The sequence below is a fragment of the Bufo bufo genome, chromosome 8 (genome assembly GCF_905171765.1).
Source record: "Bufo bufo chromosome 8, aBufBuf1.1, whole genome shotgun sequence".
NCBI classification, from domain to species: domain Eukaryota; kingdom Metazoa; phylum Chordata; class Amphibia; order Anura; family Bufonidae; genus Bufo; species Bufo bufo.
This window is the reverse complement of record NC_053396.1, coordinates 180087826-180159914: the sequence shown is the minus strand read 5'-3', so window position 1 is coordinate 180159914 and position 72089 is coordinate 180087826. Positions and strand designations below refer to the sequence as shown.

At 46.4% G+C, this 72089-nt stretch overlaps 1 protein-coding gene across 1 annotated transcript; it reads left to right on the top strand.

The window, feature by feature from the left end:
- The first annotated feature begins 26085 nt into the window (after window positions 1–26085).
- PPP1R14A (protein phosphatase 1 regulatory inhibitor subunit 14A) lies at window positions 26086–67184 on the top strand. The gene is made up of 4 exons (XM_040405366.1): window positions 26086–26485; window positions 54621–54701; window positions 57918–57950; window positions 66547–67184. Exons 1-4 carry the CDS (start codon window positions 26294–26296, stop codon window positions 66655–66657), a joined length of 417 nt encoding a protein of 138 aa, XP_040261300.1. The 5' UTR covers window positions 26086–26293; the 3' UTR covers window positions 66658–67184.
- The last annotated feature ends 4905 nt before the right edge of the window (window positions 67185–72089 follow it).

The following is a 72089-nucleotide window of genomic DNA, read 5'->3' as shown; positions in this document are numbered from 1 at the left end:
CCAAATACCTTTCATTAGTTACATACTTGCCAACTGTCCCGAATTTGCAGGCTCAGTCCCTGGTTTTTAGAGACAGTCCTGGCAGATTCAGGCTGTCCCGGGCCAAAAATGGACGGGCTGCCGACAACCCAGTCCATAAATGGGCGTTTATGATTGAAGTCGGCACTCCCAGGGACGGGGTTTTTATAATGTTCAGATTTTTACCAACCTAAACGTTGGCAAGTATGTAGTTATAGCTTGTTTTGTCTGGAGAGCAATCATCAGGGGAAATAAAATGGCCGCTGTCCTATTAGTACACACAAAACCTGTCCTAATCACCCAGCAGGACAAATTACTTCACAACACTGAGGTAAAGAGCTGCCTCATCCTCCTCTCTGCTCTGCTTCTAAAGGATTATGATCCTGAATACAGCTGATAAGATTTTCAGCTGAATCTCTGTAGGAATGGAGTTCATGAGGAGACATGAAGTACAGAGAGGAGGTGGGGATGTGGGCAATGAGCAGCAGCAGTTGTATGCAGTCTCCAGCACCATAATCCCTGACAAGCAGAGAGGAGGATGAGGCAGCTCTTTAGCTCAGTGCTGTGAAGTAACTTGTCCTGCTGAGTGATTAGGACATGTTTTGTGCGTACTAATAGGACGGCGGCCATTTTATTTCTTCTAATGATTGCCCCCTAGACAAAACGAGCCATTATAACTAATGAAAGGTATTTGTGAATTTGTTTATAATAAAGTAATATTTGAGTATTTTGATTTTCTTAGTTCCCGGAGAACACATGTAACCCATATGATGATGCTAGAATTGCTGTTTTTGTTCATCTTGCCTCTAAAAAAAAAAAGGAATGAAAAGTGACCCAAAAGTCATATATACCTCAAAATGGTACTAATGAAAACTCCAAAACCTAAACACAGACAGCTTGGTAGATAAAAAACAAAAAACTGTTTGTGGTTGTCAGATTTGTTTTTAAGATTAATTTTTAGTGCAAAAGTAGTAGAACATATAAAACCTCTACATACAGAATTTGGTATCGTCGGAATTGTATTGACCTGCAGAATAAAGCTAATATATTATTAAATACCAGATCCGGAAAACACCGGCAGGCTGTTCTCTGCTGGAGCAGCCTGCCGAATACCTTTGTCACATGTGTGAAGTTAGCCTTAGGGCTCATGCACACGAACGTACATTCTTTCCCTGTCCGTTCTGTTTTTTTGTGGCTCATATGCGGCACCATTCATTTCAACGGGTCCGCAAAAAAAACCTGAAGTTACTCCGTATGCATTCCGTTTCCGTATGTCCTTTCCGCAAAAAAATAGAACATGTCCTATTATTGTCCGCATTATGGACAAGGATAGGACTGTTCTATTAGGAGCCAGATGTTTCGTTCTGCAAAATACGGAATGCGCACAGACGACATCCGTACTTTCACACAGTTAGTGTTTCATCAGTGATTGTGAGCCAAAATCAGAAGCGGAGCCTACACCGAGATACGTCATACAGTAATGCAAAGGTTTGCACCTATTCCGTGTTTTTGACCCGCACCTTAATTAACATTTATCAGGATATTTGTACAACAAAAAGATGGCCTTGTAAAAAACTCATCCTGCAAAAAAACAAACAAGCCCTCATACAGGTACATTGTCAGAAGAATAAAAATGTCATGACTCTTTGAATGCAACAATGAAAAACTGAAAAAAAGCAAAAAAAAAATAGTTTGGTCCTAAAGGGGTTAAACGTGTATTTTCTTTTAGTTTCTTCTGCACATATTTTGCATTTGTTTTTGTTTTTTTTACCCATTGGATTATGAAAAAACACAGCACGAATTTCTGCCGCAGATTCTGTCAGATTTTTCCAACGTGCGAACATACTCATAATTTTACATTCTAACAGTTGAAAAGGTGACTACTGGAGCCCCCATGAGGCCATTTGGGGTAGTGCATGTATAGCACTATTCAGTGCTGTGACTAGAATATGTATTCTCCCCCTCTGTCCCACTAGGGGACATTTACTAACCAAAATGGACCAGAATTTTTTCAGTTTGTGCCAAAAGATTGTGTATGTGCTCTCTTCGGCTTTGGCTAAAAAAAAGGAGTCAGGGTTTGTCAGAAAGAATGCATAGCTTAAAGGGTTTCTACCACCTCATTTTGACCTAATTAGCTCTCAGACACTAGTGATCTGCTAGTGTCTGATCTACCTAACAATGCTATTCTCAGACCTGTGTGTGGATCCGTTTCAATGACCGAGATGTCTGTGCAGGCAGCGGTCAGACATTCACTGCGCCTGCGCCGAATACAGACGCGCACGGCGCAGGCGTGAGAATTCGTCTGCTGGCTCAGATGGAGGATGGCATTCAAGAGGAGATGGGCGGGCTTAACGGACGAGCGGGGCGGCATACAATGTGAGTAGACCGAGCCTCTAGGTGCTGAAAAGACGCCCCATAGCACCTAGAGGCTCATTAGCATATTAATAAAAGTTCGTTTTTTAGTGAAACGGATCCACACACAGGTCTGAGAATAGCATTGTTAGGTAGATCAGACACTAGCAGATCGCTAGTGTCTGAGAGCTAATTAGGTCAAAATGAGGTGGTAGAAACCCTTTAAAGGGGTTGTCCCATGAAAAATATTGTATAGTTTTCAAACCAGCACCTGGATCTGAATTCTATTCAAATTGCATGTAATTAAAATTTTTGTATAGCCACTGAGTTATTCAATAAAATCTATCTGTACAGCGCCACCTGCTGTTTGTTGTTTTCTTATTTCTTTGTCCTGCTCACTGAGAAGTCCGCACATGCTCAGTTTCATCCTTCAACTGCCTCCTGAGCTGTGATAGGGAGAGCTGAGACACTGAGACACACCCCCTGAGCTGTAGCAGAGAGGACACTCCCCTTGAGTTGTCAGCTTGATATTAATCTAGCGGAGCAATGAATGTGGAGATCTCTGGATCCATGTGAGGTAGGGCTGGTTCTAGCTTTGTTACAAAGAGATTGTCATTTACTATATGATGTCTGATTTTTATTTTTTACATTGGTCATGGGATAATCCCTTTAAGATGCGACAATGTGCACCAAAATTATAAGCAAACTAATAGTTAGTAGTCTAGTGTTAAAGGGTCGTCCCAGGATTTTAATATTGATGTCCTATCTTTAGGATAGGCCATCAATATCTGTTTGGCGGGGGTCTCGCACCCCTGCTGATCAGCTGATTCAGAGGAGTTCAGCCACCAGAAGTTGGCTCTGGAACTACACAGTTCCGTCCAATGTGAACTGGATGAAGCTGGCTACTGCAAGGTTGATCCCATTCACTTCAATGAGAGCAACGCAGCAGTAACCAGTCCGTCCACTGGATGGAGCTGTACAGTTCTGGTGCCGGAACTCAAAGTCGGACCCCTGCGGATCAGATATTGATCAGATGAGTAGTTCTCTTATTTAGCCATTTTTTCTGATCTTGGAAATTCACTTTATATATAAAGAGATTGACGCAGCTCAGAGAGATGCAAAGATCTTGTAATTTAATGGGGTGCTGTCATTTTAACAAACTGCATAGATCAGTAGTAGAAGCAAAGGTAAGAAACGTATAAAACAGGCAGTATTAAATAATCATATAAAGCACGTCCATTACATGCATCTTCCACCCTGTGTCATATAACAAGGTAAGATTCTTGCCTCGTCTCCCTTCTTATTTTTTTAAAGGGGCTGTCGGAGTGTTTAATACTGATGACCTAGCCTTAGGATAAGTCATCAGTATCTGCTCAGCAAGGGTCCATCGCCCGACACCCCCGCCGATCAGCTGTTTGAAGAGACTGCACTGCTCCTGTGAGTGCCGCAGCCTCCTCACAGCTCACCAAGTATATAGCGTCTGTGCTTAGTATTGCACTTGAATGGGGCTGAGCTGTGGCCAGGACATGTGACCAATGAACATGACGTCACTGGCCTTGGTAGAGGACACAGCAATGGAGCCTCCTCAAATATCTGATCGGTGGGGGTGCAGGGAGTTGGACCACCACTGATCAGATACTGATGACCTATCCTGAGAATAGGTCATTAGTATTGAACACTAGGACAACCCCTTTGACCCCTCAACTAGATAACCCCCCTTCAAGTATCGGCAGAAAATAAATAACAACCAAACAAAAACAAAACAATCCGTGGTTGCCAGATTTTCCTCTACCCTTAATTGTAGCCATCCTAATCTGCTTTTCAGATTCTACCATATTGTATACGGAAGAAAAAAAAAAACGTAAGCAGCTATATTCCCCCCCCCCTTCCCCGCAAGTCAGAGAATGAACAATAAAAATGTCTTCCAATTTTTTTTTTATGTTCCTGAATTCTGTTCTTTATGCCTCTCTTTGTGTCCATTTTGTCTAAAAACATCAAAAGGGATATTGCAGTTGTTTCAGGTTATCCAGTATCCACATGATAGAGGACTATGGGGTCCTATCGCTGGAATCCCCACCGATCACGAGAACAGAGACCTCATACCCTTCGGAGCCCCACAAAGTGAATGGAGCTGCAGATCAAGAATACGAGTACAGTGTTCAGCTATTTCTGGAACTCCCATTGGGAAGAATGGAGCGGCAGTGCGCATGCTCAACCTGCTGCTCCATTCATTTCAGGAGGCCCTGAAGGGTATGGGGTGCCAGTTCTCGTGATTGGTGGGGGTCCCAGAGCTGGGAACCTCACTGATCTGTTGTTCCCTATCCTTCTGAAAAGTGTCTAATAAGGTGCAAAACTTATGTAAAACACACAGCAAATCTAAGGCATGGCACGTATGGCAGTTTTGTGGAGACAAGTACTCAAAAAGTCTGGCACTTTAAGGAATGTACTGGCTGCCTGCAGCCACCACTAGAGGGAGCACAGGAGCTTACTGTATAGCTTTATTGTTGGGGTCAGTGGCTAACACTATGTTGTAAGCCTCTGTGTTCCCTCTAGTGGTGGCTGCAGGTGGCATCACAGTGGGGCAGATTACCAATCCTGTCTAAAATTTAGACAGCATAAATTTAAACCAAGCAGTCTAGAGGCACCACATTGTTGCCTTCCTCTGGATCAACTTGCAGGATGACAGGCCGAACTGGATGGACAAATGTCTTTTTTCGGCCTTATGTACTATGTTACTATGTTACTATAGTGGCTGATGTCTTATGATAAATTTTGTACTTCTCGCTCTTGCCTAACTTTATTTTTTAACAAATCTTTATTTGTATTTTCAATATGGCTCAATATACACTCCTTATGAAGTATGCAATAAACATTAACACAAAGCCAACTGGTCATATTAGCATCTAACAAGGATCAAACAACATTATTCCATATGCTGTAATAGTAAAGATGGCTAAAGGCAAAGAGGCACGTCTATCCGTAGGTGTATATTGTAGGACTACATAACAAGACATTCTGTGCTAGCATTATATCTATCTCGTGACTGAAGGTAGGGCCTTCTTCTTACTCCAATTGATCCAGGGTGACCATATCTTGAGAAACTTATCATGGAAAAAAGCTTGCCAGCTAGTTAATTCCTCCAATCTGCATATATCATGTACCTTATGGGTCCAATTGTCCAATGACGGCGCCTGCTCCGAGAGCCAATACAATGGGAGGAGTAGTTTAGCTGCTGAGATCAGGTGTGCAAGTAGAGAGTACCTATTGAGAGGGCAACAGTGGTCCGGTAGATTCAGGAGCACTAAAGAAGGTGAGAGAGTAATTCCTAAGGAACAGACCTGATTGATTGCAGATGACACTGCCGCCCAGGCCGCCGGGCTATTTCAGGTCAGGACCACCACATATGTAGCGCTGTACCTCGTGCTTTGTGACACCTCCAGCATTCCGGTGGGAGGGAGGGGTTTATTCTGTGGAGAATATCGGGGGTCCTATACCAATTAGTGATCAACTTATAAGAATTCTCCTGGATACATATACAGCGTGAGAAGCCGTGAGAGTGTCTCAAAATCCTGGAGGTGTCATTATCAGAGAACACTAACCCTAGTTCTAACTCCCATTGTTGAATGAAACAGGGTTTAGGAAGAGCTTTCAGCTCTAGTATTTTGTTATACATAAGAGAGGTTACTCCTCTACTAGGCTCTAAGGATTCAATTATGGCATCATACCAAGTAGGTATATAATTGTGCTGAGCAATGGCAAGATATCTCTTACATATCAAACAGAAACGAGAGTAATGAATGGGAGTCCATTTTGAGATCCCAAACGACGTCTGTAGGGTAGGTAAAGAATTCCCTTTTAGAACGTCCCCAACCGCTTGGTTTTTGAAAACTGACCATATGCACAAGTGATCTTCATAATCCTTCTGAAGATAATAGGGAAGAAGGCGAATTGGCATAAAGGGTGAGGGACTTTGAGGTAGCTTCATAAGTGTAGATAAACTGTTCCAAGTAGTTAGGACACCCCTATATAATGGTGGGATCCTGACGCCTGGCCTAGCCGAGGGCAGGACACGCCAGAAATTGGTAAAATCGCCAAGAGAAAGAATCTCATTAGCAATCTGGCAGCCCAATTTTGTTGTGTGGGGGTTTACAAGTTCAGAGTGTAGTCTCAGTTGGATACCCGATAATATGAGGTCGCGTCAGGTAACCCAAAGCCTCCCATATATTTGGGTAGGACTAATGTATTATAGGCTAAACGGGGCTATGAGTGTTTCCATAGGAAGGAGGAAAAGGTTCTGCATATACTTAGAAGGTAGGAGGGTGGTGAGTAAATAGGAAGGGTCTGCATCAGGTACAGTAATTTAGTGAGGATGTACGTTTTCAATAAGTTTTTCCTGTCATGTAAGGGATATTTAAATCCTTCAGTTGTTGTTTAATATCAGATAGCAGTGGGGGATAATTAACTTGATAGAGCATAGTAGGATCTTTTGGGATATTAACTCCCAAATAATTAATGTGGGATGCGGCCCAGTGGAAGGGGTAGTCCTTTGACAATTTATGTATGATTGCATCCGGAACATTAATTCCCATGGCTATGCATTTAGAAAGATTGATCTTAAAGTTGGACATCTGTCCAAACTCATTTAATAAAGCTAGTGTGGCCGGAAACGCCTCCACAGGGTCAGACAAGAGTAAAAGCATATCCTCCGCAAAGGCTGCTCCTGTATGGGTCACAGGCCCTACTACTAAGCCTTTTATATTGGAGTTTTGTCTGATGGCCTGTATAAGTGTCTCCAGGCATAAGATAAATAGTGTTGGGGATAATGGACAACCCTGTCTTGTTCCATTTGTAGTTGGGAATGAGGGGGAGAGTACTCCATTCACTCTGACCTTCGCGTGGGGGTAGGAGTACAGAGAAAGTCAGAGCTCCAGTAAATTGGGGTGGAAAACCAAATCTCCAATCCACCCTATCAAATACTTTCTCAGCATCTGTGCTGAGAAGTGTAAGTTGTGAATTGGTGGTCCTAGTATATTCTAAGGCTTGTTGTACTATCTCTGCACTCCCTCCCCCCAACAAAGCCCGACTGCTCTGGAGACATCAGCTTCATCAGGAAAGGGCAATTTTAAGGGCTAATATTTTAGCCCATAATTTAATGTCATTATTCAAAAGTGAAATAGGCCTGTAGCTCGAAGGTATTTCCGGATCTTTGCCTGGTTTTGGCAGAACTGTAATATGCTCCTCGAGGGCTTGTTTCGCCGGCAAAGACCCTGAAAGTAGTGCGTTAAAATAGGATACTAGCTGAGGTCCTAATACCGGCATAAACTTTATGTAATATGAGGTCGGGAGAGCACTGGGGTTGTCTTGAGTGCTTTCTGAACCTCGGAGACGGTAATAGGGGCTACTAAGGAATCACAATCTTCGTTGGACAGTTTGGGTAAAGTTAAGGGGGCCAAAAATTGATTTATGCGGTCCATTCTGGAGACGAGGGCATCAGGAGTCTCTTGTGGGCGTAAATTATACAGAGAATGATAGTAGGTAGAAAATACCTCTTCCATTTCAGATGTGGAGGTCAAGGTTGTTCCATTTTGATCTTTCATTTATTTAATGTGAGACTGCTCAATACACTTTTTAACAAGTGCTGTCATAATCCTGTTACCCTTATCCCCGTGTGCATAATGTTTATGTTTTACTTTTAGATAAGCCTCAGCTGCCTTTATCTTTAACAATGTTTTAAAGGGAATCTGTCACCTGCTTTTACCATTTTAAGCTGTCACCATCGCTATGTTGACTAAAGTACCTTATTTCCAGCAGTCTTCTTTTTACTTTATTTTGTTTTGTAGTTTTGATATAAAAGCGATTTTTATGTTATGCTAATTAGGGTCCAAGGAGCCCAGAGGGGCGTTTTTTTCACTCTCCGGAGCCCAGTGACGCCCCCCTGCAGTGCCCAAGAACGCCTCCTGATCATCAAATAACCTCCCACAGCCCCGGCAAACGGTTCCGCCCCCTCCCCACGTCATAGTCTACCTTATAGAAATGCCCCGTCCTTCTTCCTGTCTGCGGCCAGAAAACTCGCGCAGGCGCAGTACTGCCAGCGGCCTGCGCGATCATCAACCTCCTGAGGGCAACAGCCTCAAAAGTCTCACTGGGCATGCGCCGAGCCCAGTGATGTGACCTGAGCGCTGTTGCCCTCAGGATGTTGATGATCTCGCAGGCGCAGGCCGCTGGCAGTACTACGCCTGCGCGAGTTTTCTGGCCGCAGACAGGAAGAAGGACGGGGCATTTCTATAAGGTAGATTATGACGTGGGGAGGGGGCGGAACCGTTTGCCGGGGCTGTGGGAGGTTATTTGATGATCAGGAGGCGTTCTTGGGCACTGCAGGGGGGCGTCACTGGGCTCCAGAGAGTGAAAAAAACGCCCCTCTGGGCACCTTGGACCCTAATTAGCATAACAGAAAAAGCGCTTTTATATCAAAACTACAAAACAAAATAAAGTAAAAAGAAGACTGCTGGAAATAAGGTACTTTAGTCAACATAGCGATGGTGACAGCTTAAAATGGTAAAAGCAGGTGACAGATTCCCTTTAAGCTCTATCCTCAGCTCGACCAAAGCCCCATGATCCTTCACTGCAAGTGATCTCTTTTGGGTGTGCTCTAAAGTTGCTATTTGCAATAACAGTGAAGATAGTTGTGCCATACGTTGATTTTTAAGATGTGATCCTAATGCTATAAATTCTCCGCGAATTACAGCCTTATGGGCCTCCCAAATGAAGGTAGGTGAGGGTTCTGCGTACGTGTTTATCTCAAAGTAGTCCTGCAGCTTCTGAGATAAAGAGCTGACATGAGCAGGCGTATCCAACAAAGTAGGCTTTAACCGTCATGTCCACTCCCTCCCAGACACCCCAGGAATAGACATAGAAAATGTGACCAAGGCATGATCAGACATCGTAATACTGTGGATATCCACCTTGTGGATATGGGGCAAACATTTATCAGGGACTAAAAGGTAATCAAGTGTTTGATAAGACCTGTGCGGGTTAGAGTAAAATGTGTAATCCCTTCTATCAGCGTATATAGACCTCCAAAACATCACATACTGTATATGTGGCGTGCCCGAACCGCAGGGGCTACACGTGAGGTGCACGGTGGGCCGATGAGGGGCCAGTTCATCGGTTTACTCACGGTTAGCAGAAAGCCTCCCTGGGCCGGCAGCACAGTGATGAGGAAGAATGCACGAAATCCTCCGGGGCACACTCTGTGGTAGGGAAGCACCAGCCTAGATGGAGGTCGAGGTGCCCTTGGTGGCAGTGGTGTTTAGGGTGCTTGTGGCGGCTGGGTCCCTTGGTGGTATTTGTCGTGACGCCAGTACCGTTAATGGTGGTACAACCAGTGGTAAGAATGAAGTAGACAGGGGTAGGATACAACTCACAACTTTTACTGAGGTTGGTTCTAGTTGCGGCACATACATCCAGACAGAATATAGTCTTTTGTTCTTTAGAGGAATTCTGTTGATCCACTGTTAATAGGTTTGGCTGGGTTTTAACTTCGCTTCAAGGTCCCTTTTAAACCAGTGTAATTTGGTGAGGTTGCCTGTAGTACTTACTGGTATGCTTAGTCCTATTGTTTCTGTATCTTCCAAGCCCTTGAACAGGTAGCTAATCTGTATTCTTCAATGTATGGTGAGGCTGCCTGTAGCTAGATTGTCCTCCACCAGGGCCAGACTGGCCATAGGGCAGACCGGGCATTTGCCCGGTGGGCCGGGCCGCCTCAGGGGGGCCGCCTCAGGGCTCGAGTGGGTGTGCCAGGTATGGCCTAATCACACCCCTGTGCTCCGCCTCCTGCTCTGCCGCCTGCCAGCCCCGGCCGCACAGCTTAATCATGAGTGACACAAAGAAGACACATACTGACTGTCTGAGTCTGTAGAGTAGAGACAGTCCACCCCCACTGCTCCGCTTCCATCACTCCATCTCCCGGCGTCCGGCAGCGTAACATCACTCACTCCGACGTCACGTGCCTGCTCCGCCTTCATTAATAAAGTGGGAGGAGCATGCGCGTGCGGCGTTACGTAGTGAGTGACGTCACGTCACGTTACGCTGCCGCCGGCCGCCTAGTTTGAATGTTGAAGAGCGGGACTGGAGCCACCAGCTTCTGCCTGCCCGCCCCAGTAGTGCCCAACTGGCTGTGGCTGCCGCCTGCCCATACCTACAGTGAATGGATGTGGTGAACCGTGAATGACAGTCCTTTGTGCACTGCAGCACTGACTATTGTCTGTGAAAAAGAAAAACTGTGAATTGAACTTGTACTTGTGAATACAATCGGAGTCCTGACTGTCCCAGGCAGTAAGTTAGTGATAGTGATAGATTATTAGATAGTAACTTATGTAAGTGAGCAATTGAGCTTGTAAATAAACTTGTGCAACGTATATGAGTAGTTACTAACTACTCATATACTTTGCACAAGTTTATTTACAAGCTCAATAGCTCACTTACATAAGGAACGGCGGGGTCTGTCTTACAATAGGGAGGGACACTGTTATGGGGGGGGGGGGAGATATCTGTGGATCATGTGGATGATGACACATATATATAGCACAAGATGCTTGCGCTGCCATATATGTCTGTCATCCACAGATCCCCCCGGCCACCCATAACAGTGTCATCCACAGATGCCGCCATAACAGTGCCATGCAATCCACAGATATCCCCTTAACAGTCTATTAAGGGGATATCTGTGGATGACACTGTTATGGGGGGGGGGTCTGTGGATGACGCACTGTTAATAACAGTGCGTCATCCACTGATGCCCCCATAATAGTGTCATCCACAGATGCCCCCATAATAGTGTCATTCACAGATGCCCCCATAACAGTGCGTCATCCACAGATGCCCCCATAATAGTGTCATCCACAGATCCCCCATAACAGTGCGTCATCCACAGATGCCCCCATAACAGTGCGTCATCCACAGATGCCCCCATAACAGTGCGTCATCCACAGATGCCCCCATAACAGTGCGTCATCCACAGATTCCCCCATAACAGTGTGTCATCCACAGATCCCCCATAACAGTGCGTCATCCACAGATGCCCCCATAACAGTGCGTCATCCACAGATGCCCCCATAACCGTGTGTCATCCACTGATGCCCATAACAGTGTGTCATCCACAGGTCCCCCATAACAGTGTGTCATCCACAGGTCCCCCATAACAGTGTGTCATACTGTCATCCACAGATCCCCCATAACACTGCGCCTGCGCACTGAGGAGAGACAGAAAGGAGGGCAAATAATCAGTGGAAGCAAGCAGAGGACGGTACAGCAGACGACTGAATAGCTTCTTTTGTAAGTAAATTGTTTTATTATAAATGTAGTTTAATGTTTTTGTCTTTTATTATATTCTGGCTTTTGCTTGGTTATGTATGATGCTTTTTGATAATAAGTAAATGTAGTGGTGCTATAATGTGGACCCCAGGCCTCTCTGATGTCCTGCAGGCTGGGCTGGCGCTGTGGCAGCATACGGTTGGTCAGGCAGCAGAAAGGCTCTGGGGCTGTCATTGCGTGCTCTGGAGCTTTTCCCTTCACAGCCACTGTTATCTCTCTCTCGTACAGTGCAGACTCTGCAAGAGGCTTTCAGTTTGCTCTCCGTCCTCTTAAAAGTCTATGGGAATCAAAACGGATCCATCTGGTTCCTGTTATGCAAGACGGAAAACAAAGTCCTGTCGACAGGACTTTGTTTTCCGTCTTGCATAAGGGGACCCAGACTGATCCGTTATGCTTTCTCATAAACTTCTATTAGGACAGAGCAAAACGGAATGCCTCTTAAAGGTTTCCGTTTTGCATTCCATCTGGCCATTCCGTAATATTCCGTTTGAAACGGAAACCTATAACGGAATGGTATAACGCAGATGTAAACCCACCTTGTACGGAATAGGTGGTATTTGCCAGAGTTGCTGGAGAACTGTGAGTGCTATTTCGGGGGCACTGACCTGTACAGGGTGTGGAGGATGGGGAAGTTGAGATCCACTGAGGATATTATAAGACTTTTCTGTAGCTTCCTATATTGCTGCAAGATCTGTATGTTGGTTGTTGCAAAGCTTGTGTGTTGGCTGAAGCCTTCCTATCGTACTGGTGGCTGGCCCTGCCCCTCAATTGTGCTTCCGGGTTTGGCTCCGCCCCTAGACTGCAAGGGGGTGGGGCCTGTTGGGGGTCATGTGATTGGGCTGCTCAGTCAAAAATGCCCGGGCCTATTTTTTGTCCCAGTCCGGCCCTGTCCTCCACCATGTGCAAAGGTGCCCATTAAGCCTTAGGTAGTGGCTGTTATCACCGATGTCTCTCTTTTAGCTTGGTTTTCTTCCAGGGACGCAAACGCTATCCTCTGGTTGTAGGATGTAGGAACTAAGAGGATCACAGGAGGAAAACGCTCTCCTGCCCCTCATACCTTGGCTCTACCTCATTGCTGCATCAGACTTCACCCACTACTCTGTGGTGTGTACCCTTAGCTTAACAACTCACTCTACTCCTCTCAACAACCGCTTTCTACCCCCCTCTACACTAGGCCTGACCTAAGTATTTATATAGGCTAAGTGCTATCCCCATCTAGTGGTGGGATGTATAAAATGCACCTAACCAGCCTATGAACAGGGATACAACAGATGATGTAATGCAGTTTGGCATGCAACATGGTTACATTAATTTTGCAGTTCCCACGTGTCCTGAGTGGGACGCTGCATATACCCCAAAATAGTACCAATGAAAGCGACAGCATATCCTATAAAAATTAAGTTCATTAATGGAAAAGGGGCCTTGTAATGTGGTAAAAAATCCATAATCTTTTTATTGTGCAAAAGTAATAACGGCTACGTCGATGTTAAGCGAAGATCTGGAAACCGAAATATATTACTTATTGACGCAAAGGATATTCGGTTAAAGAGAAATTCAGCTACAGCTCTTGGACTGGGATTCACCATGTTCTGTACTGAGCCAGGACTGAAGCGATGCCTGGTATTGTTAGCACCAGGCGCCCACCCAGTGCCTCAGCTGTCGTGTTTCTATTTCTCACCATTGTATCCCCGGGAATTGGGAATTCTCTCAGCCTGCAGATCTATCATCTGCCATGCTGCAGTGTTGCATACTACCACTTCACCACAAGATGGCGGCAGAGAAAAACGTACAAACAGTAGAAGACACAAAAGAGGAGATTTATCAAGACTGATAGTTCCTATGCCGGTCTTAGGGTGTGGTAATAGGGGGTAATATTATGGGGGTAATATTATGAGGGTAATATTTGAAGTCACTTTTTTTAAATGTCTATTTTTTAAATATTCTTTTGCAACAAATTTATTAAATGTTGTACAAATGACCTAGTGGTTTTTAAGTCTGATGTTAGTGCCATCAGTTTTTACACCACCAGGGAACTGGAATGCACTTGCAACACTTTTACGCTTTTTTTTAGGATTTTTTCAAAAAGTTGCGATTGATAAATCTGGCTAAAAGTGTAACTCCGCCCGCAAGACATCTGTCCACCCCTTCGTAAATACCAAGTACCTGGCATGTCGCAAGCTACAAAGAAATGTTGCAAACACTTATATAACTTGTATATGATAAATCTCCCCCTAAGGCCTCATGCACACGACCGTTTTTCGGGTGCGGACCCATTCACTTCAATGGGGCCGCAAAAGATGCGGACAGCACTCCGAGTGCTGTCCGCATCCGCTGCTCTAGTTCCGAGGCCCCGTTTTGCGGACAAAAATAGGCATGTCTACAATGGGCCGCCCGTTCCGTTACACAAATTGCGGAAGGCACATGGGCGGCTTCCTTTTTTTGCGGATCTGCGGTTTGCGGACCGCAAAAAATGGAACGGTCGTGTGCATGAGGCCTAAATGTGAGCACTGTACCCGTCCTAGTGTATAAGCTGACTGGAGTGAACACGTGAGCAAGTGCTGTCATACAAACTCCACCGACTGGTCAAAAAAAATTATTACGTGAGTGACTATATTTAACGCATGTTTTAAGATCCTTGAAACATTCCAGGCAGCTGCTGATTATTTTTTTCCACTTCTGTAACCCTGATCTGGTTTACATATAAACTCTTGACAATTATAATATGTTGCAGGGTTGACATAAGAAGGAAGGGAACATGAAAGCTCTAGCGGGGCACAAGAAGTTGCATTTACACCGACGCTGGATACGCCGAAGTTATGTAGACGCCAGCGCCCTATGTCTCTGGGGCTATAGCTGGTGTTCTCATGAGATAACATATACCTGCGGCAATGAGGAAACAGTTGTAGATCACCGTCAGTAACAATCACAGCACAAACATCATATGACTTGCGTGTGACTTGCCGTGTTTTTCTTTCATCCCATATCTTTCTGTTTGCTGTCTTTTACAAGCGACTGTGGCGCGTCATCCGATATCAAAGCCTTCGCCTAATGGGCCAGGTATATTGAATCATTAGCAGTCTCTGTCATTTTAAATGGACTTCTTTGGAGGATGAAAAATTTTAATAAGTTACAAGGCGCTAAGATGCATACAGTATTTAGCATAGATATACCTCGGGACTTAGCTTACATGGTCAGTTTGAGCCATAGGATTTAGTAATATAGTAACATAGTACATAAGGCTGAAAAAAGACATTTGTCCATCCAGTTCGGCCTGTTATGCTGCAAGTTGATCCAGAGGAAGGCAAAAAAAAAAAAAAGGTAGAGGTAGAAGCCAATTTTCCTCACTTTAGGGGAAAAAAATTCCTTGCCTGATTGGAGTCGGGAATCAGAATAACTCCCTGGATCAACGACCCCTCTCTAGTAGCTATAGCCTGTAATATTATTACACTCCAGAAATACATCCAGGCCCCTCTTGAATTCCTTTATTGTACTCACCATCACCACCTCCTCAGGCAGAGAGCTCCATAGTCTCACTGCTCTTACCGTAAAGAATCCTCTTCTATCTTTGTGTACAAACCTTCTTTCCTCCAGACGCAGAGAATGTCCCCTCGTCACAGTCACAGTCCTGGGGATAAATAGATGATGGGATAGATCTCTGTACTGACCCCTGATATATTTATACATAGTTATTAGATCTCCCCTCAGTTGTCTTTTTTCTAAAGTGAATAACCCTAATGCTGATAATCTTTAAGGGTACTGTAGTTGCCCCATTCCATTTATTACTTTAGTTGCCCTCCTCTGAACTCTCTCCAGCTCTGCTATGTCTGCCTTGTTCACAGGAGCCCAGAACTGTACACAGTACTCCATGTGTGGTCTGACTAGTGATTTGTAAAGTGGCAGGATTATGTTCTCATCACCGGCATCTATGCCCCTTTTGATGCAACCCATTATCTTATTGGCAGGCTTGGACTGGCCCACAGGGGTACAGATGAATCCCCCGGTGGGCCCCTGAGCAAGGTGGGCCCTAGTCTCCCACCCCCTACACACGTGGCACATAACACAGTAGACTTCCTGCACTACATACTGTACATATATTCAATGTTCAGCACCTCAACCAGCCTATGTTCAGGGGTGCACCTCCAATGAGGCCAGGTTTGGCGATTGCCTCAGGCAGCACCTGGTAGGGGCAGCAGAAGGGCCATGGACAATGAGCACTTTCATTGTGGCAAAGGGACTAGGTTAGGAAATTGGCATGGGGGGAAGGGGGCTCCGTTGCAGTTTTCGCCTCAGGCAGCAGAAAGGCTAGGTGCACCCCTCCTGCCTATGTTCATATAAAAAACTTGGTGGATGAGGAAAGAAACTCCCTAGTTTATTATTATAGCCACAATCAGAGCTGAGATGACTTCTAGGTATAAAGGTAAGCTGCCAGTGTCCTCCTTTCCCCAGGACCTACCTTCTCTAAGTTGCTGCAGGGACATATTCAGTCATCTGGTAGCATCTTGCTGCTGTGTGAGCAGGTAATATTTGAATGGTGGGCCCCAAACAAATACATTTCACTGGTGGGCCCTAGGCACCCAAGTCCGACACTGCTTATTGGCCTTGGCAGCAGCTGCCTGACACTGGTTTCTGCAGTTTATCTGTACCGTGATCTTCTACTTATGAATGAGCATTAGCACTGATCCTTTCCTTACAGGAGCTGTCTCATAAAGACAACCCATTTACATATGGCTTGGCAACCTGACCGTATGTCTCCCAAACCTGCCAATCATCTAATGTGTATGGGGGCCTCCCCACTCCCCCCGACTGCAGATGTCAGCTGGAGGAGTCTGGCAGCAGCTTCACCCCCCTCTTCCACTGAAAACATGTCTTGAGTCGAGCTAGCGCATGTATGAGGGGATCGGGAGCTGAGAGAACGGCAGACTTCATCGAAGGGGGTCACTTTCATGGACTAGTTTTTTCCCTGGGACAGTAGGCTTGGATCCAAACTGGAAAGCTTGCACCACTACAGTGGTACACAAAGGAAAAGAGGATCTCTAGTTTGGTGCTGTCATAGGGGGAAGAGTTGGGAGACCTCCATACACAGTCTCCTGATCCTGCTGAAATCCTGGGGTTCGGCGAACCTCTGCACAGACGGATCATCTGATTAGAAGAATGGCGCGTAGCAATCCATTCTGTACTGCAAGTGAAATGAGACGTTACAACCCAAGGCTATGGTGACAAACAATGTCTACAGAAACCATCAGTAGGGGTTTATACGACACTTACAGACGTCCAGCTAGCGGTGTTTCATTGACTTCACGACACTGCTTTCAAAGCTATCATGGTGCAGAGCAAGACGGCAATGGCGACTGGAATGGAGGTATAGCCTCTGCAGCGATGAGTTTTTCGATTTTGTCTTGGATGCAATGATACCTGGAGATTGGTCTGGAGACCATGTGGGCAATGTCATAAAGAGGCCTTCACACCAGTCATGCTCCTGGGATTATGGTTTGGGGTGATATATTCTACGGTAGCCGGACTCCTCTACCTTCATTTCGGGGTCAATAATAGCATTAAATGTTTGTGGAACCAGTGGTGTGGACATTTCTTCAGTGTCCCAGGATCTGTCTTTTAATGGTGATGTGAACTCTCCCTCAGCTTCACAGCGGTCTTATCCATGACACTCGTTGTAGGCCAATGACTGCAGTGTGTAAGTGAAGCCATTGAACTGAATGAGTTGGCAGCACTATTGGTAAGTTTCCGCGATTCTTTGGTCATGGCAACTTCCGAGTCGTACTGCGATCTCATCCAGTTCAGTTGCTACACAACGCCGAGTGTTACAGCCAAGATCGCCGTGTAGCTCCAGCCCAAGGGTACAGTGACAGCTATCACGCCAGGATCACAGGGTCATCGCATTCATAGAAATAATTAGAGTCACCGCGTAAGTCAATGCGAAAATAGAGAAGTGCTCACATAGCGCGCGTTCTCCTTGCTGCAGTAGAAGAAGCAAGACAGACGTAGGGTTCATGCACACAAGCTCATGTTCAATCCGCAACCGATACATATTTTTTATGCCTCAGAAGCGGACCTAGTCACTTCAGTGGGGCTGCAAAATATGCGGACAGCACACCGTGCACTGTCTGCATCCGTATGTCCGTTTGCAGACAAGGCGGAGTTAAAAAAAGAGTTAAAAAATAAATGGCAGCATGCACTCGGCTGGGATCCGTGTTTTGCAGATCGCAAAAAATTGATATGGTGGTTTGCATGATGCCTTAGGCCTTATTCACATAGTCTGTGTTTAATCAGTGATTTTGAGCCAAAACCAGGCGCGGCTCTAAACACAGAACAGGAGCAGATCTTTCCCTTGCACCTTATCTCTGTGTAGGCTCCATTTCTGGTTTTGGCTCACAATCCCTGATGTGAACTAGGCCTAAATAGAATGGCTCCCCTCTCATTTCTGTTTCCTGCAGTGAGGAGAGTACAATTTGCGCATGCTTCTCTCTCCTCGTTTTAGGAATCGGTGGGGGTCTCAGCACTCAACAGCCAAAAACTTTGATATGTCACTATGACCTATCAAAAGTGTTCTGAAAACTCACTGGGGCACACTTACTTCTGGACTTGCGACACTTTTAGATGTAAAAAGTGTCGCAAGTCCCCTTTTCTGCCCGCCCATGCTACACAATTTTGGCGCACGGCTGGTTTTGCGCCAGCTGGGCGTGACAAGGAGAGGGCGTGTCGGGGGCCGTGCTGGGGCTGGGACTCCATCCCTGGCAAATTTACTTACTGGAAACAGGTGCAAATATAAGCTAAAAACGATGCCAGCCAGGGACTGGCGTAGTTTTTACTTGACGGACTGCCGCAGATGCGACTAATTTATGACAAGGCGCACACCTTGTCATAAATTAGACGTATCTGGTGGCAGCGCAGAGGGGGAAACTAAGACCAACATAAAAAGCCGGTCCTAGTAAATGTGCTCCTTTAAGTTATCATTTATAATTAATAAATGGCGCGGCTCACACTAGTGCGTATTGGATATTGGAGGGTTCACTATCAATTTGGGTCACCCAATCCCAATCTGCCAAAAATAAATATGTAAATAAGATAGGCACTCCTCCTTCTGGTATGTATGTAGGATAGAAAATGTATTAACTTAAAAAAAATATTACAACACAAATAATAATAGTTATAAAATATTAAAAGAAATATATACACAAAATAAAAATATTTAGTGATTCATTATTATTCATAATCTATTATCCCACATGATTAGACAGTGCATAATATAACTCTCCAAGCAGTAATTCATATAATGCCACTGAGGAAGGAGCTTGGAGCTCCGAAACGCGTCTGGTGTTATATGTCACTACGAGATATATATTTTGTTGGCATGTCGACAGTTTCATCTAATGAAAGATACTTCTACCCTTAGGCCTCTTTCACACGAGCGTGACGGATTGGCTCCGGATGTGTTCAGGATGCGTTCAGTGAAACTTTTGCAAGCAAGTTCAGTCAGTTTTGTCTGCGATTGCGTTCAGTTGTTCCGTTTTTTCCGCACGGGTGCAATGCGTTTTGATGCGTTTCCAAACAACATCTCCTAACAACCATCAGTGAAAAAACACATTTTACCCGCACTTGCTTCCGGATGCAATGCGTTTTTCACTGAAGCCCCATTTACTTCTATGGCGCCAGAGCTGCGTCAAAAAAAAGCAGAATATAGAACATGCTGCGTCTACTCACCATAGCTGCCGCCCAGCTCGTCCCTCCAGCCCGCCCATCTCCTCTAGATTGACAGCCTCCATTGCGGCCGAATTCTCGCGCCTGCGCCGTGTGCGTCTGTATTCGGCGCAGGCGCAGCGACTGCGCCTCTCCACTGCTTGAGGCCGAGCGTCGTCTGTTCCTGGGAGCACTCTGACGTCATCGGCGCAGGCGCAGTGGAGATGCCGACAGTCACTGTGCCTGCGCCGAATACAGACGCACACATCGCAGGCGCGAGAATTCGGCCGCGATGGTTGCGATGGAGGCTGTCAATCTAGAGGAGAGTGGCGGGCTGGAGGGACGAGCTGGGCGGCAGACATGGTGAGTAGACGGAGCCTCTAGGTGCTGAAAAGACGCCCCCATAGCACCTAGAGGCTCATTTGCATAGCAATAAAAGTTCGTTTTTTAGGGTAACCGCTGCAGAGAAAGGTATTACAATAGCATGGTTAGGTAGAGCAGACACTAGCAGATCGCTAGTGTCTGACAGCTAATTAGGTCAAAATGTGGTGGTAGAAACCCTTTAAGCAGTGTCTGCAGTATTTGCACCTATGGACGTCATTATTAACCACCTCCGGACCGCCTAACGCAGGATCGCTTTCCGGAGGTGGCAGCGCTGCGCAGAGTCACGCATATACGCGTCATCTCGCGAGACGCGAGATTTCCTGTGAACGCGCGCACACAGGTGTGCGCGCTCACAGGAACGGAAGGTAAGAGAGTTGATCTCCAGCCTGCCAGCGGCGATCGTTCGCTGGCAGGCTGGAGATGTGTTTTTTTTAACCCCTAACAGGTATATTAGACGCTGTTTTGATAACAGCGTCTAATATACCTGCTACCTGGTCCTCTGGTGGTCCCCTTTGTTTGGATCGACCACCAGAGGACACAGGTAGCTCAGTAAAGTAGCACCAAGCACCACTACACTACACTACACCCCCCCCCCCCGTCACTTATTAACCCCTTATTAGCCCCTGATCACCCCTGATCACCCCATATAGACTCCCTGATTACCCCCCTGTCATTGATTAACCCCCTGTAAAGCTCTATTCAGATGTCCGCATGATTTTTACGGATCCACTGATAGATGGATCGGATCCGCAAAACGCATACGGACGTCTGAATGAAGCCTTACAGGGGCGTGATCAATGACTGTGGTTATCACCCCATATAGACTCCCTGATCACCCCCCTGTCATTGATTACACCCCTGTCATTGATCAACCCCCTGTAAAGCTCCATTCAGATGTCCGCATGATTTTTACGGATCCACTGATAGATGGATCGGATCCGCAAAACGCATACGGACGTCTGAATGAAGCCTTACAGGGGCGTGATCAATGACTGTTGTTATCACCCCATATAGACTCCCTGATCACCCCCCTGTCATTGATTACACCCCTGTCATTGATCAACCCCCTGTAAAGCTCCATTCAGATGTCCGCATGATTTTTACGGATCCACTGATAAATGGATCGGATCCGCAAAACACATACAGGCGTCTCCCTGGAGCCTTCCAGGGGGGGTGATCACCCCATATAGACTCCCTGATCACCCCCCCCCCCCCCTGTCATGCTGCATTCAGATGTCCGTATGATTTTTAAGGATCCACGGATACATGGATCGGATCCGCAAAACACATACGGACATCTGAATGGAGCCTTACAGGCTGGTGATCAATGACAGGGGGGTGATCACCCCATATAGACTCTCTGATCACCCCCCTGTCATTGATCACCCCCCTGTCATTGATCACCCCCCCCTTTCATTGATCACCCCCCTGTCATTGATCACCCCCCCTGTCATTGATCACCCCCCCTGTCATTGATCACCCCTCTGTAAGGCTCCATTCAGACATTTTTTTGGCCCAAGTTAGCGGAATTATTATTTTTTTTTCTTACAAAGTCTCATATTCCACTAACTTGTGTCAAAAAATAAAATCTCACATGAACTCACCATACCCCTCACGGAATCCAAATGCGTAAATTTTTTTAGACATTTATATTCCAGACTTCTTCTCACGCTTTAGGGCCCCTAGAATGCCAGGGCAGTATAAATACCCCACATGTGACCCCATTTCGGAAAGAAGACACCCCCAGGTATTCCGTGAGGGGCATATTGAGTCCATGAAAGATTGAAATTTTTGTCCCAAGTTAGCGGAAAGGGAGACTTTGTGAGAAAAAAATAAAAAATATCAATTTCCGCTAACTTGTGCCAAAAATTTTTTTTTTATATGAACTCGCCATGCCCCTCATTGAATACCTTGGGGTGTCTTCTTTCCAAAATGGGGTCACATGTGGGGTATTTATACTGCCCTGGCATTCTAGGGGCCCCAAAGCGTGAGAAGAAGTCTGGTATCCAAATGTCTAAAAATACCCTCCTAAAAGGAATTTGGGCACCTTTGCGCATCTAGGCTGCAAAAAAGTGTCACACATCTGGTATCGCCGTACTCAGGAGAAGTTGGGGAATGTGTTTTGGGGTGTCATTTTACATATACCCATGCTGGGTGAGATAAATATCTTGGTCAAATGCCAACTTTGTATAAAAAAATGGGAAAAGTTGTCTTTTGCCAAGATATTTCTCTCACCCAGCATGGGTATATGTAAAATGACACCCCAAAACACATTCCCCAACTTCTCCTGAGTACGGAGATACCAGATGTGTGACACTTTTTTGCAGCCTAGGTGGGCAAAGGGGCCCATATTCCAAAGAGCACCTTTCGGATTTCACAGGTCATTTACCTACTTACCACACATTAGGGCCCCTGGAAAATGCCAGGGCAGTATAACTACCCCACAAGTGACCCCATTTTGGAAAGAAGACACCCCAAGGTATTCCGTGAGGGGCATGGCGAGTTCCTAGAATTTTTTATTTTTTGTCACAAGTTAGTGGAAAATGATGATTTGTTTTTTTTTTGTTTTTTTTTTCATACAAAGTCTCATATTCCACTAACTTGTGACAAAAAATAAAAACTTCCATGAACTCACTATGCCCATCAGCGAATACCTTGGGGTCTCTTCTTTCCAAAATGGGGTCACTTGTGGGGTAGTTATACTGCCCTGGCATTCTAGGGGCCCAAATGTGTGGTAAGGAGTTTGAAATCAAATTCTGTAAAAAATGACCAGTGAAATCCGAAAGGTGCTCTTTGGAATATGGGCCCCTTTGCCCACCTAGGCTGCAAAAAAGTGTCACACATCTGGTATCTCCGTACTCAGGAGAAGTTGGGGAATGTGTTTTGGGGTGTCATTTTACATATACCCATGCTGGGTGAGAGAAATATCTTGGCAAAAGACAACTTTTCCCATTTTTTTATACAAAGTTGGCATTTGACCAAGATATTTATCTCACCCAGCATGGGTATATGTAAAAAGACACCCCAAAACACATTCCTCAACTTCTCCTGAGTACGGAGATACCAGATGTGTGACACTTTTTTGCAGCCTAGGTGGGCAAAGGGGCCCATATTCCAAAGAGCACCTTTCGGATTTCACTGGTCAGTTTTTACAGAATTTGATTTCAAACTCCTTACCACACATTTGGGCCCCTAGAATGCCAGGGCAGTATAACTACCCCACAAGTGACCCCATTTTGGAAAGAAGAGACCCCAAGGTATTCGCTGATGGGCATAGTGAGTTCATGGAAGTTTTTATTTTTTGTCACAAGTTAGTGGAATATGAGACTTTGTATGAAAAAAAATTTAAAAAAAATAAAAAAATCATCATATTCCACTAACTTGTGACAAAAAATAAAAAAATTCTAGGAACTCGCCATGCCCCTCACGGAATACCTTGGGGTGTCTTCTTTCCAAAATGGGGTCACTTGTGGGGTAGTTATACTGCCCTGGCATTTTCCAGGGGCCCTAATGTGTGGTAAGTAGGTAAATGACCTGTGAAATCCGAAAGGTGCTCTTTGGAATGTGGGCCCCTTTGCCCACCTAGGCTGCAAAAAAGTGTCACACATGTGGTATCTCCGTATTCAGGAGACGTTGGGGAATGTGTTTTGGGGTGTCATTTTACATATACCCATGCTGGGTGAGAGAAATATCTTGGCAAAAGACAACTTTTCCCATTTTTTTATACAAAGTTGGCATTTGACCAAGATATTTCTCTCACCCAGCATGGGTATATGTAAAAAGACACCCCAAAACACATTCCTCAACTTCTCCTGAATACAGAGATACCAGATGTGTGACACTTTTTTGCAGCCTAGGTGGGCAAAGGGGCCCATATTCCAAAGAGCACCTTTCGGATTTCACTGGTCATTTTTTACAGAATTTGATTTCAAACTCCTTACCACACATTTGGGCCCCTAGAATGCCAGGGCAGTATAACTACCCCACAAGTGACCCCATTTTGGAAAGAAGAGACCCCAAGGTATTTCGTGATGGGCATAGTGAGTTCATAGAACTTTTTATTTTTTGTCACAAGTTAGTGGAATATGAGACTTTGTAAGAAAAAAAAAAAAAAAAATCATCATTTTCCGCTAACTTGTGACAAAAAATAAAAAGTTCTATGAACTCACTATGCCCATCAGCGAATACCTTAGGGTGTGTACTTTCCGAAATGGGGTCATTTGTGGGGTGTTTGTACTGTCTGGGCATTGTAGAACCTCAGGAAACATGACAGGTGCTCAGAAAGTCAGAGCTGCTTCAAAAAGCGGAAATTCACATTTTTGTACCATAGTTTGTAAACGCTATAACTTTTACCCAAACCATTTTTTTTTTTTACCCAAACATTTTTTTTTTATCAAAGACATGTAGAACAATAAATTTAGAGCAAAATTTATATATGGATCTCGTTTTTTTTTTTTTTTTTGCTAAATTTTACAACTGAAAGTGAAAAATGTCGTTTTTTTGCAAAGAAATCGTTAAATTTCGATTAATAACAAAAAAAGTAAAAATGTCAGCAGCAATGAAATACCACCAAATGAAAGCTCTATTAGTGAGAAGAAAAGGAGGTAAAATTCATTTGGGTGGTAAGTTGTATGACCGAGCAATAAACGGTGAAAGTAGTGTAGATCAGAAGTGTAAAAAGTGGCCTGGTCTTTCAGGGTGTTTAAAGAGGACCTTTTACCGATTCTTACCCTATGAACTAAGTATACAGACATGTGGAGCGGCGCCCGGGGATCTCACTGCACTTACTATTATCCCCGGGCGCCGCTCCGTTCTCCTGCTATGTCCTCCGGTATCTCCGTTCCCTAAGTTATGGTAGGCGGAGTCTGCCCTAGCGCTGGCCAATCGCATTGCAGAGCTCACAGCCTGGGAGAAAATAACCTCCCAGGCTGTGAGCTCTGCGCTGCGATTGGCCAGCGCTAGGGCAGACTCCGCCTACCATAACTTAGGGACTGGTATCTCTGCCTACTATAACTTAGTGAGCGGAGATACCGGAGGGCATAACGGGAGAACGGAGCGGCGCCCGGGGATAATAGTAAGTGCAGTGAGATCCCCGGGCGCCGCTCCACATGTCTGTATAGTTAGTTCATAGTGTAAGAATCGGTGAAAGGTCCTCTTTAAGCACTGGGGGCTGAGGTGGTTAAATAACGAATCGATAGAGTGGATTTTTATTCATATTGAGTGACTCTAATTATATTATTTCGCTCCAAAGACTCTGAATTCACTAATTCCCATATCTGAACTATCTAATATACAGTATAATCATGAAGATTTCTTACTAATTATGTTATAAAGATCAAGTATCGATCATGTTTGTGGGAATTTAAATTTTTAAATTTTTATTATTTTTTTGAATGAACTTTTGGGACATTTTCATCTAATTTTCATTTGATATATATATATATTTTTTTATTTTATTTATTTATTCAAAAACGCAAACAAAACACATTATGTGAATTACTTCTTGGAGAGTTATTTTATGGACTGTCTAATCATGTGGGATAATGGATTATGAATAATAATGAATCACTAAATATTTTTATTTTGCGTATATATTTCTTTTAATATTTTTATAACTATTATTATTTGTGTTGTGATACACAATTGGTGATACAATTACGGTATATATTTTTTTTTATGTTAATACATTTTCTATCCAGAAGGTATAACGGCTTTACATATTTAAGTTATTATTTATGCCAGTTTTCTGGGGATAGATGGCTTGGCAGACACCACAGGCGTCACTTATCTCTAGGGGTCAGAAAGGATCTGTCAGGAAACTCAGTTCCGTCAGTTCCTGGTGTCAGCGCTAGATAAAATCCATCATGGCGAAAGTTATAAATCCTATAGCAATAATGGTAATTACAGATGCCGAATGTTAGCTTCTGACTGTATTCCCCAATGTCATCAGGATGTGTTGGTCAGAGGACAACGCATGGTCGCCTCCTCTGTAAATAAGGAAAATCATCTCTATATGTGTTCTGACCATTGCTTTTTGACAAATCTTTTCTTTTACATTTTTAGCATGTCGCTTTACTCATGTAGATTTAGGAGTCAGTGAATTGTGTATAAATTGCAGGGGGGGAGGAGGGTTATGTTGGAGCGTCCATGCACATGGGAGGTCTGTGTCTCATTTGCACATGGGTGAGAGGCTTCCAGCCAGAATTCTGTGTATTTTACAGGCGCCCCTCCCTCCCTCCTCTGTGGCTGAAAGGGTTGGTGCAGGATTGTGCTGTGTCAGTCCAGAGAGGTGCAGCTGGGATGTGCATGGCGACCACCGTCCTACAGCTATAGGAGCATGTGGAGGAGATGCATGTAGTGGACGGTAGAAGTGAGATTTGGGATTAACCTTCCTTTGGATTGAGTGACTTGGTTGCACTGACCACCAGATCAGGAACCCTGACCACCCACCTCCCCGAGACCAGGACTTTCAACAATGGCTGCAAATAAGGTTGGAAAAAGACTGATCAATAAAAACCATTCGCCGTCCAGAAGCAGGGATTCGGGACAAGCCATACAAAGGAGACAAGCCCGGGTGACTGTCAAATATGACCGCAAGGAGCTGCAGAAGAGGCTGGATGTGGAGAAGTGGATAGATGAGACCATTGAGCAGCTGTACCAGGGCAGGGTGAGTGGATGGGGGGGGGGGGTGATGTGGTCTTAAGGGTTGGGGTTGTGGGAACTCCTGTAACTTTCTACCCCATCTAATCTCATGTCGCAGTCAGTTATCTGCTATGGAGCCAACAACAACTATTGCTGCAACATCCAAGGAACATAAAAAGGTGCAGTAAACCTGAGCCTTCCCTAAAACCCCGGAGAGAACGCGGGAGTCACACAATGTGTGTCATTTAATCATGATTTAAATAAAAGCGAGGAATTGAATAGTGGTCATATATGTATGGCTGGCTATCAGGGGAGCGGGACTTGTACGGTCGGACAAAGCCCATAACTGAAGGTCCTCGTGGCTTTCACCTTTGATCACACATTTTTTTTTGCCCAAACATGGAACAGGTAAGTAGATATTCAGCATCGCTCCTTGGTTATTGATTTGGCAAGACCGTTCTGTCATTGTATTATTTGTATACAGTATGATTGTGTTATTTGGGCACTATACGGTGCGCCATAAGCGGAGTCGTCAATACAATGTACTGCACAGGTCACCGCCATGATTTGCCCAACATATGTAAACTCGCTGTGTAGTCTGGGCTTTAAGGCGCCCTGAACACGTTGCAGATTATGTGCGTTTTTCCATGTGCATAATAGAGCAGGAGCAAAGTGTATGAGACTATTAGACAAGTGCATTAGGTATTAGACAAGTCTCATGTACACTTCGCTTTTTTCTTTTGTGCAGAAATTACCTGCCATGTGGATTTTTTTTAAATATTTTTTTTGTTCGTAGATTTCACCCTTTTCAATGCAAGGATGCGATCTGCGGCAAAACCGCGTCAAATCTGCACCAAAAACCGCAAGTAACCCATGTGCTTTTTGGTGAGGATTTGGTCTGGAGATGCACAGAAATGCACATGGAAATTCGTGCAGCATTGCTGCAAGACAGCCCACGCCCGTGTGTAGTTGGCCTAAGGGCTGTGTTACACTGACAGATATCTGACAGATTTCTGACCAATCATTGGTCAGATGGCTGTTTACACACACTGTCTTTTGTTATACACACCAACTATTGGTCCGATTGGACAGATATTGGTCAGATAATCTGTTGGTGTGATACAGCCCTAAACGCTAATGCACACGACATTGCCTGTTTTGTGGTCCGCAATTGCGGATCCGCAAAACATGGATGCCGGCATTTTGCTGAACGGAAGGTCAGGGTCATAATAGAACCGTCCTATCCTTGTCTGTAATTCGGATGCCGCGGAACAGATATATGCATGTAGACAGCACTCCACGTGCTGTCTACATGCATATATCTGTTCCGTGGCATCCGCATTACAGACAAGGATAGGACTGTGCTCCATGCGCTGTCCACATCTTTTGCTGCCCCGTTGAATAAAATGGGTCTGCATCCGACCTGCAAAAAACACGGATCGGATGTGGACCAAAAATACATTGTGTGCATGAGCCCTGAGGGAGTTTTTCCCACTCACAATCTAAGGCCTCTTTCACACTACAGTATGTCCATTTCAGTGTTTTGCGTTCCGTTTTTCACGGATCCGTTGTCCCGTTTTTGGGTTCCGTTGTGTCTCCGTTTCTGTTCCGTTTTTCCGTTCCGTTTTTCCGTATGCCATATACAGTATACAGTAATTACATAGAGAAAATTGGGCGGGGCATAACATTTTCAATAGATGGTTCAGCAAAAAACGGAACGGAAACGGAAGACATACGGATGCATTTCTGTATGTGTTCAGTTTTTTTTGCGGACCCATTGACTTGCATTGAGCCACGGACCGTGATTTGCGGACAAACATAGGACATGTTCTATCTTTTCACGGCACGGAAATACGGAAACGGAATGCATACGGAACACATTCCGTTTTTTTGCGGACCCATTGAAATGAATGGTTCCGTATACGGACCGTATACAGACCGCAAAAAACGGACCGCAAAACGGAAAAAAAAAACGGTAGTGTGAAAGAGGCCTAAGGCCTCTTTCACACGACCGTTGTGTGCACCCGTGGCCGTTGTGCCGTTTTCCGTTTTTTTTCGCGGACCCCATGACTTTCAATGGGTCCGTGGAAAAAACGGAAAATGCACCGTTTTGCAGCCGCATCCGTGATCCGTGTTTCCTGGCGTGAAAAAAATATGACCTGTCCTATTTTTTTCACGGCCAACGGTTCACGGACCCATTCAAGTCAATGGGTCCGTGAAAGAACACGGATGCACACAAGATTGCATCCGTGTCCGTGATCCGTGGCCGTAGGTTACTTTTTATACAGACGGATCCGAAGATCCGTCTGCATAAAAGCTTTTTCATAGCTGAGTTTTCACTTCGTGAAAACTCAGAACCGACAGTATATTCTAACACAGAAGCGTTCCCATGGTGATGGGGACGCTTCTAGTTAGAATACACTACAAACTGTGTACAAGACTGCCCCCTGCTGCCTGGCAGCACCCGATCTCTTACAGGGGGCCGTGATCAGCACAATTAACCCCTTCAGGTGCGGCACCTGAATGGGTTAATTGTACTATCATATCCCCCTGTAAGAGATCAGGGCTGCCAGGCAGCAGGGGGCAGACCCTCCCCCCCTCCCCAGTTTGAATATCATTGGTGGCCAGTGCGGCCCCCCCCCCCCCCTCTCTTGTAATAATAGGTTGGTGGCCAGTGCGGCCCCCCCCCCCCCCCTCCCTCTATTGTAATTATTCGTTGGTGGCACAGTGTGCGCCCCCCCCTCCCTCCCTCTATTGTAATAAATCGTTGGTGGCACAGTGTGCGCCCCCCCCCCTTCCTCCCTCTATTGTAATAAATCGTTGGTGGCACAGTGTGCGCCCCCCATCGGCCCCCCCTCCCTCTATAGCATTAACAACATTGGTGGCCAGTGTGCGGCCTCCCATCTCCCCCCCCCCCCTTCCCCCATCATTGGTGGCAGCGGAGTTCCGATCGGAGTCCCAGTTTAATTGCTGGGGCTCCGATCGGTAACCATGGCAACCAGGACGCTACTACAGTCCTTGTTGCCATGGTTACTTAGCAATAGTACAATAGTAGAAGATTCATACTTACCTGCTGCTGGCTGCTGCTGCGATGTTCGTGTCCGGCCGGGAGCTCCACCTACTGGTAAGTGACAGGTCTGTGCGGCGCATTGCTAAATGAACTGTCACTTACTAGTAGGAGGAGCTCCCGGCCGGACACGAACATCGCAGATCCCAGGTAAGTATGAATCTATACTGTACAGTGGCGTAACTAGAGTGTTATGGGCCCCAGTGCAAACTTTGTATCGGGGCCCCCCTACCCCCCGATTTTTATAAAGAAGCGGCAGATTTTCTTACTAATGGCTTTCCCGTGTGGCTAGTCCGCTGCGTGAATGAGGGCCAAGCTCCATTCCGGACAGCAGAGACACGGAGCAGTAACGCGATTGATAATGCTCCGTGCCTCTCTGTGACCTTTTTACTAAAAAATCACAGGGAGATAAAGTGGTCACCGTGATTTTGTAGCAAAACGATCATAGAGAGGCACAGAGCATTATCAATTATGTTACTGCTCGGTGTCTCTGCTGTCCGGAGCGGGGCTTGGCTCTCTTTCACACAGCAGATTAGCCACACGGGATCCGCTTGTGTTAAAGAGCCCAATGCATGGCTACACTCACCCAGTCCTAATAAAATCTGGTCCTACCTCATCCAGGGTGTCGCTGGCGTCGGTGTGATGTCCGCTGGATCCAGAACAAGGTCCCTGTGGTGATAGAAAAAAAAAGAATAATCACATAAGGAAGGGATGTAAAACAGTCCCATGTAAAACACATCACTCTCCCTTCAGCTCCTCCAGCATACAGTCCCATGTAAGATACAACCCCCAGAGGATGCTATCTGCCCATCTCTCCTGTCCATATACCAGGCCTACCAGTATTACCCCTTCATATACCGCCTGGTCCCCCCACACCTAACAGTCTGAGTCACTTGTCTCCGTGAGTGTTAGGTGGGGTGACCAGACAGGCAGGTGGTATATCAATGGCTAATGCTGGTAGACCTGGTATATGGACAGCAGAGATGGGCAGATGGCATCCTCTGGGCAGTACTGTCTCTCTGGTCTTCCTTCACCAGCACCCGGACTGCCACGGTCCTGCTTGGCCTGGCTCTCATGGCACTTCACTGCCTCATGCTTGGCTATCAGCACTGAGTGACTCAGTCAATGTTGCAGTGTGACTGAGTCACTCAGCGCTGATAGCCAAGCACGAGGCAGTGAAGTGCCATGAGAGCCAGGCCAAGCAGGACCGTGGCAGTCAGGGTGCTGGTGAAGGATGACCAGAGAGACAGTACTGCCCAGAGGATGCCATCTGCCCATCTCTGCTGTCCATATACCAGGGTAGGCCTGGTATATGGACAGCAGAGATGGGCAGATGGCATCCCAGAGAGGCAGTACTGTCTCAGTGTCCCTGGTCATCCTTCACCAGCACTCTGACTGCAGTGCCATGGTGCCATCTGCTTGGCAGCCTTGGCCTGGCTCTCATGACACTTACTGGCACTTAACTCATATAATCATATATTACCCCTAAAGCCTGCCTGCCCTCAGCCAATGCCAACAAAGTAAACTACTGACCTAATTACACACTCAGGGTGGGACTTTGGGACTCTGGGACAGTGACACTGACTGTCACTCACTCTGTCTCAGGGTCGCTTGAATCCAGGGCCGGCGCCACCTATAAGCAGAGTAGGCCACCGCGCAGAGCGCACTCTGCCTGGGAGCGCCGGTGCTCTCGAGTCCGAATCCCGACTAGCCGCCGCCCGCTCCACGCCCCCTACTTGTGATCCATCCATCTAAGTTCTAACATCTTCTCCTGATTCCTACCTGGCTGTCATCGATCTGACTCCTCCTGTTTGGCTGTTCCTGTACTTGCTGGCCGGCCGGATAATGGTGGATTGTGCTGCACTGCTGCCCCTGCGAGGGCATGCATTTGTTCAGCCACTTAGTATTACTTAGTGGGGGCACTGGGGGGAAAATTACGTAATGGGCACTGCCCATTAAGTAATTTGCCCCCCAGTGCCCCAACAAAGTAATACTGCCCCCACAGACAGTGCACAACTCACTGCGCACTGCCCATTACGTAATTTGCCCCCCAGTGGCCCACTAAGTAATACTGCCACAACTGTGCACTGTCTGTGGGGCACTATTACTTAGTGGGGGCACTGGGGGGCAAATTACGTAATGGGCAGTGTGCAGTGAGTTGTGCACTGTCTGTGGGGGCAGTTAGTATTACTTAGTGGGGGCACTGGGGGGCAAATTACGTAATGGGCAGTGTGCAGTGAGTTGTGCACTGTCTGTGGGGGCAGTTAGTATTACTTAGTGGGGGCACTGGCGGGCAAATTACGTAATGGGCACTGCCCATTACGTAATTTGCGCCCCAGGGCCCCAACAAAGTAATACTGTCCCCACAGACAGTGCACAATGCCCCCACTAAGTAATTCAAGTTGAATCACTGTCTCTAGGCTCATAGCTGGACTACAGTCTCCTACTGATTCAGCTGCAGCCATGATCTTCTGCTTCTTCTTGCTGCCTCCGGCTCCTGGCTCTGCAGTCTGCACTGTACTTCCCGCCTGGAAGGTGGGCGGAGCCTATCGGGAACTGCCGTGCATGCCCCGCCCCCTCTCGCCTCCTCACTCTGCTCTGCAGCCGAACGCTGTGTGAAGAAAAAAAAACACAGCGTCGGCGATTTAATTTGTGCCAGCCCCGCAGACAGCGTCCCCTGCAGAGTGGCGCCCGGGGCGACGGCCCCCCCGGCCCCCCCCCACGCTACGCCTCTGAATGGAGCGCCCTGACGGGGCCCGGCATTGTCACTGTACTTCATGCCGGGCCCCTTCACAGCGCTTCATTACATGTTAGTACAGCGGGCCCCCTCCCCCCGCCGGGCCCGGTCGCAGTCGCACTCCCTGCGACCGCGATCGTTACGCCCCTGATACTGTACTATTGCTAGTAACCCGCTGCCACCAATGATCGGGGGGGGGGGGGGGGGGGGGAGATGGGAGGCCGCACACTGGCCACCAATGTTGTTAATGCTATAGAGGGAGTGGGGGGGCCGATGGGGGGCGCACACTGTGCCACCAACGATTTATTACAATAGAGGGAGGAAGGGGGGGGCGCACTGGCCACCAATGATATTCAAACTGGGGAGGGGGGGGGGGGGGGGGGGGGTCTGCCCCCTGCTGCCTGGCAGCCCTGATCTCTTACAGGGGGATATGATAGTACAATTAACCCCTTCAGGTGCGGCACCTGAGGGGTTAATTGTGCTGATCACGGCCCCCTGTAAGAGATCGGATGCTGCTAGGCAGCAGGGGGCAGTCATGTACACAGTTTGTAGTATATTCTAACTAGAAGAGTCCCCATCACCATGGGAACGCCTCTGTGTTAGAATATACTCTCGGAAATGAGGTTTCACGATCTAAGGCCTCATGCACACGACCGTTGTGTGCATCCGCGGCCGTTGTTCCGTTTTCCGTTTTTTTTCGCGGACCCATTGACTTTCAATGGGTCCGTGGAAAAATCGGAAGATGCACCGTTTGGCTTCCGCGTCCGTGATCCGTTTTTCCAGTCCGTGAAAAAAATATGACCTGTCCTATTTTTTTCACGGACAACGGTTCACGGACCCATTCAAGTCAATGGGTCCGTGAAAAATCACGGATGCACACAAGATAGTCATCCGCGTCCGTGATCCGTGTCCGTGATCCGTGTCCGTTTTTCGTATCATTTTCAATGCAAACTTGACTTAGTTTTTTTTTCCACTTTTCATGTCTGTGGATCCTCCAAAAATCAAGGAAGACCCACGGATGAAAAAACGGACACGGATCACGGAACAACGGAAAACGTTTTTGCGGACCGCAAAAAAAACCGGTCGTGTGCATGAGGCCTAACTCATATCCGACAGTATATTCTAACATAGAGGCGTTCCCATGGTGATGGGGACGCTTCAAGTTAAAATATACCATCGGATTGGAGAAAACTCCGATCCGATGGTATAAAAGGGACTCCAGACTTTACATTGAAAGTCAATGGGGACGGATCCGTTTGAAATGGCACCATATTGTGTCAACGTCAAACGGATCCGTCCCCATTGACTTGCATTGTAGTTCAGGACGGATCCGTTTGGCTCCGCACGGCCAGGCGGACACCAAAACGACTTTTTTTTCATGTCCGAGGATCCTCCAAAAATCAAGGATGACCCACGGACGAAAAAACGGTCACGGATCACGGAAAAACGGGACCCCGTTTTGCGGACCGTGAAAATATACTGTCGTGTGCAATAAGCCTAAGGCCTCATGCACACGACCGTATTTTTTTTGCGGTCCGCAAAACGGGGTTCCGTTTTCCCGTGATCCGTGACCGTTTTTTCGTCCGTGGGTCTTCCTTGATTTTTGGAGGATCCACGGACATGAAAAAAAAGTCGTTTTGGTGTCCGCCTGGCCGTGCGGAGCCAAACGGATCCGTCCTGAATTACAATGCAAGTCAATGGGGACGGATCCGTTTGACGTTGACACAATATGGTGCCATTTCAAACGGATCCGTCCCCATTGACTTTCAATGTAAAGTCTGGAGTCCCTTTTATACCATCAGATCGGAGTTTTCTCCAATCCGATGGTATATTTTAACTTGAAGCGTCCCCATCACCATGGGAACGCCTCTATGTTAGAATATACTGTCGGATATGAGTGAGATCGTGAAACCTCATTTCCGACAGTATATTCTAACACAGAGGCGTTCCCATGGTGATGGGGACGCTTCTAGTTAGAATATACTACAAACTGTGTACAAGACTGCCCCCTGCTGCCTAGCAGCATCCGATCTCTTACAGGGGGCCGTGATCAGCACAATTAACCCCTTAGGTGCCGCACCTGAAGGGGTTAATTGTACTATCATATCCCCCTGTAAGAGATCAGGGCTGCCAGGCAGCAGGGGGCAGACCCCCCCCTCCCCAGTTTGAATATCATTGGTGGCCAGTGCGGCCCCCCCCTCCTCCCTCTATTGTAATAATTCGTTGGTGGCACAGTGTGCCCCCCCCCTTCCTCCCTCTATTGTAATAAATCGTTGGTGGCACAGTGTGCGCCCCCCATTGGCCCCCCCTCCCTCTATAGCATTAACAACATTGGTGGCCAGTGTGCGGCCTCCCATCTCCCCCCCCCCCCCCCCCCCCGATCATTGGTGGCAGCGGGTTACTAGCAATAGTACAATAGTAAAAGATTCATACTTTACCTGGGAGCTTGGGAGCTGCGAGGTTCGTGTCCGGCCGGGAGCTCCTCCTACTAGTAAGTGACAGTTCATTTAGCAATGCGCCGCACAGACCTGTCACTTACCAGTAGGTGGAGCTCCCGGCCGGACACGAACATCGCAGCAGCAGCCTGGAGCAGGTAAGTATGAATCTACTACTATTGTACTATTGCTAAGTAACCATGGCAACCAGGACTGTAGTAGCGTCCCGGTTGCCATGGTTACCGATCGGAGCCCCAGCGATTAAACTGGGACTCCGATCGGAACTCCGCTGCCACCAATGATGAGGGGGGGGGGGGGGGGGGGAGAGATGGGAGGCCGCACACTGGCCACCAATGTTGTTAATGCTATAGAGGGAGGGGGGGCCGATGGGGGGCGCACACTGTGCCACCAACGAATTATTACAATAGCGGGAGGGAGGGGGGGGGCGCACACTGTGCCACCAACGAATTATTACAATAGAGGGAGGGGGGGGGCCGCACTGGCCACCAATGATATTCAAACTGGGGAGGGGGGGGGGGGGGGGGGTCTGCCCCCTGCTGCCTGGCAGCCCTGATCTCTTACAGGGGGCTGTGATCTGCACAATTAACCCCTTCAGGTGCCGCACCTGAAGGGGTTAATTGTGCTGATCACGGCCCCCTGTAAGAGATCGGGTGCTGCCAGGCAGCAGGGGGCAGTCTTGTACACAGTTTGTAGTGTATTCTAACTAGAAGCGTCCCCATCACCATGGGAACGCTTCTGGGTTAGAATATACTGTCGGTTCTGAGTTTTCACGAAGTGAAAACTCAGCTTTGAAAAAGCTTATATGCAGACGGATCTTCGGATCCGGCCTCATGCACACGACCGTTGTGTGCATCCGTGGCCGTTGTGCCGTTTTCCGTTTTTTTTTCGCGGACCCATTGACTTTCAATGGGTCCGTGGAAAAAACGGAAAATGCACCGTTTGGCAGCCGCATCCGTGAGCCGTGTTTCCTGGCCGTGAAAAAAATATGACCTGTCCTATTTTTTTCACGGCCAACGGTTCACGGACCCATTCAAGTCAATGGGTCCGTGAAAGAACACGGATGCACACAAGATTGGCATCCGTGTCCGTGATCCGTGGCCGTAGGTTAGTTTTTATACAGACGGATCCGAAGATCCGTCTGCATAAAAGCTTTTTCAAAGCTGAGTTTTCACTTCGTGAAAACTCAGAACCGACAGTATATTCTAACACAGAAGCGTTCCCATGGTGATGGGGACGCTTCTAGTTAGAATACACTACAAACTGTGTACAAGACTGCCCCCTGCTGCCTGGCAGCACCCGATCTCTTACAGGGGGCCGTGATCAGCACAATTAACCCCTTCAGGTGCGGCACCTGAAGGGGTTAATTGTGCTGATCACGGCCCCCTGTAAGAGATCAGGGCTGCCAGGCAGCAGGGGGCAGACCCCCCCCCCCCCCCCCTCCCCAGTTTGAATATCATTGGTGGCCAGTGCGGCCCCCCCCCCTCCCTCTATTGTAATAATTCGTTGGTGGCACAGTGTGCGCTCCCTCCCGCTATTGTAATAATTCGTTGGTGGCACAGTGTGCGCCCCCCATCGGCCCCCCCCTCCCTCTATAGCATTAACAACATTGGTGGCCAGTGTGCGGCCTCCCATCTCTCCCCCCCCCCCCCCCCCCATCATTGGTGGCAGCGGAGTTCCGATCGGAGTCCCAGTTTAATCGCTGGGGCTCCGATCGGTAACCATGGCAACCGGGACGCTACTACAGTCCTGGTTGCCATGGTTACTTAGCAATAGTACAATAGTAGAAGATTCATACTTACCTGCTCCAGGCTGCTGCTGCGATGTTCGTGTCCGGCCGGGAGCTCCACCTACTGGTAAGTGACAGGTCTGTGCGGCGCATTGCTAAATGAACTGTCACTTACCAGTAGGAGGAGCTCCCGGCCGGACACGAACCTCGCAGCTCCCAGGTAAGTATGAATCTTTACTATTGTACTATTGCTAGTAACCCGCTGCCACCAATGATCGGGGGGGGGGGGGGGGAAGATGGGAGGCCGCACACTAGCCACCAATGTTGTTAATGCTATAGAGGGAGGGGGGGCCAATGGGGGGCGCACACTGTGCCACCAACGATTTATTACAATAGAGGGAGGAAGGGGGGGGGGGCACACTGTGCCACCAACGAATTATTACAATAGAGGGAGGAAGGGGGGGGGCCGCACTGGCCACCAATGATATTCAAACTGGGGAGGGGGGGGTCTGCCCCCTGCTGCCTGGCAGCCCTGATCTCTTACAGGGGGATATGATAGTACAATTAACCCCTTCAGGTGCGGCACCTAAGGGGTTAATTGTGCTGATCACGGCCCCCTGTAAGAGATCGGATGCTGCTAGGCAGCAGGGGGCAGTCATGTACACAGTTTGTAGTATATTCTAACTAGAAGCGTCCCCATCACCATGGGAACGCCTCTGTGTTAGAATATACTGTCGGAAATGAGGTTTCACGATCTCACTCATATCCGACAGTATATTCTAACATAGAGGCGTTCCCATGGTGATGGGGACGCTTCAAGTTAAAATATACCATCGGATTGGAGAAAACTCCGATCTGATGGTATAAAAGGGACTCCAGACTTTACATTGAAAGTCAATGGGGACGGATCCGTTTGAAATGGCACCATATTGTGTCAACGTCAAACGGATCCGTCCCCATTGACTTGCATTGTAATTCAGGACGGATCCGTTTGGCTCCGCACGGCCAGGCGGACACCAAAACGACTTTTTTTTCATGTCCGTGGATCCTCTAAAAATCAAGGAAGACCCACGGACGAAAAAACGGTCACGGATCACGGGAAAACGGAACCCCGTTTTGCGGACCGCAAAAAAATACGGTCGTGTGCATGAGGCCTCCGTCTGTATAAAAACTAACCTACGGCCACGGATCACGGACACGGATGCCAATCTTGTGTGCATCCGTGTTCTTTCACGGACCCATTGACTTGAATGGGTCCGTGAACCGTTGGCCGTGAAAAAAATAGGACAGGTCATATTTTTTTCACGGCCAGGAAACACGGCTCACGGATGCGGCTGCCAAACGGTGCATTTTCCGTTTTTTCCACGGACCCATTGAAAGTCAATGGGTCCGCGAAAAAAAACGGAGAACGGCACAACGGCCACGGATGCACACAACGGTCGTGTGCATGAGGCCTAAGGATGGGGAATAAGAGGCTTATTGCTAGGGGACCTCTAGTGATTATGAAAATGGGGCACCCCTAGGCGGCTGCAGCATTGCGGCGTAAGGGTGCACTCACACATTGCGGATTTTGTGGCAGAAGTGTCTGCAAATGAAAATCCGTTCCATTCATCTGCATGGGGTGGCAAGTCTATTGGCTGCAGTCTAAGACCAGTCGTACAGTGGGCATGAAAATCTGGATTGAGTCGGCCACTTAATTTGCAATAGGTAATTGCATGAATAGCATTCCTATAACGGAGGATATTTGTACAGCGAATAAAATACAAAGCCGTGGGAAATAAGCCCCTTTTGTACCTCGTACACATGACAGTGGGACAATAGTCGCTCTGGCCCATGACTCAGTCGGCTTAGGGTCTTTTTCACATTGCGTCTTGAGAGTCTGTTTATTGCATGTGCCGGGAAATCTTCTGACAAATCTCTTTAAGGCCTCTTTTACACGTGATGGAATCACGGAAATGTGCTGTCTGTGGATTTCACGGACCACTCGCGTATCCATTGACTTTAATGTGTGTATTCACACATCAGTGGTTTTCCGTGGGCCTGCGGTGACGCCACAGGAGCATGCACTATTTTGTCTATGATTACGAGTCCCTCAAAAGGTAAGAGCTCGTTTGCATAGTCTTTTCCCAGAATTCCTTGGTCTATAAGACTTCTCACACCAATTAGGTGCTCTCCATAAGGAGATATAGTATCCCCCCAATACCCTCCCTCACATCATAGTTTACGGGATCATGAAAACCACTGACACAACATAAATGTCATCGTTGCTTGGGTCCTATTCACACAACTGTATTTTTGGTCCGCATTTTTTGTGGATTGGATGTGGACCCTTGCATTTCAACGAGACTTCAAAAAATGTGTGATGTCCGTTCCGCAGTCCGCTTTGAGGACAAGAATAGGCATTGTTGAAATGGGTCCACAAAAAAAATTTATGCAACACGGACGTCACACAGCCGCCATCTGTATTTTTGGCTGATCTGCATTTTCTGGATTCATATGGTCATGTCAATGCATCTTTGGTCTGTGGTTTTCACGGATCGGTGCTAGGACACCAGTTCTTAGCCGAGCGGTGTCAGTGGAATAAGCATCACACCCGTAGGGCAAAAAACAGACACATAGACCAAACACGGATCCTTCAAGGACATCTTCACGGACGAACCACTAACTATCTTCTCACAGATGTCATTATGGACACGGATGTGTAAAAGAAGCCGCCTAAACCGGCCCATATCGGTGAATTCACATGCCCGTATGTATTTTGTGGTCCGCCACAAATATGGATAACGTCTATGTCGCATCCGTGTTTTTTTTTTTTTTTTTGCAGGCCCATTGTAACAATGCCTCTTATTGTTCACAAAACAGACAAGAATAGGCCATGTATCTTTTTTGCGGTGCTGCAGAACGGACATAAGGATGCGGACAGCACATGTTTTTTTTGCGGCCTCGTTGAAATGAATGGGTCCACAGCCAATTCACAAAAAAATGCGTTTCGGAAGCGGATCAAAGATACGGACATGTGCATGAGTCCTAAATCTGGGGCTACGTGAAGACTTTGCCTGAGAAAGGTTTCATGCGACCAAAGATCGCTGTGTAGCAGTGCAGCCTCAACACAAATGGGGTCGGAGCAACTTACAAAAAATCCAACGCTTCTTTATTTGTGGCGTCCGCCCCCCATAGGTGCTCATGTTAATAAAAAAAAAAGTGCAATGGACAATCCAAGTTTTGGTTTTTACTGTTCATCTCTGCATGGAATTATCTTTCTGTGCTAACTCTAAAAAAAACTGAAACCCTGACAGAAGCCGCCAAATAGAGACCAAAAGAAGACTTTAGCCATCTGCGGTGTAATGTGGGCCTATGGTTCAGTTTAAAAGATGCGCTGCCTTCCCGGCACATTGGGTAAATGGACACTAAAGCCGCAATCTGAAAAATGCTGTACTTCAAGAAGAAAAGTTGTACAGCCACCTAGGCTTTCATGCTGTGCATTTTTTTTTTACCTATAACTCTCAGCATCCTATTATGCTGCAGAACCCTATAGTCACGTTTATTAACCTAATCCAGTGTCCTTCTCCATTCTTGTAGTCGGTGACGATAGTATAACAGGAGAAATCAATAATCCCAATGGTCACTGAGATGACAAGACTGTGTAGAGACTACGGACAGAAAAAGACTTCGTGAATTCCTTCTGGTCTTCAAGATCTCTGCTTGCAGTCATTCAGTGGAAACCTTCATCATTTTATTCCAGTGGATAAAAATCTGTCCTGGACATACAGGAGTAAAGGCGCATTGACGCGTGCTGAGCGAGCAGACAATTATTGGGAAGGTAGCGCTCCTTCCGGATAACTGCCAGCTCGTCAGTGGAGGTGATATTTACATGCAGTGATCCCCTCCACTGTATGGGGATGAGCGATGACCACTGCTATTGCTTGTCTGCATATAAACTCATTGGGGCTCATTTACTAAGATCGGCTTCTTGCGATTCGTCTTATTTTATGACGAGGCGCAAATTAGGTGCCTCTGTGGCGGTCCTTGGGCCTGGGCAAAAAACAACACCAGCCCCTGCAATATAAGATTTGATCCCAATGCACAGGCTGAACTCCTCAGCGAAATCCGTGATATATCCACAGCAGAAAATCCACTAAGTGTATATTCCCTTAGATACTGGCCGTGTGCGTTGTGGTATTATCCAGGCCATCATAGAACTGTCCTAACACGACCGTGTCTATTTTATGGTCCGCAAAACGCGGATACGCAAAAAATACGGATGAGGTCTGTGTTGATTTTTTTTTTTTTTTTTTTTGTGTGGATCCATTGTAACCATGCCTATCCTTGTCCGCAAAACAGACAAGGATAGGACACATTCAAATTTTTTGGCGGGCTACGGAATGGACATATGGATGCGGACAGCACTTGGGTTGCAGTCTGCATTTTTTGTGGACCCATTGAAATAATTGGGTCTGCATCCAATCTGCAAAAAATGCAGATCGGGTGCGGACAAAAAATACTGTGGTATGAATGGGACCTAATGTGGTTTTTGATGAGAATTTGTTGCCGATTTTCCTGCACCAAGACGCTCCACATATGGCTGTACCCTACGGCCACCTGCACATGATGCGTAATATGCATGGATTTTCACGTGGAAAATCCACTCCCATAATAAAGTACCAAGTAGATGACCTTTTCAAAATATCATCCACTGAATACGGAAATTTTCCATGAGGAAATTGACCTACGGTATTGATTTTAAAATTGCAGCTTGTCAAATTATTTATTTTTTTGTGCAGGTTTGACCCTTTGCAATGCAAAATCTGTGACAAAACCCCCAAGTAATATCCGTGGATTTGGGTGCAGAAGAGCAGAGAAACCCGTATAAAAATCTGTATAACTACCAAATGGCGAAGCTGAGTATGGACTGTATACGGTCTATAGCCCATCTTCAGCTCGCCAAGTGCCAGAAAGGAAAGCCGAGGTGCTCGGAGGATCGCTTGTTCCTCTTTTGTTATAATGCTCGGTGGGGTCCCAGACCCACTACGGTCACAACTTCTGCCCGTCTCTGTGGTAGGCACACTTTAAAATGGCCAATTTTCCCAAATTTGCCTCGTCAGGAGGGGGTGTATGGACAAGTGTTAGACGCCTCTGAAGTGGCTTCTAGAAATGATGGCAGCAGCGGTGGTTAACCTGTAGGGGATTACTTTAGTGTTGGGCGGGTTTCAGTAACGTTCCTGCTGTCATCATGTCCCTGCTGACAAGTGTTCTGCTCCAGAACCTCTCGAGATCCTGCTGTGCCGATGACAGCCATAGTAATTGCAGCGACAGGTGAGCGGAGGGTTTTGTTCCAGAAACATGGGGTCACGTCAGAAGTTTAAAATAACAGGAGTCTATTAAGCAGGTTCTGAGTTGGTCTGATTTTACAGGTGACAGCTAGTAATAAGAGCCATCACTCAGCCATCAGCTTTCTGTGCACCTGCATGGTCCCCGGAGGTAAAACGTGGAGCTCCTTGAACCTAAAACTGTAACAGGCTTTACCACTTACCATGTGTCATCTTATCTGGCAGAAGGACCCTTTGTCCCACTGAGACCTGACTGTGACTGCCTTCTCTGCACCCCCTAAAGCTATACCCCAGATACTCTATGTAAGGTCTTGTTCACATGGGGGGAATCTATTTAAGAAGAGCTGTCACCTCTCCAGACATGTCTCTTTTAGGAACTGCTTGCATTTCCCCTGAAATAACATATGCAGTGAAGATCCAGATGGGTGTCACCAGTATCCATGCAGTCTGTGCAGGGGCATCCTCTTCCGCAACTGGTAACACCCAGCTGGACCTTCATTGCAAACTGGCTGTAATTCATTCATAACTTCTAGTAGGAATAATAGAAGAACGGCACATAGCATCATAAGAATAGATGCTCCAAAATTGTTATCACTGGGGGAATGCAAGTAGTTAGCAAAACAGACATGTCAGGAGAGTCGGCATAAGACAAGGGGTTGTCTCACTTCAGTAAGTGGCCTTTATCATGTAGAGAAAGCTAATACAAGGCACTTACTAATGTATTGTGATTGTCCACATTGCCTCCTTTGCTGGCTGGATTCATTTTTCCATCACATTATACACTGCTCATTTCCAGGGGTCATGACCACTCTGCAGTCCAGCAGCGGTGGTCGTGCTTGCACACTATAGGAAAAAGCATCGGCCTCTCTGGTGGCTGGGACCACGGGAATGGATGTAGGCAGGCATGCGCAGCAGCTTCCATCCCAGGAAACGAGCAGTGTATAATGTGATGGAAAAATGAATCCAGCCAGCGAAGGAGACAATATGGACAATCACAATACATTAGTTAGTGCCCTGTATTCACTTTGTGTACATGAAGCGAGACAACCCGTTTAAAGGCTATGGACATCTTTTGGGGGCATTTTATTATTGCATTCTACTCATTTTGAGCTAAAAATCCTTTTTTCAATTGGTCTTTATTAAAAAAAAATGTTGAACCACTGTCTTTGTGCAGCCTTGAGTTTCTCTAGTAGCCAGATCTGAAGTTTCACTCTGTTCCCTCAGGCAGTTCAGCTGACAGGCTCCTTATCTCTACTCTCTGACCTTATAAACACTCAGGCTGGGTTCACACTTGAGCGTTTTACAGCGCGTTCAAACGCGCTGTAAAACGCTCAACACATGAAAACCAATGCTTTCCTATGGCCCTGGTTCTCACTTGAGCGTTTTACAGCGCGTTTGAACGCGCTGAAAAACGCCCTACGCTCAAACAAGTTCTTGAGCTTCTTTGGGGCGTTTTGACGCGTGTTTGTGGCCATAGGACACTGCAGTCAATCACACAAACGCGCGTCAAACGCGCGTTTACTATTGCAGAAAAAGCACATAAAAACGCGCGACAAAAACGCGAGTTAAACGTTCATATCAAATACGCTCAGGTCTGAACCCAGCCTCAGTTCTTATCCTGAGAATGTGGCTTAAATTAGAGTTTATGACCTTTTTGTAATTTAAGGGCCCTTTACATGGGCCAAGAGTCCTAAAGTTAATCTCTAACGAGCATTTATAGGAAGGCTCCTCAGCGTGTAAATGTACCGCCGATTACACGAGTTCATCGGGTAATCCGATTGTTTGTGCACACACAAAAATCTTTGTTTTCCGGCAGTAGAGGCTGTTTACACAGCATGATCTGCTGCTGGCAAACAACGAGTCAGTATGTGGACGAGCGATGGCATTAGGGATCACTCCTCCCCATGCTGCGGAGGAGATCGCTGCACAGCGGTCTCCTCCACCAGTAGGCAGGCGATTGCCGAGAAGGAACGCTTCCTTCCCAACAACCTTCCCTCTAAAAGGGACTTTTAGAGGGAAAGTTTATTAGATGACGGACACAAACTGAAAGTGAAAGTGCAATTCACAAAGCTAGACAGTTAACCCTTTGTGATGGAACAGCTCAATATTTTTTAATAAAGACCAAATGAAAAAATGATTTTTGTTTAGCTCAAAATGAGTAAAATGCAATTATAAAAAAAAAATTGTCACATATGTGCTTTGAAATCTGGCAGTCTGTTCCGGTGGAGGAGTTCACATTATCCGGTGTACATGCCGGTTTTCGGCGGGACAAAAAATAAGTTCAAAGCACATATGTGAATCCAGCCTAAGTAAAGCTAAAAAATGAAGTATAGGTCTTCCCTAATTTGTTTTCTCAGCCTAGCACCTACTACTGGTTTTGGCTACAAGAATGCTTGCAAGAATTGCAACTAATCTTATCTGTATGAACAAAGCCATATGGCTCAGGATGAACTGCACTATGCCCCAGGCAAGCAGGTAGGCATATACTGTATATGCCTAGTAAATATATGCCGTCGTTAGGGGTGGACGGAAGGGAGTGTGACTGCAGGATCGGACTAGACAGGGGTTTGTATTCTCTCTCTAAGGGCTTGTTCACACGACCGTGCCATGTTTTGCGGTCCGCCCGTGACGGTTATGCCACCCGTGTGCCTTCCGCAATTTGCCGAACGGACGGCTCTTTATAGAAATGCCTATTCTTGTCCGCAAAATGGACAAGAATAGGACATGACTCATAATTTTTGCGGGGCCACAGAATGGAGCAACGGATGCGGACAGAACACGGAGTGCTATCCGCTTCTTTTGCGGCCCCATTGAAGTAAATGGGTCCGCACCCGATCTGCAAAAAATGCAGAACCAAACCACGGTCGTGTGAATAAGCCCTAACTATGGAGACGCACCTGTTTGCATAGGAGCTGTAAACCCAAAACAGTAGGAGATTTGCAATTAAGACTATTTGCAAAGTTGGTTAATTTTATTTATTTTAAATTTTTTTGCATTATGAAGGGAAAAAATGGTGGTTCATGTGCTGATAGCTTGGTTTCTCTGATGATGTGTTTCTGGCTACTACTTCATATCCTATGTCCATATGGGTACATGGTGTAGATGTCCAGATCAGCAGTTTTCTGATATTAATGCTTAGGCAAGAATTCCCTCGTAAAGCTTGGTCTTCAGATTTCACTTGCGGCCTCCGAGACATAGATTTTTGGATAGACTTTCAGCAGATGGCATTTTTTTAAAAAGGAATCTCTTGTCAGATATTGATCTTGTGCCGTGGGTGGAGGGGCAGGAAGGGATCAGCGTATCAGTAATAATGGAAATGGGATCTACAATGCTGGATGGATATTACATATATCAAACTGAGTACATGGATCACCTTTCTTTCAGATAGACCAGTGATGGCTAACCTCTGGAACTCCAGCGGTAGTGAAACTACGACTCCCAGCATGCTCCATTCATTTCTATAGAGTTCTCAGAACAGACGAGCAAGTGTACATCTTGGGAGTCGTAGTTTTACCACAGCTGGAGTGCCGGAGGTTAGCCATCACCGAGAGAGACCATCAATGTGCAATCGATGGAGAGCACCCCTAGAAACCCCCCCCCCCCCCAGGCAGTAGAAAGAAGGGGATTTTCAATATGGTACCTGCCATAGGGCCGGTGGTTATTGTATTAACTTCATTTGTTACTGATTGGTGGGGGTCCCATGGGTTGGATCCCCTGTAAATCATACCTCGATGGCCTATATTCCCCATACTTGCCAATCTGGGACATCAAGAAGATTCTGATGAGGGACAAAGAGTAGCAATATTTTTATATAGGACACCCCCCTAACCTATTGCATTTGAATTTTAAATTATACGTATGACCCCCATCAGCACCCCCCAAAATAAATGTAGACCACATACCTGGTCCCATAAGGATGCAGATTCCAGACCAACCCTTATACAGATGGCAAGGCCAGACTCGCACTGTATACAGACCCCAGACCAGATTCTCCCCCCCCCCCCCCCCCCCATATACCGTACATACTTCAGACCCTCCCGGGATGATCCATGTGCTGTTCCCATCTGTATGTCCTAGAGAACAAGATGCAAAGATAAGCCGCACTCACCATTCGTGTTCACGCTTCTTTATTGTAGGGTATGTTACGGGGGCAGACTCACATGGAGTATCAATCCACTGTAGATTGATACTCCATGTGAGTCTGCCCCCGTAACATACCCTACAATAAAGAAGCGTGAACACGAATGGTGAGTGCGGCTTATCTTTGCATCTTGTTCTCTATTTCATTCTGTTCAAGCCCTGCACTCCGATTTCTTGGACGGTCGGATTAGGCCAGGATTGCGTTCCTTAAATTCCCAGGTGGGAGGACGGTGCCCTCAGTACCTCTTGTTATGTGCTCCCATCTGTATGTCCATTCATCACAAATATAGAACATGTCCTTTACTTGGCTGCTAAATGTGAACCATGGACTCAAGTGCAGATGCAACACGACGGTATCCATATTTTGCAGATCTACAATTTCTGGACCGCAGAATACATACAGTTGGGTGCATTAGACCCTTGAACGATGCAAATTGGGCAGTGACCCCACCAGAGACAACGTGCTGATTCCATTCATCATCAGGATCTTGTCTGGAGTGGAGGGCAGAGGTGAGTATGTTGCCCACCTAGAAGATTTGCCAGCTTTTCCAGGACATCTCCTTTTTCCAGAAGTCTCCTGGACATTTCAGGGGAATTGGAAAGCTTTACTTTATACAGGGAGTGCAGAATTATTAGGCAAGTTGTATTTTTGAGGATTCATTTTATTATTGAACAACAACCATGTTCTCAATGAACCCAAAAAACTCATTAATATCAAAGCTGAATATTTTTGGAAGTAGTTTTTAGTTTGTTTTTAGTTTTAGCTATTTTAGGGGGATATCTGTGTGTGCAGGTGACTATTACTGTGCATAATTAGGCAACGTAACAAAAAACAAATATATACCCATTTCAATTATTTATTTTTACCAGTGAAACCAATATAACATCTCAACATTCACAAATATACATTTCTGACATTCAAAAACAAAACAAAAACAAATCAGTGACCAATATAGCCACCTTTCTTTGCAAGAACACTCAAAAGCCTGCCATCCATGGATTCTGTCAGTGTTTTGATCTGTTCACCATCAACATTGCGTGCAGCAGCAACCACAGCCTCCCAGACACTGTTCAGAGAGGTGTACTGTTTTCCCTCCTTGTAAATCTCACATTTGATGATGGACCACAGGTTCTCAATGGGGTTCAGATCAGGTGAACAAGGAGGCCATGTCATTAGATTTTCTTCTTTTATACCCTTTCTTGCCAGCCACGCTGTGGAGTACTTGGACGCGTGTGATGGAGCATTGTCCTGCATGAAAATCATGTTTTTCTTGAAGGATGCAGACTTCTTCCTGTACCACTGCTTGAAGAAGGTGTCTTCCAGAAACTGGCAGTAGGACTGGGAGTTGAGCTTGACTCCATCCTCAACCCGAAAAGGCCCCACAAGCTCATCTTTGATGATACCAGCCCAAACCAGTACTCCACCTCCACCTTGCTGGCGTCTGAGTCGGACTGGAGCTCTCTGCCCTTTACCAATCCAGCCACGGGCCCATCCATCTGGTGGTGGTCGTCTTTCAGCCTTTCTTACCTTGGCCATGTCTCTGAGTATTGCACACCTTGTGCTTTTGGGCACTCCAGTGATGTTGCAGCTCTGAAATATGGCCAAACTGGTGGCAAGTGGCATCTTGGCAGCTGCACGCTTGACTTTTCTCAGTTCATGGGCAGTTATTTTGCGCCTTGGTTTTTCCACACGCTTCTTGTGACCCTGTTGACTATTTTGAATGAAACGCTTGATTGTTCGATGATCACGCTTCAGAAGCTTTGCAATTTTAAGAGTGCTGCATCCCTCTGCAAGATATCTCACTATTTTTGACTTTTCTGAGCCTGTCCAGTCCTTCTTTTGACCCATTTTGCCAAAGGAAAGGAAGTTGCCTAATAATTATGCACACCTGATATAGGGTGTTGATGTCATTAGACCACACCCCTTCTCATTACAGAGATTCACATCACCTAATATGCTTAATTGGTAGTAGGCTTTCGAGCCTATACAGCTTGGAGTAAGACAACATGCATAAAGAGGATGATGTGGTCAAAATACTCATTTGCCTAATAATTCTGCACTCCCTGTATAGTAGGACACCCCTGCCTACACTTATTACACGGTCATCAGTTATCAGGAAATTTCCCTAATAAAACTTGTGGGACATTTATGCCATTAATGTTCAATAGGTTTGGGTCTCAAGAACGGGGCCCCGTCTTGTGGCCGTTGTGGCACCTGCACAGCTGTCTCCATTCCCTCCTATGGGAGTTCTGAAGAAACTCGTACTATCTCTGGGACCCTCACCTCATGTATCCTGTAGATGTGCCATAAATGTGACGTAAATCTACGTTGAGTTAATAGAAGAGGGGGTCCTTTGTTCAAGATCTTGGAGAGGAGAGCGGCAACAAAGGACCTCCATCACTGTCCTATCCTGCAATGAACGGCCCACTGATGTTAACGGACAATGGGTTGCGGTGATTTCTCCAGTGGTGGCCTTGCAGGAATATGGGTTTTGCCAGGGAGCACAGCTGATCGCTATGGATCCTAGCAGGGGGGCACTTTCTCATCAGCTTTTTGTAAAGGGACCCTTTTGACCAGCGTGGGTTGTCCAAACCACAGAACCCCTTTCACTGGTCACTTTTAAAGGATTTGTCGGACATAATGACTTTCACGCGTAAGATTCTTGGGATTCCCCAGTCTTTGTTAGGCAGTGAAATTCTTCACATTTTTACATTGTTACAGAAACAATGGTGCTCAGCAGGTGCTGCCGTGACCATCTTGTCACCTAGAAATACATGTACAGTGTGTGCGCTTCAAGGGGTTTATGACTTTAGAGAGAGTCGAGCTGTATATAACCGAAAATTGTCACTTCTTGACCATTTCTACGGAGTTATGAGTTTTCATTCTGTGGCTCTGTAGCACTGGGCCTCGTATGGACCAGGCCATAGAAATGAGGCTCAATGCACACTATTAGGATTGCGTGCAGAAATGCACATTGTATTCTGTGAGAATTTGAAATTCTCGTGTACAAAATGCTGATTTTTTTTTTTTAAATCTGCAGCATCAATTTATTTTATTTTTCCTGATCGGATTTTCTCCATTCACTTCAATAAGGAGAGGAAAATCTGCATCAAATCTGCACTAATTGACGCGGATTCACCAGCGCATTTCAGTGCGGATTCTCCGTAAATAAATCCTGAACGTGTGCATTTACCCTTGCACACCATCAGGATTGCGTGTGGATTTTCCCTGCGGATTTGTGTGTGTAAAATCTGCACCGTAGGGCATTCACATTTGTGAATGACACGCTTAAGGGTTCATGCACACGAGCGTATCTGTTTTTGCAGATCCCCCAAACCTCTCTAGAAATGTCCTATCCTTGTCCATCTCTTTTGTGGGGCCACAGAATGGAGAAACGGAGGTGGACCGCACACAGTGTGCTGTCCACATCTTTTGTGGCCCCATTGAAATGAATGGGTCCGCATCTGATCTGCCAAAAATGTGGATCGGATGCGGACCAAACATACGGTCATGGGCATGACCCCTTACACTTGCATTGTATGACTGCATTTTTGGGGGCATTGGACACGGGGACATATACATTTTTTTGACCAGTGGTGTTCAATCGCTGACTCCTGTCTAGGATCTGCGGCCTGGTCTGGTGAGATTTCCTTCTATTTTGCAGAACAGTTCCTGCCTGTAACCCCGGCACGTCGCCCACGGTGGGGGTATAGCTGGTCCGTTTTCTTTCCCTCTCTGTAACATATTCATGCATGTATACGGTATAAATAATTCATGCAGTCCTCAGCACTGAACAGTTTCTCGGGGACATCTATCATTCATCTTCCCGCAAGCATGGATGGACACTGTGTGTATGTGACATTAGTCAGGGTCCCTGGAGGAGCACATCCCCCCTCTGTAAGTGTCCCCTCCATTCTCCGGAGGCCTCGTCTCATTATCTGATAATTGGGCAGCTGGGTTCATCTTTGTGCTATGGTGTGACAAAGTGACCCGCGCAGGGCGACTTGTATTTAATCTGTTTACCCTCCGTCTCGCCCTTTACTGCCGGCATAATGTGCAGTTTTAACATATGTTTAGTAAATGATATATTCACATTTGGTTAAAGATATGTTTTCAGATCGGCTTTTGTTGTAGGCTACAGTGATGAATGCAGACTATACGTATGATGCAATGTGTGTGTAATCATCATACTGTCGCCTTGATTTCGCATTATAGGGGGAATTTATAAAGCTGAAGAAAAATGGTGCAAAAAAAGTCACACATTTTTGAAACACCCTTTTCTTAAAGAGGACCTTTCACCGATCCTGATATTGTGAACTAAGTATCATGACATATGTCAGGATCGGTGAAAGGTCCTTTTTAAAAAAAAAAAAGAGAAGTGGGGGGACATATGGCCAACAGGTTTAACATAACTTGCATCTGAAATTTACGCTACTCCCGAGCTAGTGTAGATTTCCGTTTCTGGTGCACAGACCTCCCCGGGTGCATCAGAATTCTTAAAGGGGTATTCCAATCTGAGACAATGGGGGCATATCGCTAGGACATGCCCCCATTGTCTGATAGGTGCAGGTCTCATCTCTGGGACCCGCACCTACACCGAGAACGGAGGCGGATGGTGGTGGCCGGAGGACCCCGGGTTTTCTGGGGTCCAGCCACCACCAAGCGCTCTCCCCTTAGTACTGAATGGGAGAGCACCGCGTTTGCGCGGCCACCCCTCTCCTTCATTACTATGGGGCCAACTGAAATGGCAAAGCCAGCCATCAACAACTTTCGGGGCTCCGTTCTCGGTGTAGGGAAAACCCCTTTAAGAGGCTTGTGACTTTTAAATGGAGTGTGTCATGAGGAAATTCCCTGGTAAGCCAGGCACAATGCCTTGTAGGTCTAGATCAGCTGAATGTAATGACACCTTTAACTTAGTGATCCATTGCTTTGTTCTGGAGAAAAAGTACTTGTAATCCATATGCAAAAGAGCAGTTAAGGGCACTGAAGGCGGGGCTGAGCCTCTGTGTGCACCCTTGCTCCTCCTACTTCCTCTGCCAGCCCCTCCCTCTCCTTGATTGACAGTCAGGCAAAATGGTCCTGTCGATGAAGAAGAGAGAGGGAGGGGCTGGAAGAGGAAGTAGGAGGAGCAAGGGTGCACACAGAGGCTCAGCCCCGCCTTCAGTGCACTTAGCTGCTCATTTTCATGTGGATCAAGCCCCTTTTTTTTTTTTTTTTTAAATGGACTGTGAATAGCAGCCAACAAAATTTATGACATTTACTATCTTGTCTGTTTTTAACCCCCTGTACAATTCATAGGGGCCATTTCTAATGGACTTTTTAACAAAGGCATCTTTAAAATAAAAAAAATGGCTGTGGAAAGTAGAAAGTGCTTTTACCTATATTGTGCAAGCACGACCACCATTGCTGGACTGCAGGGTGGTCTGTAACCATGGAAACAAGCTGTGTATAATGTGAAAAATGAATCCACCCAGCAAAGGAAGCAAAATGGACAATTACAATACATTAGTAAGGGCCTTGTATTAACTCTACCCATTCTGTGGAGGAGATTGCTGCATGTAATAGCAGCAGCGGTCTCCTCCGCTAGCAAGCAGGCGATCGCCGGGAAGAAATGCTTCCTTCCCAACAATCGCCTGCAGAATCGGGCTGTGTAATAAAGACTTTACACAGGGAATGCTATCAATCCCATCCCACTCCTTTCCCACAAAGCTCCTAGTCTGCACTGGCTTTCGTGGTGACAGGTTCCCTTTAATATCCCTGTTAATTCTGAATTCTGTACCCATCATGTCCCTGAATAGACCAGTGATATAAAATGCTCTTTAGGGTCCATTCACACGTCCGCAAGTGTTTTGCGGACCGCACACGGCCGGCCCTGTGATAGAAATGCCTATTCTTGTCCATGGCTGCAGACAAGAATAGGACATGCTCTATCTTTTTTGCGGGCCAGCGGAACAGAACTACGGATGCGGACAGCACATGGTGTGCTGTCCGCATCTTTTGCGGCCCCATTGCAATGAATGGGTCCACAGCCCTATGCGGACCCATTCATACGGACGTGTGAATGAGCCCTTAACCTGGGGAGCACACTCTGGATGGCATGCAAGGAGCGTTGGGGAAATGGCAATGACCACTGCTCTGAGCACGTTTCCAAATCAGACAATTGGCTGTAACCTTTGTATAGGGAGCCTTGTAAACGAGGAGGCGTAAACATGAATAGCGTGTAACTGCACCTAAGGCCTCATGCACACGACCGTGTATTTTCCGGTCAGCAAAAATACGGATCCACAAAAAATACGGATGATGTCCGTGTGCATTCCGTATTTTGCAGGACGGAACAGCTGGTCCCTAATAGAACAGTCCTATCCTTGTCCGTAATGCAGACAATAATAGGACATGTTCTATTTTTTTTTTTTGCGGAACGGAAATACGGACATACGTTTTTTTCTTTTGCAGACCCATTGAAATGAATGGTTCCGTATACGGTCCCAAAAAAAAGGTAAAGGACATGGAAAGAAAATCCGTTCGTGTGCATGAGTCCTAACTGTTAAAAAAGTAAATTCTGTGTCACAAAGTGACTAGGCCCAAGTCTATGTGCCTCCAAGTAGCACCTCGTGTCACAAGCCTCTTACAAAATGACGTTAAATGACAGAATATCATTGTGTTATTTTGTAGGACAGACTATTATTTTGTGGCATAAAATGTCATTTTGTGAGTTCCTTTTCATTAATCTGTCATTTCCCAGTGACTGTGAACACAATATAGTAAATATCCTCTATTTTAGTCGCTTCTCGCCCAGTGCTGTCCTCACCAGCGTTGTGTTACAAATTAAAACCAATGGTTATGCAATAAATCCAGTTTGGGAAGCATGTCTGTTATAGAAGTGTCCGCTCACTGGTTTATTGATCCATGCGTGATTGATGTATAATGGTGTCTGTAATTGCATTCAGTATATAATGGTATTTTACGGCCATGCACAGATGTAGCGGGGTCAGGACTGCATCAAGCGGCCATTACCATGTAGTTCAGTCTAAGGGTCCATTCACACGTCCGTAATTTGGGTCTGCATTCGTTCCGCAATTTGCGGACCCATTCACTTTCAATGGGGCTGGAACGGATGTGAATCCACATTTCCGGGATCCGCATCCGTTTTTTCGGGATCCGCAATTCTGTTCCTGAAAAAAATAGAACATGTCCTATTCTTGTCCGCAATTGCGGACCAGAAAAGGCATTTTCTATTTTAGTGTCTGATGTGCGGTCCGCAAATTGCGGATCGCACGTTGCAGGTGTCCGCAAAACACTTACAGACGTGTGAATGGACCCTTAGTGTATGGTCAACAGGCTTCCTTCACTAGTCTCCTGCACTCCGTACAAGGCTCCAGGTTAAAAAAAAAAATAGATCACTTGGACGCCTTTGACTCCCAGGTCTAAAAACACAGGAGCCAAATTATATTTTTGTCGCCAATTTAGAAATCAACATGATTATGTGCATGAAAAAAGTTATGTGCTGTCGCCAGTAGAGGGTGCATAGGAGCTTACCGCATACACCGTTTTAGTCATCATCTGAAACCATGCTATAGCCACACAATGAGGTTGCCTGCTTCATCTCAAGCCATGTCCCTTTTACCGAAGGCCACATCCTTTCCCATTGAACCATGCCCCTTTGCTGGGCGTCGCACCCTTTCCCATTGAGCCATGCCCCTTTGCTGTGCGTCGCACCCTTTCCCATTGAGCCATGCCCCTTTGCTGGGCGTCGCACCCTTTCCCATTGAGCCATGCCCCTTTGCTGGGCGTCGCACCCTTTCCCATTGAGCCATGCCCCTTTACTGAGGAGATCTTTACAGAGATCTATTATTTGAGACGAGGGGGGGGGGGGGGGGGTGTCCTGCATGCAATACTTTATTTTATTTTTTTCGCCAAAAAAACGGATCTCAAACGGGTGGCAAATGTGCATAACTGATGCTCGGGATCCGTTTTTTTTTTCTAAGCTCAATTTTTTTCCTTATTTTTCTTTTCTTCTAATGGATCAGAAGAATGGAAAAATAACAGTGATGTGAACTCAGCCTTATCGGTGCTTCGGTTCCAGCCCCAAGCTTCCTGACCCCACTGGACCAGAAGCGTAACGTCCTGTCTACACAAAGGCAGATAATAGGCCTCAGCTGTGGCAGCGGTCATGTGCTGTACCTGCAGTGGTGACGTGTGTGTCCATCGGGGACCGGAAGTGTATTAGAAGGGAGTTCGCCACTGAATCAGGAGAGCCATTGACAGCTGAGTCCATTATTATTATTTTTTTAACCCCTGCACACTGTCTGCACATATGTAAAGGGCCTCCTGGTCTCTGAGAACCCTTTAAGGGAAAAGCTCGGACCACTGAGCCACCATACTGCCCTATGAGGTCACTTTGCTGAGACACCATGCAACGTCTCCTGGGGGGTACATTAATCTTCTGCTTAGTCACCCCCCACTGGGCTCTCTGACGTCTTCCAGGAACACAATGGTTCCGTAATCCTTGAATAATAACCCTATTAGTGGTCTTAGTGGCTCCGTTGGGACCCAGCAGCCATCCTGGAGACACATGGTATATATACACTTCCCATTTCCTCTCTAGCTTCCTACGCTCATCTGTGATCACCACGAGGACCTGGCTAGAAGCCATATCTGAGCTGTTTAACCCTTTCTCAACATTTCATGCCTCTCTTGTCTTTGCAGGAAATGGACATGCCTGATGAGGTGAATATTGATGACCTTCTGGACCTAGACACAGATGAGCAGAGAAGAAGCAGCTTGCAGGTGAGGAGAGTAATACTGGTGAACTGGTTGACTACAGAGAAGAAACAATGATGTTCTCTTTTTCCTTGGAACTCACTGTAGTCATAATGGACAATTACCAAGAAATGTTGCAGCGTGCTGTAACCCTGGTCACCACCACTTTGGGGTACTAGGGACATAAGCCTCTGCCAGAGGTGTCTGGGACTGGCTTGTTCCCCTGTGCCTATTGGGGACACATGCATGCTCAGACGGCTACCTAAGGCCTCAAGCACACGAACAGATTTTCTTTCCATGTCTATTGCATTTGTTTTGCGGACTGTATGCGGAACCATTCATTTCAATGGGTCCGGAAAAAAAAAATGAAAGTTACTCCGTGTGCATTCCGGACGTATTTCCGTTCCGCCAAAAAATAGAACATGTCCTATTATTGGCCGCATTACAGACAGAGATAGTACTGTTGTATTAGGGGCCAGCTGTTCCGTTCCGCAAAATACGCAATGCACACAGACGTCATCCGTATTTTTTTGCGTATCCGTGTTTTGCAGACTGAAAAATACATACGGTCGTGAGCAAGAGGTCTAAGGCTACATTCACACGAACGTATTTTGTTTCCGTTCTTTTTTTTTTTTTTTGCGGATTGGATGAGGACTCATTCATTGCAATGGGTCCGCAAAAAATGTGGACAGCAGACAGTGTGCTATTCACATCCGTATGTCCATTCCGTAGCCCCGCAAAAAATATAGAACATGTCCTATTCTTGTCTGTTTTGCGGACAAGGCTAGGCATTGTTGCTATGGATCCGCAAAAAAAAATGGACGCAACACGGACGGCATCCGTATTTTTTGCAGATCAGCATTTTGCGGACCGCAAAATACATACGGTCGTGTGAATGTAGCCTAAGGTGTATGGGGAGAGGGCTACATGTAAGCACCTGTCCTATCTGTAGCTGCTATAGGGGGTCTGGGTTCAGCACTCGAGATGTGGCCTCGTCACACTAAGGGCTCATTCAGACAGTCGTATGTTTTTTTGTAGCCCGCAGAAATGCGGATCCGTTTTTTTTGCTGTCAGTTCCGCATGTCTGCAAATTTTTGCTGACCGATAGACTTCAATGGGACCACGTCCTGATTTTCACAGACAATTAGGGTCCATTCACACATCCGTAGTGTATTGCGGATCCGCAATACACCCGGCCGGCACCCCCAATAGAACTGCCTATTCTTATACGCAAAGGCGGACAAGAAGCCCGGAAGTTCGGGGCCGCGCTCCGGAAATGTGGATGCGGAGAGCACATAGTGTGCTCTCTGCATCTCTTACGGCCCCATATTACGGCCCGATATTGCGAAACGGATGTGGACCCATTTGCGGACGTGTGAATGGACCCTTATAGGACATGTTTTATTTGTTTTGCGGAGCCATAGAATGGAGAAAAAAATGCGGACGGCACACGGAGTGCTGTCCGCATCTTTTGGGGCCCCATAGAAGTGAACAGGTCTGCATCTAATCCACAAAATTGCGGATCAGTTGCGGAAAGCGACATACGGCTGTCTGAATGAGCCCTAAGTCTATATGTTGTGTAAGCTGCGTCCAATCTATAGAAGAAAAGGGCAAACCCAGCTCACCCCTTGTGTCTCCAGGAATAATCCTCAGCGCCCATATATCTTGGAGAAGCATAATAATATATTATAACAATAAAATATAATAATAAAAGCGTGCTGAACTGCCAGGTAGAAAGGCTCCATTAAAGCATCAGATTTTATTTATTATTAAAACCATATACATAATGGCGCTTACGCATTTCGAGCCATCTCATGCTTGGCTCAGCCATTATAATATAATAACATGACAAGGGGCAGTAAATCACAGTGCACAGGATGAGTACGAGACAAGAGATTAAGCGCCATTGCCATTATGTATATGGCTGTAGTCAATAGTGAATAAAACTTGATGGCGTAGTCGAGTGGTGTGCGGCTAATGCCATAAAGCGTTTCCTTTTTGTGACCTGGAGAGTATAGGGATGGTTTTTTACAGCCTGAGAACATTTCTGCAATAAAGTGCCTCACACTAAAAACAGTATATAGCGCCTACATATTACCATACAGGTGCTATACTGTGCCTGCAAAATTCTCCCATGCAGTGCTTATATCATAGTGCCACACAGTAAACATATAATCGCAATATAGCGCCTATATATTACCATACATAAAGTCCTTAATGGTCTAGGGCAGTGAAAATGTTCATGGTACTGTCCCTGATAGTACAGGTTTACATTCTTCACTCTGATTGCTTCAGGGGGTCTATTCATTGTGGATACCTAGGTAAGAGGGGGCCCTAGGCAGCTGCCCGGTTTGCCACTCCCTTAGAGGGAATGTGTCCTCAGAAAATGACTTATTGTTTAAATCATGTTTTCGGTGAGGTTTTCTTTTTTCCTTGTCAATATATTTAAAAAATGTCTATAATCCTATTCTGTACAGGTAACTTTCCAGTAGCCATTAATGGTAAAGATTTTCGGCAGGCTGTTCCAGCAGAGAAACAGCCTGCCGGAGTTCACCGTATCTGGCCTAGCTGGATACTGTCATGAACCACCAGGCCTCATTGACTATAATGGGATCCAGGTCATTTCGGGCATGAGTACTGGACAATAACTGGTGCCCGGATCTCATTCTAGTGAATGGGCTACGGTGGTGCACTGCAGTATCCGGCCATGCCTCTGCCAGAACAGCCGGCCGAATAGCTTTACCGCAGATGTGAACGTAGCCTAAGGCTCAACTCACACATCTGTAATAATGGGTCCGCATCCGTTCCTCAAATTGCTATTTCTCCTTGTTTCCTTCAGTTAGTCCAGCAGATCTTTCCTTTCCATAGACGGTTTTTCTTGCGCATATTATCTCATGGATACGAGGAAGCGCACTGGGGGGTTTCCAGCAGAGAACTCTCCACCACTTCAAACTAATGGCAGATGAAGATGAACTTTCAGCTGATAAATGCAATCTGTGTTTGTGTTGCTGGGGCTTCAGATGTCTCATCTTTGATGTGGTCTGGAGTGAATGCTTTCCCACATGGAGCAGATACGTAGGAGGAGGAGGAGGCCGGCTCCCAGGTCGCACATCACCCGTATAAATCACATCACATAATTAGCTTTTTATGCTTTTAGTCATTTCTATTTTACCGTAATTTTGTATTTAAATTCTATCCTTATCACATCTTTCTCAATCGTATGTATTTTGTGTTTGTTCCCAGGTCATCCTTGGTTCTTGCACTAACAACGCAGAGGTATGGATTGCATTTAGTTATATTGTATTTTGTGATGTCCTCTGTATTTTGTAGTTTTAAAGGAGTTTTCCTGAAGTTGAAAATTGATGACCTACTGTCAGGTGGGGCACCGAGTCCCAGCAGAGATTCCGCTGAAGATCTTATCCCCTGTAGTCAGGATCATGATTCCTGACAAGCAGAGCAGAGAGGAGGATGAGGCAGCTCTTTAGCTCAGTGTTGTGAAGTAACTTGTCCTCCTGTGTGATTAGGACAGGTTTTGTGTGCACTGATAGGACGGCGGTCATTTTATTTCTCCTAATTATTGCTCCCCAGACAAAACGAGCTATAACTAATTAAAGGGTTTCTGTCATCAGAAATAGCGTTATGTAGCTGACTGAGATGATGAGACATGAGAGGAGATTGAGGTGTGGCAAATGAGCAGCAGCACTTGTATGCGGTCTCCATTACCACAGCCTGTTCGTCCTCTCTGCGGTGGCGTACTAAGGGCGGGGCGTGGGGGGGGGGGGGTGCCAGAAGCAATGAGCGCTTCCATCAATACCAGGGCCGGACTGGCCTACCGGGATACCAGGAAAATTCCCGTTTGGCCGGTAGCCTTGACTGTTGCACGGCCGGCCGTGCAGACCGCGAGGAGGCTCCTTGGCTGGTGCAGTATATATTATACAGAGTGAGTGACTGGCAGAGAGAGGAGCCCATCCCCCGCCCACAACAGCAGGCTTCGGGCACGGACATTGCCCAGAGCCTGACTCCTCCCACACATGTGACTGATCACATGATCGTGACATCACGGAAGGTCCTTTAGCCTGGTAGCTGCTGCTTGTGCAGAACTGTCACCCGGCTGTTCAGGGCTGTGTGTCAGGTAGGAGGCTGAATACAGAGGCTGGTGATTTTATCAATAGGAGAGCGATTGTTTCAGCAGTTATGTGCCCGGTTTAGCACACATGAGGGGACATTAATAAAGTAATGCTGTGACACATAGGGCCATGAGGGGGACCAGCATAATATGCTATATGTGTGTCATTCACTCATATAGCATCTTATGCTGGTCCCCCTTATGGCCCTATGTGTCATAGCACACATCCCCCATAACAGTGCATCATCCACAGATCTCCCATAACTGTGCCATCCGCAGATCCCCCTCCATAACAGTGCCATCCGCAGATCCCCCTCCATAACAGTGCAAATAGACCTCTAGCACAATTCCCTTAAAATATCGCATCGCATATCGTTATCGCATCCTGGTTTGGAAAAGCTGGTCTACTGTGATAATATAAACAATGGGGGTTCTACAAAAGAGCTATTGGTTCGTCAAAATTCATATTCGTGTTTACACACGTGTTTAAAAATGAATGCTTTTGCCTTTTATAAACAAGTAAATAATGACACAATGCTGTGGGGCTGGTATGCAACTTTTTCCAGGGCTGGTTTTTATCCCCAGTCCGGCCCTGATAAATACAGATGGAAGCACTCATTGCTGGAGTGCTGGGAGCTGCGGTCCTGTCACTCACCGCTCTGATCCCCCCACTGCCTTCCTCCTTTAGGCCAGCAGCGCACAGAATGGTGAAGTAGGAAGACTTCTCCCTGCTCCACCATTCAGCCTGCAGGCACAGATCGCGCTGCTGGCCTGTGTGGGCGGAGCCTGCAGCCCAGAAATCTGCATAAGCCCCCTCCACAGTGGTGCAGAGCGATCTGTGCCTGCAGGGAAGAGAGGTATGTGAGCTTCAGGAGCGGGACAAGGTGAGTAGTTACTGTGTTTGTTTGTTTTTAATACAGAAGGGGCACAGAGGGCTTTATTACTATGGAGGGGGCACAGAGCCAGAGGGCATTCCTACAGTGAAGGGGGCACAGTGGGCATTATTACTATGGAGGGGGCACAGAGCCAGTGGGCATTATTACTGTGAAGGGGGCACAGTGGGCATTATTACTGTGAAGGGGGCACAGTGGGCATTATTACTGTGAAGGGGGCACAGTGGGCATTATTACTGTGAAGGGGGCACAGTGGGCATTATTACTGTGAAGGAGGCACAGTGGGCATTATTACTGTGAAGGGGGCACAGTGGGCATTATTACTGTGAAGGGGGCACACATCTGTACAAAACTACTGTGAAGGGGGCACACATCTGTACAAAACTACTGTGAAGGTTGTACAATGAGGGCAATACTACTGTGAGGGGGTACAATTTTTTTTTTTAAGTATTGGGGGGGGGGGGCAAAGAAAGGACCCTCCCTGGGTGCAAAACACCATAGGCACGCCACTGCCTCTCTGTACTTCATGTCTCCTCATGAACTAAGTTCCACAGAGATTCAGCTAAATATCTTATCAGCTGTATTCAGGATTATAATCCCTGACAAGCAGAGCAGAGAGGAGGATGAGGCAGCTCTTTACCTAATGTGTGATCAGGACAGGTTTTGTGAGAACTAATGGGACAGCGGCCATTTTGTTTCTCCTGATGATTGCTCCCCAGACAAAACGAGCCATTATAAATAAAGAAAGTTATTTGAGAATATATTTATAATAAAGTAATATTAAAGTATTTTCATTTTCTTAATTCCCTTTAAGGGGGTAAAAAAACAAAACAATGACCATGGACAGCGGGACCATGGACATTGGATAAATGTTAGCAGAACCCACTAAAAATGACCAGAAATGCAATGTGCGTGGTGGCAGCCTGCCAGTCCCCTGACTACCAAAATTGGGCATGTTCTAAATGCTTGATCCTTCATCCCCCTGAGAGATTCGCTGGCAGTTTCTTATCTCCCTTTTTTTTTTCCTTGTATTAAGTTCTGTCCATATATGAGTTTTGACTTCCATTGATAACAGAAGCAGTGACGCTGTGCCAGAACCGTCTTAAGACGGATCCCAACAGTGTCCTATGTGGCCCCATTAACTTATAAGAGGTCCGTTTGAGTTTCATGTGGTTTCCACAGCAAAAATAGAGCTACATGCCGTGATCGAACGGAGGCTCCGACCAGCTGTGTGTGAACATTGTCTAAATGTTACCAGTCCAAGCATTCATGTGTACAGTGGAATGAGAGGTGCGACCGGCGCCTCCCCCCAGGAACCTTTAAGAGGGAAAAAAGTATACTTGTTGCAGTGAAGCAACAAGGGCACAGGGCCCCTTTTTAGTGATACTATGGACGGTACCCAGGTGTAGGAATGCCAGAGTGGTGTAGGGTGGCCTAAATGTCCCTTAATGTTGGTGCATGTGTCACAGTGCTCCTACCTGGATACGCTGGACCCTAGGCGTTGGCTCCAAAGCACTGAAAAGGGGGGTTGTTGATGAAGGGGATGAAGAAATAAATTGAGTCCAGACCTTGTGATGAAGTTGATAACAGCTTTACTTTCAATAAACGTTTCTCCAAACAGACTCAGGCTTTATCTTGGTTCCCAGCAGGCGTTTGCATAAACTGTGGCAGGCAAACGCCTCTCTGCTATGTCTGTCGCTCTTTGGCTCTGCTGTGCTGACAAGCTTAAATGGAATCTCTGCTTCAGCAGGATGCTGCAACTTTTCTCTTGTAGTCTGGCTCTAGGTTAGCGCAGGGAACTATACTTCCTGGCTTCAGAAGCTCCAAGCTTCTGCCACCATGTCCAGCTGAGCTGAAGGTGCTCCAGCTGGCCTGGGCAAGGCACGTCCAGCCAGGACATACACATGCTTCCTTCCCCTAGCAGGGGATAAGCTAGACTGACTAAAACTGGTCCCCACCCTTCTGAAGGAGAAAATATATAGTATAACACCGCCTGATTATCACAGACACTACATTCCCGAATCTTATGTGTGTGTACACATTCCTAAGGTGGGGGTAGGAATTACTTGGGTGAGGGGCTATAGATTAGATGAAGCAAGCATGGGTAATGAATCACAGATGTTGGCCAAGAAGAACATGAAGCAAGCACGCATTATCCATGTATGGAGATGTCCAATGGGTTTATAGAGAGAGTTTAACCTATCCAATGAGGATAGGACAAGTATGTAAAGTTTAGGATGGTTATGTGTATAAGATGAGTGTGGGCCTCTCTCCCTTTGAGCATTTTCCTTTGTGCCATTGAAGCTGTTAATGCTCCCGGCTAACCGCAATAAACCTTATTCTTCCTGAAGAATGCGTTTTCTGAGTGTTTTTCCACAACACTTCCTGCAGGAAATGGGACTCGCCCACCACACTACAGAGGGGGGTGTTAGAATGGAAGGAAAGCTCCATTCTCTTTACCTGTAGCTCTTCCATTTATGCTGCCACCTACTGGTGAACCAGGCATATTACATGTGAACATAAACAGTTGCAAAATAGGAAATGCACATTATATAAGACTTGTAAATAAATACACAGATGCAGGGACGTAGCTAGAAATAACTGGGCCTCATAGCAAAAAAAATTTATGCCCCCCGCTCCCGAATCTACCACCCCCCCCCCTCCTGGATCTCCTACCCCCACCTACCTCTCAGGCCTCGCTGCCACATCCGCAGCTCCTCATGCACTTGCGACGGTTACGCGTAGAACTGAGCACAGACAGTTGGTCACTGGCAATGCATTTGTGCCAGTGTAGGAAATGTATGAATCTAAATGTCTGTGTATTAAAGAAGATTGTTAAATTGTTCAGGGGTCTGTAACACAAGAAGGTGAAAGTACATATCGTGGGGTGTGTATGTGTATTAGACAGAAGGTAGGGATATGTATCTTGTGTAGTTTGGGTATTAGGGAGAGTAAGGGGTATATATCTAGTGCTGATACACGTGTATATATATTTCGCAGAAAATTCAGTGCAACATAAAACGTAAACAAAAACTGGAATTTGCGCTATATGTCTGTTCAGACATAATTCGTCTCTTGGCCTCAGGGGTGCTGGCTGGCTTGGCCTCAGGGGTGCTGACAGACTTGAGGCCAAGCGAGCGAGCACCCCTGAGGACAAGCCAGTCAGCACCCCTGAGAAGGAGTGTGGGAGACTGTGAGGCCTTTTTTCTCCAAGCTGCTCTGGAAAAAAAAAAAATCATTTCACCTCAGGTCAGACCACCAATCAGACCCCCAATGTTAATCACACCTCAGGTAACAGCCCCAATAAGATCCCCAATGTTAATAAGACCCCAGATCACACCTCAGCTCAGACCCTAATATGAATGACCCCCAATCAGACCTCAAATAAGAGCCCCATGCCTCCTAGCAGCCCCCAGTAGCCTCATGGCAGCCCCCAGTGCCCTCTCCATCAGCCCCCAGTGCCCTCTCCATCAGCCCCCAGTGCCCTCTCCATCAGCCCCCAGTGCGCCCTCCCCGGTAATAAAATCATTGGTGGGCAGTGTGCCCCCCCCTCCCCGGTATTAAAATCATTGGTGGGCAGTGCGCCCCCCCCCTCCCCGGTATTAAAATCATTGGTGGGCAGTGCACCATTCCCCCCCCCCGTATTAAAATCATTGGTGGGCAGTGCGCCTTCCCCTCCTCCCAAGTATTAAAATCATTGGTGGGCAGTGAGCCCCCCCCCCCCAGTATTAAAATCATTGGTGGGCAGTAAGCCCTCTTCCCCCCCCCCCCCCAGTATTACAGTATTAAAATCATTGGTGGGCAGTGCGCCCTCCCCTTTCCCCTCCCAAGTATTAAAATCGTTGGTGGGCAGAGCATCCCCCCCCCCCAGTATTAAAATCATTGGTGGGCAGTCTGCCATGGTCAGTTAGTCAGCAGCATACTTACATGCGCTGTGGCCGCTCGGCGCTCCTTCTTCTTGTAACTCACAGGTCTGTGCGGTTCATTGCTTATGCTTATAGCAATGCGCCGCACAGACCTGTGACGAGTTACAAGAAGGAGCACCGGTAAGTATGCTGCTGCAGAGTAACTGGCCATGGCAGACAGGACTTCAGTAGCGTCCTGGCTGCCATGGTAACCGATCGTTGCCCCAGCATTACACTGCTGGGACTCCGATCGGATCTGCCGCTGCCACCAATGATGGGGGGAGGGTTGGTTGGGGGGGGAGAGGCCGCCCCCTATCGCACCGCCACATGTATTTTTATTTATTTATTTATTTATTTATTTTAAATCCTCAGCCGGCGGCCCGGGCCCCCAGTGGCGTAGGGCCCCATAGCCATTGCTATGGCGATCCCTACACCACTGCACAGATGGCATAATATTAGACCATTAGAGATAGTAGTGAGGTGCAGAAGTGGTAATGCCACTCTGGGGCGTTACAGAGGCGACTCGTAAGGCTGTGGTAGACAGCCCGATTCTGATAGCGATTGTCGGGAAGCATTCCTTCCTTGCAATCGCCTGCTCGCTAGTGGAGGAGACAGCTGCTATTACATGCAGCGATCTCCTCCACAGTATGGGGAGTTGTGATCGCTGTGCCATCGCTCGTCCCCATGCTGTCCAGTTTGCCGGTGGCAGATCATTTTTAAACCTGTCAATATATTTGGATTGCGTGATGTACGGACATTTGTTTGTTCATCGGGTAATCGATGTCAGTATTACACTGCAAGGTCATGGCTAACATGCATTCATACGAGCGCTCGTTATCGATGATTGGCCCGACAATCGCCTGGTGTAATACAGGCTTTAAGTCTCATACACACAACTGTATTTTGGGTCCGGCATTTTTTGCAGATCGCACACAGACCGATTTATTTCTTAGAATCTGCAAAAAAAAAAAAGACAGGACAGGGATGTCATTTGTGTAATGGGCATACGGGCACAGCACACAGATTATAGAACATGTCCTCTAATAAGAATAGTCATTTCTAATAGAAAAATGTATAATGCACAAGGCCGGTATCTGTATTTTGTGGATCAGTGGTTTGCGGACCGCAAAAAGGTTATGTGCATGAAGCCTTAGTCAAATGGGTATTTGGACGTCTGCTTTCTCCTTTTCATGACCAGAATTGGCCTTCGTTCTGGATTTCACCTTGCCCTTTCGGGTGGGGGGTAAGAACCGCTACAGAAATGTCACCAAAAGAAGCTTTCACATGAAGATATTGCTTGTATTTTTTTGTCCATTTTGGAAACTTTGGGTTTGGTATAGCTGTCATTGCTTCGGCATAAATAGAAGCCATGGCGCTGGAGTTAGCAAAGCCATAGAGGCAATTGCTCTGGTTATTATTGCATCTGGGGAGCCTGTCACTGGCTCTTCATGGATTGATTGAAAGGAAGGGGGGGGGGGAGGGGGTCTTTCTCAAACGAGCTGGCTGAAATGACCCCAGAAGGGTTCCTCCATGTACCCTTAGGCTATACTGCTATTTTGCAGTCTTCTATTACACCTGTATCTGTGACGTCACCTGGTGTTGATGCTTCGTCTTAAAGATGGAGGTGTAACTTATGAGAACTGTAGTGTTTATGTGCGGGCGATGTACAGTCAGGACATTGTTCACACTGAGTTTATGCGCAGATTACCAGCTTGTCAGATTCCCCGCTGATGGTTTAGCATTTGCCTGTGAAATGTGTCTGTGCAGTGTTATACGTCTAGGACGTTTCCTCTGCCTGGCGCTGATAAATGGCCTCCTTGTACCCCGAGCATAAACCTTTTCCTGTCAAGGGTGTGCGCGTATGAGCAGAAAATCCCAACCTGACCCCGTCAGCAGAATTCGGGCCACCAAAGGAAATCATGGTGAAGGCAGCGAAAATCAATTCCTGTTGTATCAACTTTAAGCAGAAAACAAAGTATTTTTTTTTTTTTTTTTTTTTTTTTTTTTTACTTGAAGCTACTTAAAGGGGACCTGTCCCCTCTCCTGACATGTAATAACTACTTGCATTCCCCATGTAATAACCATTCTGGAGCATCTATTCTTATCACTCCATGTTGTGCCGTTCCCTTATTATTCCTGCTAGAAGTTATGAATTAACTACTAGCCGTTTGCAATGAAGGTTCAGAAGGGTGTTACCATTTGGGGGTGTGCCCCTGCACAGTCTGGCAGTAAACTTCACAGACACCATTTCCTTGGTGAAGACCACCAATTTGAAGTCCTCTTCAAAGAGTAGGGCTAGTTTCACACTAGCGCTAGAGATCTCTTTACGGCATTGCCGGAAGCTTGTAAGCATGCGTCAAGTTTCTTCCATCCAATTCTTGGCATATTTGCCGGAATGCGGCTGGATCTCCGCCGGTTCCCATTATAGTTAAAGGGAGTTTCCCAGCTTTTAATATTGATGACTAATCCTCAGGCTAGGTCATTAATATCAGATTAGCAGGGGTCCGACATCCGGCACCCCCGCTGATCAGCTGCATGAAGGGAAGGCGCACATGCCGTCTCCCTGCTCGCTGCTGCTATGTCTATGGGCAAGCAGGAAGAGCATACTGCGCGCGCCCTCCCTTCATACAGCTGATCGGCGGAGGTGCCAGACCACCACCGATCTGATATTGATGACCTATCCTGAGGATATTAAAAGCCCGGAGAACCCCTTTAATGGGGTCGGACGGAGAGTTATAAGCGATCCAGTAGACCGTTCCCTTCTTCCACAGCCTGCCGGATCGCTAGCGCTGGTGTGACACTAGCCTAATTCTCTTGGCTCCTATGAATAGTCAACCAAATTGTTGCATTGATCAAAAATCGTCTGCAGAAACCCCCCATTTTGCTATATTTGTACCACTAATTAGACTGAACCCTGATAATTGCTGAACGTGACTCTTGTTTTACAGGCTTTTATTCGAGATTTGCTGTTCAAGTTAAAGGGACTTCAGAAACAGACTCTCCTAAGGAAGAACGGTCTGGGGATCAGCAATGAAGATCAGATTCGGGAACATGCGTGACCGACGAATACTGCTAACCTATAACGAGGCGGGGGGGAGAGGTCCGCAAGCACAAGGCATCTCTATACGTGAAAGACGGATGGATGCAAAAGACAAAATGAGCATGGAAGTGATGATCAGGAGGCATCTGGTGATAGGACCACATCGATGTGTCGCACATTCCCGCACCTCATTATTCTACAACCTGATGCCTCAGATACACCGCCACCTTCTTCTGCATTATCTATTGTACTAGAAAGCTCAACCAAACAGATTGCTCCTCAAGACCTTCCCCCCGTCCTGACCATGAAGGAAGACATATCTGTATTACGTATATATTGTTCACAATAAGTGTTATTTTCTTTATAGACTGTGATCTCACAGGGCCGGGGACCATATAGTGATATCTTTAGCTGGTACTTTGCTTTTCCATAAAAATTAAAGGGGGTTATTTGAGACTTTTTAACTGATGACCTATCCAGAGGGTATCCAGAGTATCTGATTGTGGGGGTCCGACACCCGAGACCCTCGCCGATCAGCTGTTTGAGGAGGCACCAGCCCTTCTCACAGCTTAGCAAGCACAGTGCCGTACATTGTATAGTATCTATCCTTGATATCACAGCTCAGCCCCATTCACTTGAATGGGCCTGAGCTGCTGAAAGGCCTTGTGACCGATGAATGTGACGTCACATGTCCTAGAGAAAGCCGCAAGAAGGCAACGGCACTCACAGGAACGCTGGTGTCTTCAGCTGATCGGACCCCCTCCAATCAAATACTGAAGACCTACCCAGAGGATAGGTCATCAGTTACAAAGTCTCGGAAAGCCCCTTTTAACCAAGGGGAAAAAAGTTGCATTCCATAATTTGCACATAGGTTTTGGCTCATAGTCACCCGATAGACCTATTCGGTATCCTAATATCACTATGCTAGTAGGTGCCACTTGCTGGGTGATCACAATCACCTTGATCGGTGAATGAGTCAGTTGATCCATCGTGGCCAATCAGCTGAGAGGGATGCAGTGTTTTAACATACACCGCGCTCTTCCTGTTGTCACCACAACAGAGAACTGTTCAGTGGGTGCTCTATAGTGGTACTGGGGCATGTTATACAGGTCATCCTATAAAGAGGCCTTTCTAGTACCTTTATCAAACTTGGATTTCAGATAATATTTCAGTCATATCTTTCGACAGCTCTTTCTGCCACCTCCACCATGCACATGCACACTCGGCTGAGCTGCTGCAATCCAACATGACCAGTTAAAGGATGATCAGCAGGTCCCCATTTACCTAAGATCATCGGTCAATCCTACCAATATTGGTGGCTTTGGCCAATTTTTCGCTCATGTATATGGCTCCGGCTACTAGTATCTACAGTAAGTGTTCACAGGGAGGACCTGCGATAGAAAGCGTTGACGTACGCCACTGTATAGGTGTGCTGAAGCTTTCTTCGACCATAGGCATCTGTATTAAAAAAGAAAAAAAAAAAGAAACCCTCTGTAGACATTTTTTCGCAGAAAGCCTCTACATGTACAAGCGCAGTTGACTGTATGTATATTTCTATACAGTATTAAAAGGTAGCCTGACGGGGGCCAAAACTACAACCCTTAACCTCCATCAGGTAAATGGGGGTCTATGGATACCTATAGGAGTAGGCACAGACACTAACCGCATACCACAGAGGCCGTGTGAGCATAGTCTTAGCCATGGCTCACACACCACTGGAGGAGCCGTCAGGTATAAAGTTAAGTTTAGTTGCTTTTAAAGTGTTTTTAAGAGATTTTTTTAAAGAGATTTTAGTGAGTTCTTGACAGTTTGTATTTATCCTGAGATTAAATTTTTTTTTTTATATTTGCACAAGGGTAGGTTCACACAGAGTTTTTTTGGAGGAGGTTTTGAGGCAGATTTTCCTGCATGTTTTTCAGCCAAAACCAGAAGAAGTTTTGGAATTGGGTCCTTCAGAGTGAGAGACAATCCTTATAGCCTCTCTGCACTCTGACTAGTACATGGGGGTCTTGAATGGGGACCCTTTTCTATTAACTCTGGGTTTTCTCTACCCTTTAGCCTCATGCACACGACCGTTCCGTTTTTTGCGGTCTGCAAACCGCGGATCTGCAAAAAACGGAAGCCGCCCGTGTGCCTTCCGCAATTTACGGAATGGGTGGCCCATTGTAGAAATGCCTATTCTTGTCCGCAAAACCGACAAGAATAGGACATGTTATATTTTTTTTGCGGGGCTACGGAACGGAGCAACGGATGCGGACAGCACACGGAATGCTGTCCGCATCTTTTGCGGCCCCATTGAAGTGAATTGGTCCGCATCCAAGCCGCAAAAACTGCGGCTCGGATGCGGACCCAAACAACGGTTGTGTGCATGAGGCCTTACATGTACGTATATCAGTGTTCCTGATATTTTAAGGTGACCATTTCTTCCACAGACCATAGGACCTGGTAACTTTCCAGAATCTAGGAGGTTCTTCTAAGCTCTTTGGCCCTTTTCCACCTCATGAGATTTTATACTGCTGGCTAGTTAACTTTGGAGCCTATGTAAGCGTATTTATACACGTTTGTTGCCTTTTTAATATAAGTATTAACATGGATGCCGTGATGTTACTTCAATGGTAATAAAATGTTTTACTTTGAGTTTGTGGTCTGCTGTCATGGAAATCTTGTAAAGTTTACATTGAGATCCTGCTGAAACAGTAAGTGCATAGTAGCTGTCATCAGCATGGCTTCCACATTTATTGTCTTCATAGGACTAGTCTTAAAGGGGATAACCCCTTTAAGTTAATACAGTCCCATTAGCCTCTCACTTGAGGGCTGTTTCACACGAGCGAGTCCATTGCGGGAATCGCGCTCCGTGTGCGAGTGTGATCCTCCGCTCTGGACTTGCAGGAGCGCACGGCATTATCATGATTTATGATGTGTCTCTGCATGGCCTTTTTTCCACAGAATCCTAGTGACATAAAGCGGTCAGTATGATTCTGTAGAAATAAGGTCAAGCAGAGGCACACAGCATTATAAATCATATGTGCCTCTGCTTGACCTTATTTCTACAGAATCATACTGACAGCTTTATGTCACTAGGATTCTGTGGAAAAAAGGCCATGCAGAGACGCATCATAAATCATGATAATGCCGTGCGCTCCTGCAAGTCCAGAGCGGAGGATCACACTCGCACACGGAGCGCGATTCCCGCAATGTACTCGCTCATGTGAAACAGCCCTTAGGGCTCATTCAGACGGCTGTATGCTGTCTGCATAAATGCGGATCCGTCTTTTTACGGACAGTTCAGCGTGTCTGCAAAAAAAAACGGATTGCCTTCCGTATTTTTGCGGACCCATAGACATCAATGGGGCCACATCCTGATTTTCACTGACCAATATAGGACATGTTTCATTTGTTTTGCGGAGCCGTGGAATGGAAGAAAAGGGCCCCATAGAAGTGAATGGGTCAGCATCTAATCTGCAAAAAAACGGATCCACATGTTTGCAGACAGCATACGGCCGTCTGAATGAGTCCTTAGGAAAGGACTCTAAGAGGACTGCAAGAGGCCCCTGTACACATTAGATTGTTAAACTATCCCATCTGCAACTATGGCTCAGCCAACAGTTATCTCATGTACAGTCAGGTCCATAAATATTGGGACATCGACACAATTCTAACATTTTTGGCTCTATACACCACCACAATGGATTTGAAATGAAACAACCAAGATGTGCTTTAACTGTAGACTGTCAGCTTTAATTTGAGGGTATTTACATCCAAATCAGGTGAACGGTGCAGGAATTACAACAGTTTGCATATGTGCCTCCCACTTGTTAAGGAACCAAAAGTAATGGGACTATTGGCTTCTCAGCTGTTCCATGGCCAGGTGTGTGTTATTCCCTCATTATCCCAATTACAATGAGCAGATAAAAGGTCCAGAGGTCATTTCTAGTCTGCTATTTGCATTTGGAATCTGTTGCTGTCAACTCTCAAGATGAGATCCAAAGAGCTGTCACGATCAGTGAAGCAAGCCATCATTAGGCTGAAAAAACCCAAAACAAACCCATCAGAGAGATAGCAAAAACATTAGGCATGGCCAAAACAACTGTTTGCAACATTCTTGAAAAGAAGGAACGCACCGGTGAGTTCAGCAACACCAAAAGACCCGGAAGACCACGGAAAACAACTGTGGTGGATAACTGAAGAATTCTTTCCCTGGTGAAGAAAACACCCTTCACAACAGTTGGCCAGATCAAGAACACTCTCCAGGAGGTAGGTGTATGTGTGTCAAAGTCAACAATCAAGAGAAGACTTCACCAGAGTGAATACAGAGGGTTCACCACAAGATGGAAACCATTGGTGAGCCTCAAAGACAGGAAGGCCAGATTAGAGTTTGTCAAACGACATCTAAAAAAGCCTTCACAGTTCTGGAACAACATCCTATGGACAGATGAGACCAAGATCAACTTGTACCAGAGTGATGGGAAGAGAAGAGTATGGAGAAGGAAAGGAACTGCTCATGATCCTAAGCATACCACCTCATTAGTGAAGCATGGTGGTGGTAGTGTCATGGCGTGGGCATGTATGGCTGCCAATAGAACTGGTTCTCTTGTATTTATTGATGATGTGACTGCTGACAAAAGCAACAGGATGAATTCTGAAGTGTTTCGGGCAATATTATCTGCTTATATTCAGCCAAATGCTTCAGAACTCATTGGACGGCGCTTCACAGTGCAGATGGACAATGACCCAAAGCATACTGCAAAAGCAACCAAAGAGTTTTTTAAGGGAAAGAAGTGGAAAGTTATGCAATGGCCAAGTCAATCACCTGACCTGAATCCGATTGAGCATGCATTTCACTTGCTGAAGACAAAACTGAAGGGAAAATGCCCCAAGAACAAGCAGGAACTGAAGACAGTTGCAGTAGAGGCCTGGCAGAGCATCACCAGGGATGAAACCCAGCGTCTGGTGATGTCTATGCGTTCCAGACTTCAGGCTGTAATTGACTGCAAAGGATTTGCAACCAAGTAGTAAAAAGTGAAAGTTTGATTTATGATTATTATTCTGTCCCATTACTTTTGGTCCCTTAACAAGTGGGAGGCACATATGCAAACTGTTGTAATTCCTACACCGTTCACCTGATTTGGATGTAAATACCCTCAAATTAAAGCTGACAGTCTGTAGTTAAAGCACCTCTTGTTCGTTTTATTTGAAATCCATTGTGGTGGTGTATAGAGCCAAAAATTTTACAATTGTGTCGATGTCCCAATATTTATGGACCTCACTGTATATCGCTTTAAAGTGAATGTCCAGGATTATGTGCTGAATCATTTTTTATTCCGTTTTTTTCTAATGGAAAAATCCAAACTTATGCTTCGCACAACCGTAGAGTTAAAAGTTAAAACTCTCATTGTTTTCAGCCACCACTAGGGGGAGCTAGAGATTTTACTGCAGACTATTTAAACATTG

Excerpts from the sequence above, each read along its gene's own strand:
- PPP1R14A (XM_040405366.1), top strand. The coding sequence starts at position 26,294 with ATGGCTGCAAATAAGGTTGGAAAAAGACTGATCAATAAAAACCATTCG. Across the intron at positions 26,486-54,620 it reads AGCAGCTGTACCAGGGCAGG|GAAATGGACATGCCTGATGA; the intron begins GTGAGTGGATGG and ends TTGTCTTTGCAG. Across the intron at positions 57,951-66,546 it reads CTTGCACTAACAACGCAGAG|GCTTTTATTCGAGATTTGCT; the intron begins GTATGGATTGCA and ends CTTGTTTTACAG.